Source organism: Patella vulgata, chromosome 3 (assembly GCF_932274485.2).
Source record: "Patella vulgata chromosome 3, xgPatVulg1.2, whole genome shotgun sequence".
In the NCBI taxonomy this organism is placed as follows: Eukaryota; Metazoa; Mollusca; class Gastropoda; family Patellidae; genus Patella; species Patella vulgata.
In genome coordinates this window covers 13,589,166-13,657,311 of record NC_065881.2, presented here as the reverse complement: position 1 = coordinate 13,657,311, position 68,146 = coordinate 13,589,166, and the positions used below count along the sequence as shown (strand labels likewise).

Below are 68,146 nucleotides of genomic sequence, written 5' to 3'. Positions count from 1 at the left end.
TCGTGAGTGTTTGATATGACTTGTGGAATATGTCTAGCCTCGTTCTTCGAGTCCCTTATTATAAATGGCGCTGAAACGCATTATGGTACACGATTCGTGTACCAATGGTAAAATGTTTATTTTGTCTTAAATATTGAATGTCAGAAGCCCATCTTTACCCGGTAAAATGCCGACATCAATGTTGATTTAAATCGACAAATAATTCGTGTTTTCAAAATCCAAGGCTTTGGATGATGCTTAGCTACTTTTGTATTTCAGCAGGGCTTTGGAAAGACAGTGTACACATTGGCGTGCACGTAAAAGAACCCTTGACAGTTGGAATTCGTTATAAGAGTCAACGATAGCACGTTTGTCAGAGCACAATTTCCTTCACAGCGTACTGTATGGCGTATGCCCGACTTCTTTATCATAGTCGGGGCAAATAGTTAGACGTTAAACTCCATTTCATTTCATTTTCAGACATACGTCCTGGTCCAAACATTATGACCTTATTATACTAGAAGGACCGTGTCTTGATTGGTCTGTATGATTACATGCGCATAAACACGGGACACCTGCTCCCTTCATTGTTTTTCCCTGAAAGTTTCTGACCGCCATTTGATAAATATATGTTGATTCCCTATTGCGAAAATTGAACCCGTTAAACTAATATCAGACCTATGCGAAAGTTGAACCCTTTAACCTAATAGCAGACCTATTGCGAAAGTTGAACCCTTTAACCTAATAGCAGACCTATTGCGAAAGTTGAACCCTTTAACCTAATATCAGACCTATTGCGAAAGTTGAACCCTTTAACCTAATATCAGACCTATTGCGAAAGTTGAACCCTTTAACCTAATAGCAGACCTATTGCGAAAGTTGAACCCTTTAACCTAATAGCAGACCTATGCGAAAGTTAACCCGTTAACCTAATATCAGACTATCAGACCTATTGCGAAAGTTGAACCCGTTAAACTAATGTCAGACCTATTGCGAAAGTTGAACCAATTAAACTAACATCAACCCTATTGCGAAAGTTGAACCCGTTAAACTAATGTCAAACCTATTGCGAAAGTTGAACCCGTTAAACTAATGTCAGACCTATTGCGAATGTTGAACCCGTTAACCTAATATCAGACCAAAAATGGTTAAATGTCTTTCAGTATGTTAACAAGATATGACGAATTGAAAATGCCACAACATTAGGTATCCTCGGTCATACTTCTACGGGCGATACCAACCTTTAAGCTTAGCAAAAATCTTTTCATGGGCCTCTTGTTAATCCGACTTAATCCAGATCAGGAGATTTTTAGCGTTGATATTTTAATTCTGTTTTCTTAATTAAATGTTAAATAACTAATTTTGAGTACATTTGTAGCGCGGATTTGATATTTTCAGAAAAAAATGCGAATAAGGCAACAAGACCTTAAGTAGATTAGTTTGGAATTTCAGTAATTTTTATAAGTTTGTATTCAACTTATTAGGTCAATTACCATGTATAATCTGACGTTAAAGGAGCTAAATCGCTAATATTTGGCACTTAGAAATTGACACAAATGGGTCACAGCGCGTATAATAATATAACATGAATGTATATAAACTGATTTACATTCAATTGTTTCCGTTTTTACTCTAATTTCAAAATCAATTATGTTCGGCGAAATACGCCAGAAGTCTTCATCGAATGGCACTATCTAGCGTCTTGTTATTGTAGTCTACACCGATAGTATTTATTGCGCATGCTCTCCCAGATAAGAATGTGGCGTCACTGTTTGATATGACTTGTAGAACATGTCTAGCCTTGTTCTTCGAGTCCCTCTTTACAAATGGCGCTGAAACGCATTATGGTACACGATTTGTGTACTAATGGCAAAATGTTTATTTTGTCTTAGATATTGAATATCTTTTCCCGGTACGATGACAACATCACTGTTGATTTAAATTGACAAATAATTCGTGTTTTCAATAACGAAGACTTTGGATGATATTGATTTAGAGACTTAGCTACTTTTATAATAAATAATATAATATGCACATAAAACAACATGGCGGCATGTTTATAACGTTACGGGATGAATAAGGCGTTGGTTCCCTAGGAGGTGTCGGGTTCGCTCCCGGTATATTGGCCAAGAAAGTACCGGCGTGGTTTCCCCTTGTCGGTGGTGCAGGACATGGGTTCGTAGTGGCGGGTACAATTTATCCCACATTGTACACTGTATGGAGTCGATGAGTAGGACGTTAAACCCCATTTCACGTCATGACTAAACAGTATTACACAGATGTCATGGCCATAATTTAACATTATACAGAGTGACACGAAGGCGACGGCGTTATTTGTGTTGTGCGACGCGCGAACAGAGGAAATATAACTCTATACTGTACCCAAATATGTGAAGAGCGTACCGACCCACATATCCGGTATTTTAATGAGTGTAACAATTTGTTATTAGTACATCGTGTGTTAATAGGATCATAAGTATTTACTTATTATTGGTTATGCGTTTAACAGTGGCGATTAAACACGAAAATTGGGGAAAAAAGAGTAAGCAGACTCTTTCTCGTGCTAGAGCCACGGTGGCTAAGTGAGTAAGGTGTTGGTTCACTAACCTAGGGGTCAAGGATTCGATCCCGATGTTGGCCAGAAAGTTAATCGGGCTTTTCCAGAGTGGTTTCCCATCGTCATTTGCTAGAAGCGCTGGATGACAACGTCCAGTCGTTGGGGGGGGGGGCGAAAAACCGAGGTCCCGTGTTCACGTTGGCGTGCACGTAAAAGAACCTTTGACGGTGTGAATCAGTTCGTTCTAAAGCATGCCATAACCACACGTTATAAAGCCTGCTATAACCGTCCATCATAAAGCCTGCTATTAAATGATCCATTCTAAAGCCTGTCTCGCTAGCCTGGAGGACGGGTGTTCGATCCCTGCATTGACCAAGAAAGTTCATCCAGATTTTCCGGCGTGGTTCCCCCTTGTCAGTGATACAGGACGGTGGGCCTGACAAGGACAGCTGTCTAGTCGTTCGGATGGGACGAAAAACCGAGGTCCTGTGTACACATTGGCGTGCACGTAAAAGATCCCTTGACAATTGGAATTCGATATAAGAGTAGGCCGTAGTGCCGCTGTCCGGGCAAAATTTCCCTCATAGCACACTGTATGGGGGGGGGGGGGTTGGATGGCTGAATGGTTAGCGTGCGCGCGCTGTATCATAAAGTCTGTCATTGAGTCGACTGGCGTGGTTTCGAATCCCCGGTTGTACGTGGCAAGGAGTAGGGTCGCCTGTCCAACCTCGTGGGTTTTCTCCGGGTCCTCCGGTTTCCTCCCACTGCTAAAGACCCCTACGCGCAAGCGAATTATGTAAATAAAATTAAACCATATGTTAGTCCCGAAATGACCTAGTTTGTGTCGAGTGGACGTTAAACCCATTTCTCTCTCTCTCTCTCTCTCTCTCTCTCTCTCTCTCTCTCTCTCTCATTAGCCCAGTTCGGAGCAGAACAATAAGACGTTAAATCCCATTTCATTTCATTTCATTTCTAAAGCCTGTTATAACCGTCGATCAAAAAAAAAAAAACCTGTTATAACCGTCGATCTTAAAGTCTGTTTTACCCATCCTTCCTAAAACCCGTTTCAGCCATTCACTCTGAAACTTGCTTCGGTTGTAAGTAGTGATGGACGTCCAGACCATTGTCTTTAACTCAATATCAACCACAGTCTTAGAAGTATTGGTCAATCTAAATCAACGTTGATGCTATTGTCTTACAGTGAAACGATTGACTTCTGATTTCCAATATTTAAGACAAAATGGTCATTTTAAAATTGGCACACGATTCGCGTGCCAAAATGCTTTTGCGCGCCATTTGTAATGAAGTGACTCGATGAACGAGTCTAAACACATCCCACAAGAGAATACTATCGGTGTAGACTTAAGTAACCAGACGCCAAAGACTGCCATTCACGTTGGACTCTTTGCGTATTTGTCGAACATAACTGATTAGAAATTACAGTAATAAAACAAAATCAAAACGTTTGAATGTAAATCAATTTATATACTTTCATATTACATTGTTATATGCGTTGCGACCGATTTGTGTCCATTTCTATGTGCCAAAAATACAGATTTAGCTCCTTTAAACTAAATTATTTTTCTCATAAAAAACACCTAATTTTATCTTGGTTAATTTAGATTTACTACACTATATCAGAAGAGATTAGTCATATGTGCTGTATTTTTTAAAGGAGCTAAACTTCTTACTTAACTCAATTTTTTCCATAATATTTGAAATTAAAAACACGAATTAGAATTCAATGTTGGTCCATTTCAATCAATATTGGTGTTGTTGTCTTGCTGTGAAAATATGGGATGCTAATATTCAATAGTTAAGACAACACAAACATATTATAATTAGTACACGACTCGTGTTTTCTATTGTTTCGGGCTTCATTTGTAACGAACAAAGGAAAACATACCCTACAATACAATGGGGAGATAATTAGTAATATCTGATTAAGAAACAACGAAAAAAAATCCAAAAAACGTTTTTAATGGATTCAGGAAGTCTAAACGACCGTCGTTCAATTTGGACCGTTCACGTATTTCACTGAAGATAATTGATTAGGAATTATAATAATGTTTTTAAAAATTGAATATAAATCCATTTATATACACGCTTATTCTATTAGTATGTGCATTTAGACTGATTTCCACAGAATAGAATCATACGCCCTTTAAAACACACCTGTCTGGCCGTAAACATGGATAAGTTGCAGATAGCGTTTGACATCTCAAGGTGATTCCTTTATGCTCTTGATGTGAAATGTTTTTTGTGACTCAACTTTCTACCTTCTGCTAAATTATCTTTCACCTTCTTGTATTCAGAGAGGAGGGGGTTGGTGGGGTGGGAGTGGTGCGACGTCCACTCTAGGTCAATTCAAGACTAACATATGATTCAATTTAAAATTTTATTTCAATAATTCCCTTCGCCTAGCGTATTTTTTTTTTAGCAGTGTGAGGAATTTGGATGACAAAAGCGTATGCAAGAAACGGACGGACCTACTTACAGCTATTATCGCAAGTGTTACATGGACTCATTTAAAAATCACTTGAAAAATTATCGACCGGTAATTTGTGAGAAGTTGAGAATCCTTGACCTTGTAAGTCGACTAGTTTGTACTATAATTAATATATTAAATATATATTATTTAAGATTGAGACAAAGAGCTGGCCTGTGGTGTACAGTACGTGTCAAACGATTTAAAGAGAGAGAGAGAGAGAGAGAGAGAGAGAGAGAGAGAGAGAGAGGGAGGTTTAACGTCCACTCGACACAAACTAGGTCATTTCGGGACTAACATATGGTTTCATTTTATTTCAATAATTCGCTTGCGCGTAGGGGTCTTTAGCAGTGGGAGGAAACCGGAGGACCCGGAGAAAACCCACGAGGTTGGACAGGTGACCCTACTCCTAGTCATGTACAACCGAAACGATTTAAAGGTGGACTGCACGCATTTAGTCAGATTATATGTCCTCCTAGAAATAAACAGATCATTCCATTTAATTACAGGTTTGAATGATTTAAAATACATTATTTACATACAGAGCTGTTCGTTCTTGCTATATGGTTCAAGAATAGATAATTCGAAATTAATATATTGAAAATTTCATTCAATTTACTTCTATTCTGTTTGAAGTTGTTGACAAGATGTGGTAAATAATTGTTTATTGCCGTAGCAATATGTTACTTGTTAATCGAATCTCAGCCGTGTTTCTCCATTTCTAAATTAAATCATTAAATGACGATCGCATTTAAATCGATTCAAATCTCTGCAATCCGACGGTCAGGAGACCAGATTATAGTCTTGTCATGCGAAGAAAAGAGGAAATGAAATGAAATGGGGTTTAACGTCCTACTGTTCTGCTCCGAACTGGGCTAATGAAGACGGGAATACGCCATACAGTGTACTATGAGGGAAACTTTGCCTGGACAGCGGCACTATAGACGGCCAACTCTTATACCGAATTCCAACTGCCAAGGAATCTTTTACGTGGGACCCCTGTTTTCGTCCCATTCGAATGACTAGACAGCTGTTCTTGTCGCGCCCTCTTTCCTGTAACACTGACAAGAGAGAACCCGACCTTAAAATCTGGATGAATTTTCTTGGCCAATGCAGGGATCGAACACCCGACCCCCAGACATCCAAATTAGGAAGATTTAGCTATTGAATAATACATCTTTAATAAAAGGATGATTTCTTGGCCAGATTAGGTAAGATTAGATAAAGAGGTGACAATTATCGCTATAATAGTTAAAACATAGATAATAAAAAGAGAATATGCTTAAAATGTCAGTCGAATCGCTTTACTCTGAACCTAGATATTAGCGATTCAATTTTATTGTCCATTATCCATTTTTACGATTATTTCATCTATCACAAAACGTATTCAAATCCACTAAATATCACAAACTATCTTGGTTTTTTTTTTTTTAATTTTAATTTTATTTTCTAATATTGTAAATATCAAATCTTCAAATATCGAGTCCAGTTTTGCAATTTGGATTTTGTTTGAAAGCTAGTATTGTAAGTAATTCACATTGCGCGTCTGTCATTGAGTCAACTGACCTGCTTTCGATTCCCCGGTTTGTTACCCCCCCCCCCCCCATCTCTCTCTCTCTCTCTCTCTCTCTTATTAACAGTGATTTGTATACTAAGTCAGCGGAAATTAGAATGAGTAGTCAAGATTACGATGAGTGATACTACAACGATCCGAGAAATTGGAAATATGGTGCAATATTGTGTAATAATTCACGAACTGTGATGCCCAATAATTGTGACTTATGATTGGTACGTGCAATCTTATCTGTATTTCCGTCATGTATTGTGCAACACCGCACTTTAGACCTATTTTGTTAACCCCATTATCTTATGGAATATCTATAAGCCGAAAGTATGGATTTTGATTCTTGCTGGTCTTTCTTTAGAGTTAAAAATGGCTATTGTGGGTCTTTCTTAAGGTCTGAAATGTTATCTAAATTATTCATTAGACATTAATTCACTTATCCATACCATAATCAACTCTCGATGCCATCGATATTTACTGGATTAGGATCCGATTTACTGCTCAACTTTCATTCATGATTAAATCATGAAATGGATAATCGAGACTATGTTTTTTTTATCGCACCGACTATAGTAATGATGATTGAGGCTAGGCCGAAAATTCAATCGCAAAATTCTCGGTTCATAGGGGATCAATTTGACTGAATTTTTCAGCAAATTCCCTTTACATTATCTAGTTTTGAACTATTATAGTGAGAACTGTCAGCTCTTCTCCCATCATGTATCTTTAATAAAAACTGATAAATATAGAAACAATACCATAAAATTTATGTAGGTAAGAGAGAGGGAGAGAGAGAGAGAGAGAGAGAGAGAGAGAGAGAGAGAGAAATGGGGTTTAACTTCCACTCGACACAAACTAGGTCATTTCGGGACTAACATATGGTTTAATTTTATTTCAATAATTCGCTTGCGCATAGGGGTCTTTAGCAGTGGGAGGAAACCGGAGGACCCGGAGAAAACCCACGAGGTTGGTATGTAGGTAAGATTTGTATTGTAATAATATAAGAAAATATAAAAAAAAACATAATCAATCAATCAAACATTACATATAATAACAGAGAAATAGTAAACATTAAAGGCTCAATACCACGCTTGTTGTAACTGAATAATATGTCCCAATCTTTATTCTGGTCAACAAATTGTACTATTTTACAATATTCCAATTAATTGATGATACAAATTTCATCTTAACACACCTAATTTAAAAAATTGGAAAAATTCAACACAATGATTTGAAAAGCCTGACGTAAATCTTTTCAAATGTGACTTGGATTTAAATATTTTGTTGAATCCTCTGGACAAATAAAATAGGATTTAATGGATAATTTACACAACAGGTAGGACACTAACACATCTAGTACTTAGAATAAGGCTATTTTTTTATTTTCTGGAGCTGTCAAGCCAGCAAGAGTGTTATTGTCCCTTAAAAAAATGGACATCAATGAATCTACATTCATATGTTGTGGTTCCGTGTAGACATTGACAAGTGGGTAAAAGAACCCTTGACAGTTCGAATTCGAAATAAGAGTAGACCGGAAGCGCCGCTCTTTAGACTGAATCCCCCCCCCCCCATGGCACACTGTATGGCGTATGCTCGTCTTCATTAGCCCAGTCGGAGCATTTAATTTTCCTACTTTGCAGCACCAATTGGACTATTGAAAAAAGGCATACGATATGCAGAGTGCTATGACGGTAATTTTCTATGGACCGTGGCATTTGTTTATCGATTTCCAACCGTGAAGGGTTCTTTTATGTGCACGCCAATGTGTACACAGGAGTTTATGTTTTGTCCCATCTATACAACTAGACACTATTCATTGCCAGGACTTTTGTCTTTCACTACCGACAGAGGGAAACCACGCCCCCCACCCCCAACTGGTTACGGGCCTGGGCCCTGTTTCTTGAAATCTTAACTAAAGATAAAATCGCAATTTTAGTAGATACTTCAATTTTGATTAGCTAAGCACTAAAATCAATCTAATATCATCCAATCAAATTACTAAAATTAGGCCCCTGGTTGTTAATAATAATTGGCTATATCAAATTATATGAACTTTATTTAACATGAAACTCTCAAACAAAACTGTACAGAAAATTTGATAAAATAAACAAGTCCTTGCTGAACCAACTGTTCTCTGTAATTGTGTTTAGATCCGGCACGGGAGATCACGTGGCTAAGTGGGTAAGGCGCTCGCTCGCTAGCCTGGAGGTCGGGTGTTCGACCCCTGCATTGGCCGAGAAAGTTCATCTCGATTTTCCGGCGTGGTTTCCCCTTGTCAGTGATGCAGAATGGAGGGCCTGACAAGGACAGCTGCCTAGTCGTTCGGATGGGACGAAAAACCGAGGTCCCGTGTACACATTGGCGTGCACGTAAAAGATCCCTTGGCAGTTGGAATTCGATATTAGAGTAGGCCGTAGCGCCGCTGCCCGGGCAAAATTTCCCTCATAGCACACTGTATGGCGTATGCCCGTCTTCAATTAGCCCAGGTTAGGTGCAGAAGAGTAGGACGTTAAACCCCATTTCATTTCATTTCATTTAAATCCGGCACAAATTACAACAGAGATTGTCCCTTTAAAATTATGACCACATGCAATATTGTAGAAATATCCTACTTTGATCATTCAAAGATTAGTCATATGGTTAGTTCTAACAATTGTTTTTTTATTCAAATATGTTTGATTGGTTAAAATAGTTATGTAAACTGTCTGACCAGTCAGTATGTATCTTTTAAGTTCAACATGGATCTCTAGTATTCATAATACGGGGCATTGCATTGGCTAAATTGTGTTGAAACGTTTAAATAATAACATGGGCTAATATTTCCTATGTATTTTTTTACATGTAGTTTAAACATTATGTTTGAAACAAAGTGTTGTTTTAGCATGCTAACCCTGGATATCAATCAAGCGAGTATTTACTGCTGGTCAACTTAGCGAAACTGACGTGGTGTAGTCTCCGATATCAAGGTGGCGGAGAGTGTAGTCTCTAATATCAAGTTCTTCTCTACGGTGGCCTGTTAGTGCCATACACTGATTTATACATTTTTCTTGAAATTTACCTCATATGAGAAATCGCAATGAAAACTGTGATAAAAATTGTGACCTCTAGAGGTTCCACAACCTTCGTATTACATACTTTTACACAATTTGCGTACAAAGGGCGGCCATTTTGTCGCTCAGACAGACCCTTTCATCAAAAAAACATGAAAAACCTTTCCACCGCGGAGAAAATATTTACAACGCGAAGAAAATGTTTCCACCGCGGTGGAAAGGTTTTTCATGTTTTTTTTTTATTTATCGCAGTTTTCACTGCGAGGTAAACTTCAAGAAAAATGTATAAATCGGTGTATGGCACTAACAGGTCCCCGTACTTCTCGATAGATAAAACCAAACGCGGGATAAGGCGGGTGTCAGTTATAATAGAGCCGTGCAAAGCCGTTGAGGTTTTCTACATTCCTTGGAGTTTAAACGGGAAATTTATTTCACTCGCTTTCTACATATTTTTTTCATCATGAATGTTTTACTGGTGCTAACCCTCATTGCTGGTAAGTTTATTTTTATTTTTAATTTGTTTTAAGTTTTTCTTTCTTTTCTTTTTTTTGTGTCTTGGTGAATTAAACTTGGCTTGTGATTTTTTTTGTAATATATAAATATACGTGTATATAGATCACATCTCATACGAAACCTCATACGGAAAATATATATTATTATTTTAAATAAATGACATAATGGCATGTAATAGAATAGTTTAGAATTTCGGGCGATCATGTTTGATCCGACTCTCTTTTCTATTTCCATCACTTTTACATTCCATCACTTGTACATTTTAGGATTAGGGTTAGAGTTAGGATCGGGTATTTAAGATTAAAACCTGTAAAATCGGGGTTAGGGGTTTAAGATTAAAACTAATGAGTAAGTCAAAATCTTCAACAACAATGAAATATTGAGGCACAAAAACGGGAGTCACATCAAACATGAATGCCAAATTTTGTTGCAACTGAAGCAATTACAATCTTTGTTGCACTTTTTGCTTTTGTATTTTTATTCTGGGAACAGTGTAATGTAATAATATCTCCATATTCATTAAGCGCTAAAGTAAATTCACGAAAACTGCCCATGGCGTATGAGAAATTGGTTCAAACAGATATTGTTTCGTGTTATATTTAAATATACTGGGCCTGGTTTAAAGTTAGTTTTTATTCCACTTGGCAAGAACAGCCACCAGATGACTCTACCCCCCATCGTAGAATCCCATTTGTTTTATTAATTGCTCGAAGCGGTCCAGATGGGACAAACAATTCCAGAAGATCGCTTGGGCAGTCCACTCCCGAGCATTCATAGGCAAAGACAAAATATGAACACAATCCTCGCTTTAACCAGAGTTGACGGTTGTAGATTTTTCAGCACTAGAGTGATGTGAGAGCGAAGGCTTCATCCAGCCATAACGCGTGCCGCGGTATTTTGGAATCGCTAATGTCGATATTTGAATGCTTCAAGTCTAGTAACTATTAACGAAGTGAAATGGAATGGGGGGGGGGGGTTAACGTTCTACTGTTTTGCTCCGACTTGACTAATGAAGACGGGATTTTCAGTGAACACAGGTCATCATTATTATAATATTCCACGGTTAACCATGGACATGGGAGTCAAATTAATTCCAGTTTTTTTTTAACCACTGGAGATGTGGTTGCGTCTTCAGTGATGAGATAACGAATAGAACACAGAAAATAAATAAGGGGTGAAAACCGACTCTAGAATGATTACATAACATTGTTTAATGAATGGGAATGGGGAGTTATTTTGAGGACGTGGCTTGTGAGCGTATACTAAAAGTGTTTCGCTTTCCTATCATTTAACCACGGAGCTAAAACTACATGTATTATAAGGTCTATGATTTAACCATATGATTTTTATCCCCCGCCCTTCGAAAGCAGTGGACTATTAAAATAGGTCTGTCTGTCTGTCCGTCGCACTGTTTTGGGACACAATAACTCTGCTTCTAATTGAGGTAGAAGGTTCAAACTTGGTGAAAGTGTTTAGTAGGCGAGGGCCTTGATGGAGTTCGAAGAGAAGCATTTTCTGCTTAGGGTAATTTGATTGGCTGATGGTATGGGACACGATAACTTTAGTTTTAATTAAGTGAGAGTGATGAAACTTGGTGTATAGTTTCATTACATCAATACCTTGAATAAGTTCGATAATGAGCATGTTCTGTTTAGGGTAAACAGAGCGATAATCAAAGTGATTGATTGGGATTTTGGAATACAATAACTCTCCCTCCGTCTAATAGAGATAGAATGTTGAAACTTGGTGTAGGCATTCATTAGGTGAATGCCTTGACGGAGTTCGAAGATGCGAATGTTTTGCTTAGGGTAAGCAGAGATAAGCAATTTGTTTGGTTAATACTTTGGGGCACGATAATTTTAGTTATTAAACTAGGTGTCTAATTTGATTATTTTAAAACTATACATTTTTTAAAACTATATATAATTTGGATGTAAAATAACCCATAACAGCCGGAATACGAAATAAAAGGTTGCCCGAGCTATCATATATTTATCTAATTACACACTGTATGGCGTATGCCCTTTTCATAAACCCAGCTGACGTAGACAAGCAGGAAGTTAAGCCCGATATAATTTCATATATTAATTTAAGATTAATTTAAACCAGTATATTTTATTTTGAACTTCTGTACATTTATTATTGAAGGGCGAACAGCGTAGATTTGTAGATTTTTCATCTAAGAATGAACAGCGTCTGACTGAATCTAGACTTAATTACCATAGTGTGTTGGATATCCTAAGAGTACAACCTCCACTGTGGCAGGAAATAATTCCATTTTTAGACCTGTGTACTGGCCCGCTGCAAGTTAATAACAAACGCTATTAATAACATCGATACTCATTCTCTGGTATTGCACTTTAGGCTAAAAACACACATAAAAAAAACCAACAAAAAACAATAACAAAAAAACAACAACACAAAAAAAACACACGTGTCTAAGGTTAATTGGTCACAAAAATAGATATGGCAGGAAAATGTTGGGGATTTTTTTTAGTTTTTTTTTTTGATATTCGTTGGGTTTTTGAATTAGAGATACATTCTCACGAAAGTATTTATTGAGTAGTTATTTCCAATAAAAGTCTGGCACATTTGGTATATATGGAAAGTAGAGACACCCAAAGATACTTGATTCACTAACAAAACACCAATGGGGCGCCCACGTGACATAAGTGTGATCTAATGTATAGCGGTTGTGAAAACATTGAGATTAAACGGCAGAAAAAAGTTGGCAGAGCATAATCCAAGAATTTACGTAGGCTTCTGTATTTATGGTAAATCAACAGCGACTAACGACTTATACAAGACAAAAATGGATTCCCCCACGTCAAGTCACGTGATAAACACAATTTCTTAGATTTCCTTCCTATTAACATGTTATGTTATGTCATTTTAAATATCCAAGAGAGGAGTTCAACCCGCGCGGTTGTCGTGTCAATTTAAATGCCCGAGAAAGAGAGAGAGAGGGGGGGGGGGATTGCCTTCCTATTAAAATGTTTTATCGTGTCATTTATAATACCAGAGAGAGAGAGAGAGAGAGAGAGGGGGGGAGAGATCTACTCGACAATTTTATTTCACTAATTCACTTGGGCGCAGGGGTCTTTAGCTGTAGGAGTTGTAACAAAGGGTGAAGTCTCTGCTGTCCTTTTTGACCTAACCGCTATTACCAAGATCAATATTATTATTGTTAAGATAAGCTACTGCCATATTGAAATGGCCATGTCGGAGAACCCGCCGACCTTTAATTTATTTATTTATTAGTATTCAGCTGTCATCATAATTCTTTTTATTCAATATCAATAATATGTCACTTCATACCTTACCTATAAATTGGTTTAGGTTTCTGATGAAGTCAGTTCAGTTAGTTGAGTTGAGTAGCTCAACACAGAACCATGGAGGCAGACGTGAATTAAGACGATGGCCGTAAAGATTACAATATTATAATATGTATTGGTTGTTATACATGTAGTGTAGTTTAATGTTTGTTACCGTCTTGCTGAATTAAAGAAGTCCAATCCACAGTTATTAGATGATCTGATTATGTTACCGAGTACACCGGAGGACCCGGAGAAAATCCTGACATGTGACCCAACTCCTTGTCACGTATAAGCGAGAACCATGCAACTTGACTCAAAGATTGTAAAAACATGTAATTTTTGCTTTGGCCTTATATTGCTGCCGACCTCTATTCTGCGAACGTAACCCGGTCAAGGTTATGTTTCCCTCAAAAGAACACACAAGACTTGAGCCGTAGATAAACAAGAATGCTAGAAATTCCGCCAAATGTTACTCGGTTTATTTTGTACCGCGGCAGTAACTTCATCACTGGTTACTAGGAGTCACATTGCTCGTGTTCGATCACTGTGTTGGCTGAGAACGTTTTTCGAGATTTGCCCGTGGTCCCCCCCCCCTCACCCTTTCATTTCAGTCCATTTCTTATCGGGGGCCACGGTGGCTAAGTGAGTAAGACACTGGTTCTATAACCTGGAGGTCGCGGGTTCGATCCCGGTGTTTTCCAAGAAAGTTCGTCGGGATTTTCCGGCTTGGTTTCCCCTTGTCAGTGGTTCAGGACGGAGGGCCCGACAAGGACAGATGTCTAGTCGAGGTTCCGTGTACGTAAGAGATCTCTTAGCATTTTGAATTCGATAGAAGAGTAGACCGTAGCTCAGACGTTCGACAAAATTTACCCTCATAGCACACTGTATGGGCATGAAGTATGCCCATTTCCATTAGGCCAGTAAGACGTTAAATCATATTCCATTCCATTTCAATTATAATTACACCCACAGTGCCACTGTGAAGATGTCTGCACTGTTTCCATTGGCTAGCGCACTGTTTTTTTTAATCTTGGCTGCCATAGTGAGAGGTCATTCCAAGGATCAATCGCTTTAGTTAGATATTTTGGACTACGTATTTGTACGTTATTTGAACCGAAGTATGTGTTTGACACTGGTTGAGCAATATGCCATAATCAAAATCGCATGCTGCTATTAGGGTTGAAAACCGTAATGAAACCACGTGGGAAATGTTTAACTGTTTCTTAGTTGCCAATTTCTGTGCAAGGCCCTGACAAAAACAGCAGAAACTGATTATCCGTCGATACGTTGGCATGTAAACAAAGGAACCTTTTACAGTTAGAATTCGATAAAGTGTTGCCGGAAAAGCCACTGCCCTGGCAAGATGTCCACCACGTCACACTCCATGGGGCAAACCCATCTTCAATATTCCATTTTGTGTAGAACGGCTAGACTTTAAACCCCATTTCATTTTTTTGTCCTACTAATGCTGGTGGAGTTGCCACATATTTATTTATGCAATACAAATACGGGGTGAAGCAAGAATGTTATATGAGGTGGTAGGTTTGTTTACTTTCATTATCTGCTATCTAAAATCTAACATTGGAAAATTATACAACAAAGAGAGAGAGAGAAATGGGGTTTAACGTCCACTCGACACAAACTAGGTCATTTCGGGACTAACATATGGTTCAATTTTATTTCAATAATTCGCTTGCGCGTAGGGGTCTTTAGCAGTGGGAGGAAACCGGAGGACCCGGCGAAAACCCACGAGGTTGGAAATTATACAACAACATGGAGCGATTGTTTTGTTGGACTACAATGTCATGACTTGGGAGCTGCGGTGGTTCATTAAATAAGACGTTTACTTGCTAATCTAAATGTCCGAGAAACTGGCATGGTTCTCTTTGTCAGTGGTAAATGAAAACGTATAGTTGTTCGGATGGGACGAAAAATCGAGGTTACGTGTACACATTCGTGTTCACGTAACCTCGATTTTTCGTCCCATCCAAAGAACCCTTGATATTTGGAACTTGAAATTAGAATATGCCCCCGTGCCCCTGACCGGGTACAGTTTCTCCCAAAGCACACTGTATAGAGTAGGCACGTCTTCATTAACCCATTAGGGAGAGAGAGAGAAATAGGGTTTAACGTCCACTCGACACGAACTAGGTCATTTCGGGACTAACACATGGTTCAATTTTATTTCAATAATTCGCTTGCGCGTAGAGGTCTTTAGCTGTGGGAGGAAACTGGCGGACCCGGAGAAAACCCATAAGCGACCCTACTCCTTGCCATGTACAACCGGGGAATCGAAACCCCGCCAGTTGACTAAATGACAGACCGTATGATACAGCGCACGCGCTAACCATTCGGCCATCCAACCCCCCTAATCCATTAGGAGCAGAACAGTAGGACGTTAAACCTCATTTTATTTCAGTTCACTTCGTTAATAGTTACTAGACTTGAAGCATTCCAATTATCCATTTTTGAGAGTATTTATAATTAATTATTTACACGAAAACTATTAGGTTAGTATACCCTAAAGTTGTATAAAACGCGAATTCACGCGTCAAAAGTCTGTTTTCATGAATATATTTGCGTACTGTTTATTGTCTGTTTTACCCCTGTTGACCCAGAAAGCACCTATTAAACTCAATGTTATGACATACAGCTTGTCATGCGATAAAACATATACATGTATATATAAGTTCATAAATTGTCTTTACATTTAATTATAAATTCTATTAAACTATAAAATCTAACGCCTAAGATAAATTCATGTTCATGTTACAAGTTATATATCAAATTTTAAGTTTATTAAACTATAGATCTAGGCTCCCGGATGCAACCGTATTCAGTTGACGTTTTATATGGTTATATATGGTTATGTTATGTCCAATAAAAAAAACCCCCTAGATGTTGATAGATCATGACACGATACATCAATCACTGTTCGGTTATCCAGTCCTACTCAAAAGCCAGAAAAGTCTCTCAAAAGGAGAGAGAGGGGGGGGGGGGTAATGTTCAGTCAAAAGTTCACTTGAGATGTTCACTCGACACAAGCTAGGTCAATTTCATTTAAAAAATTACGCTTGCTCGTAGAAGGAGCTGCAGAGCCGAGAGAAAACATGTTAAATAAACCATTATCAAAATACATCCTTATACAACACTCTTATAATTTATACCATTATCACGCAATAGACCCTTATAGAACATCCTTATAAACCATGATCACAATACATCCTTATACAACATACTTATATACCATTATCAAAATACGTCCTTATAGAACATCCTTGTAAACCATAAGGAAAATACATCCTAATGAGCCGTTATCAAAATAAAACCCACTAATTTACATGATTTTTTTTTTTTATAAAAACCTACTTTATTTTTTAATATGGTAATTAAATAAATAAAGGTAGGGGAATTGGTGTCAAATATCGTAGTTAATTGCTAGCTTCCTGTAATTATATATATCTGTTGATGATAGTTAAACTCTCTGAACGGCCTGAACTTAATCCCTTGCCAGCTACAATTTTGTGAAAGTTGAAGCACTATAATTTGACAGTTCAATTGAAAGAAAGAGAGAAAGAGAGAGAAAATGGGGGTCTGATATCCACTGGATCCACATTAGGTCACCTCGGGACTAACATATAGTTCAATACATCAATTGTATTTTGATAATTTGCTTGCTCGTGTTGGTCTTTAGCAGAGGGAGGAAACTTCGGGACCCAGAGAAAACCCACGAGATTGGACCGGCGACACTATTCCTTGTCACGTACAAGCGGGAAATGTAATCCACGCCACTAACTTAACTATCTGGGGTCCGTTATAACGAAATATATATAATCAAATCACACAGAGCTTATCCATAATCTGTTCAGGGGGGTTGAATGGACGAATGGTTAGCGTGTGCGTGCTGTATCATAAAGTCTGTCATTGAGTCAACTGGCGTAGTTTCGATTCCCCGGTTGTACGTGACAAGGAGTAGGGTCGTCTGTCCAACCTCGTGGGTGTCCTCCGGTTTCCTCCCACTGCTAAAGACCCATACGCGGCAGCGAATTAATGAAATAAAATTAAACCATATGTTAGTCCTGAAATGACCTAGTTTGTGTCGAGTGGACGTTAAACCCAACCTCTCTCTCTCTCTCTCTCTCTCTCACTCTCATAACCTGTTCACAAATCAAAAACGTGAAAGGTTTATTTTTTCTGACAATGATTGACGAGACCTTGTCTCTTGTCTACGTAAATGAAATTAGTCATAATACTGAGAATAAAATGTTGACAAACCTATCTGTGTGTTATTTGACGTCTATGTTTGCCGCGCCGTTTCATCGCGTATTTGTTATTGGTTTTTGTTGTTTTGTTTGTAACACATGATTAGAGACTTGTATATGTTTATTTGTTTGTCTAGAGGAAGAATAGAAACACTTGAAATGTTAAAATAATCGACTGGCTTTGAATCTTTGTACTTCTTCAAGTGTTCTAATAGTCTAATAGTCTTACATCATGAGATTTGTCATTGAGTCAAGTGGCGTAGTTTCGAGCCCGTGCTTGTGCCCCTCCTCGTGGGTTTTCTCCGGGTACTCCGGTTTCCTCCCATAGCTAAAGACCCCTAAGATGAAGCGAATTGTTGAAATAGAATTGATTCATCCTCATGGGTTTTCTCCGGGTACAAAGGTTTCCTCTCACAGCTAAAGATCCCTACTCGCAAGCGAATGATTGAAATTCACAATTAAAGTGATATCGCACCATTGGCATCATCACCATATGGTACTGACATTGGTGGTTAGTTACGGTGGCAACATTAATTTAATAATATATAGTAGTATTGGTATTATACACACACACCTAATATTTGTCTATAGTGATTAACAAAAGAAGGGAAGTTAGATTTGGGGCTAACATATGGTTATAAATGGCGGCGTGTGAAATGCTAGGGGCCGAGAATTTCGCCCGGACACCTGTGTTCTCGCCTACTCGTCGTCCATTTATGAATGTCAAGGTTTCTTTTAGTCGTTCTGTCTGAACAACTAGTTATGGCTTCTTTGTCAGGACCAGAGGCACTATCACTAACAAACAGGCTTGAACAGTCCTGAGGTTCGTCGCAGTCCGCGTGAGGTTTCGAACTCTGAACATTCTAGTCAAGTGCTCTTACTGCTTCCCCGAGGGTGATGGGTTAATGCTCTTGATCAACTTCCAAAAATCTTGTAGACGCGCCTGAGCTTAAGTTACCACTGGACATTTATATTATACACAACGACGATGGCGATACAAGAATAAGAATTCGAAATACTTGGATCACTTTTAAAACTGTTGTTGGAGTATGTTTCTTTGCATTGCATGGCAACCTACCTTTTAAATTTACCGGATTATTTACGCCAAATGTCTTTTGTACATTTGTTTTTTCTTTTAAATTCCTAGTACAAGGTGAACGATAAACATTTCACTCTTAGTCACTGTACTTTTATTCACAATTATAAATTATAAACCCGCGTGCATCAGTCAAGGTCAATGCTCTAGTGAGTGTAGCAAATGGTTGTTATTTGATCTGGATTCTGCACCCTCCTCGACACAAACCGCGTAGACCTAAACGTTGTTGTACAGTGGAGTATGAATTAACGTCTTGTTCAGCAGAATATCATTTACAACTGTAACCCATTAAATACCAATCCCATGTCATGGCTGTCAGAAATACCGCGTTTAACTTAAAAGACAGATGCAGGTCAAACATGCCGCCACGTGTGGTTTTAAAGTAAAGGAATGTACACGACAGAGTAATTAAATGTAAATGAAGAGAAAGGTCACCCTGGAATCAATTACAGGCTTTTATTTAGAAATCTGCCACTCTAGTAATTCGTACATGCTGTAGGATGTAATAGAAAGTATTGTAGAATGTGGCCGCGCTAGGATTTGTTACATGCTGTATATTAGAATATGGCCACTCCAGGTTTCATGAGCGAGAAAGGGTGTGTGTGTGTGTGTGTGGGGGGGGGGGGGTGACGTCCACTCGACACAAACTAGGTCATTTCGGGACTAAAATATGGTTCATTATTTATTTTATAATTCGCATGCGGGTAATGGTCTATAGCAGTTTGGGGAAACCGGAGAACCCGGAGAAAAACTACAAGGCTGGACATACGACCCTACTCCTTGTCACGTACAAGATGGGAATCAAAACCACGCCACTTGACTCTATGACAGACCTTATGGTTTCACGCGCACGCGTTAAACCACTGGACGTCCCCCCCTTCCCGCTACTAGGCTCTCAACTAGTAAATCTCAGCATTTTCCAAGACGACCATACGGAATTATGCCCGGTTGTCAGGGGTGAAGCCTGCATGTCTGACAAGAAACGCGTGCCTAAGCGTTCCGATGGGATGGAATCCTCAGGCCAACCTGTGTACACATTGAGGTTCATATAACAATAACTCTGGACAGTCGGAATTCTAGTCGCGGTCACCCAGAACCTCCTAGTCGTCAATATACGGAGGGTCTGGGTCGGTTTTCACCTTTTGGCGAAATCTTCTGGATAACCAACCACATAAAAAAAAACCCAGTTAGGCATAGCCAATTGAACTTTTTAGCTAATTTCATGGTGACGACGGATTGGGATTAATAAAAAAAACATAGATATGGTCCTTGAAGAGATTCTTGGATATTGAACAGGCAATGTAAACAAAATGGCAGTTCTTAAATTAATTTCATGGACGTCGACATCTTGTTTCAGGGCTAGTTACCTCCCTAGAGATTTTGTTCATGGTAATGTAAAAAGACCGGACAACCTAGCCAATGACCTAGTTATTCTCAAATGTTGACAACCATTATGTGTCTGAATTTTAAATAGAGTAGCCGAAAACACAGCTATCCGAGTAAAATTTTCTAAATTCCGTTCGATACCAATACAAGCTTTTATTACTACATAATCATTGATTTACGTTAATCAAATGAAACTTCTGGCAAAAGAGATGAAGAAATTGAGCGACTTGTTGATTGAAATAAATTGAAATAGATTTAATCACATTAATTGACTTGGCATCTGGCAATGGTGGCCGCCTACAGAGTAATATAGTGAAATGATCAAACCATTCACCACCAATCACTGAAAATACAGTCCGATAACTAGTAATAGTATTTGTCCCCGAGGTTATCCATGTTAATTCAAAGAGAGAGAGAGAGAGAGATAGAAAGAGAGAGAAAGGTGGGGTTTAACGCTCACTCGACCTACACAAATTCAGTCATTTCGGGACTAACATATGGTTTAATTTTATTTCAATTATTCGCATGCGCGTAGGAGTCTTTAGCGGTGGGAGGACCCGGAGAAAACCCACGAGGCGGGACAGCTGACCCTACCCCTTTTCACGTACAATGACAGACCTTATGATACAACGCGCACGCGCTAACCATTTGCGCCCCCGCCCCATGGAAACTCAAACGATATGAGTTATTTGTATGCGGTGGCTCAGTGGGTAAGACGTTGCTTTACTAAACTGGAGTTCCCGTGTCCGATCTCTGCGTTGGTGGAGAAAGTTTATGAGGATTTTCCGGTGTGGTTCGCTGTTTTTATACGCCCACATTGAAATGTGGTCGTATATTGTCGTCGCCCCCGTCCGTCCGTCCGTCCGTCCGTCCGGCGTCCACAATTGCTTGTGGACGCTCTAGAGGCTAAAGTTAATATCCGATTGACTTTAAATTTATATACAGTGTTTAAGGCCATGAAACGACGAAGCCTATTGCTTTTCAGCGATTTCCGATAATTACTGCCAGAGTTATGGCCCTTGATCACTTCAAAAAATCTTGTGGACACTCTAGAGGCTAAAGTTAATATCCGATTGCCTTTAAATTTATGCACAGTGTTTAAGGTCATGAAGCAAAGAAGCCTATTGATTTTCAGTGATTTTCGATAATTACTGCCAGAGTTATGGCCCTTGATCACTTCAAAAAAATCTTGTGGACGTTCTAGAGGCCAAAGTTAATATCCGATTGACTTTAAATTTATACATAGTGCTTAAGGTCATGAGACGAAGTAGCCTATTGATTTTCAGCGATTTACGATAAGTACTGCCAGAGTTATGGCCCTTGATCACTTTGAAAAATCTTTTGGACACTCTAAAGGCTAAAGTTAATATCCGATTGACTTTAAATTTATACACAGTGTTTAGGGTCATGAGATGAAGTCTATTCATTTTCAGTGATTTTCAATATTTACTGCCAGAGTTATGGCCCTTGATCACTTTGAAAAATCTTGTGGGCGCTCTAGAGGCCAAAGTCTATATCCGGTTGACTTTAAATTTATACACAGTGTTTAAGGTCATGAGACAAAGAAGTCTATTCATTTTCAGTGATTTTCGATAATTACTGTCACAGTTATGGCCCTTGATCACTTTGAAAAATCTTGTGACGCTCTAGAGGCTAAAGTTATCATCCGATTGACTTCAGATTGATACACAGAGTTTAAGAGCTTGAGACGAACAAGTATATTGATTTTCAATGAAATTTTATGACTTGAACAGCTAAATCCATGATATTAAAAACCAAACAAATTCTAATGGTTTTCTGATAATTACTTCATGAGTGTATTATAAATGTTTCATTACCGAAAGAAGTAAAAATATGCGACAACACTTGTTGACTGCCCGGACGATTTAGCTGCTGTGGGCGTATGTTATTGGTGTAGGACGGCCGGCCGGTAAAGAAAGTGACAACGTATAGTCGTATACCCACTTCATTTTCCCAATTAGTGCAGAAATAGAGGAGCCAATTTGATTTCCATGGCAATCATTATTATAAAGCCCGAGGATTATGTAGATTTCCTTATAATTATGAACACATGGTAGACATATTTTGTTTCATAACTATCGCAGTAGACGGTTACGTCAGGACACTTGATTTGATATTTGTTGTTTATTGCTTACAATGTCAGTGTAGTTTGTCTTGTCCGCGGGTTTGTCTTATCGGTTTTGTTTTGCACTTATTAGTAGAGCGATATATTCATCAGATCGACGGAAAACCTTAGTTTGTGTATTGTATTATTGTTCAGGATTTCTTTTAAGTAAGACACTGGCTCGCTAGCCTGGAGGTCGGGTGTTCGATCCCTGCATTGGCCGAGAAAGTTCATCCAGATTTTCCGGCGTGGTTCCCCCTTGTCAGTGATGCAGGACGAAGGGTCTGACAAGGGCAGCTGTCTAGTCGTTCGGATGGCACGCAAAAACGAGGTCCTGTGTACACATTGGCGTGCACGTAAAAGATCCGTTGACAGTTGGAATTCAATATAAGAGTAGGTCGTAGTGTCGCTGCCCAGACAAAAATTTCCCTGATAGCACACTGTTTGGCGTGTGCCCGTCTTCATTAGCCCAGCTCGGAGCAGCACAATTGCATTTCATTTTAAGTTTGTAAGGAATAAAATTATGAAACTAGTCAACAGAATATTTTGCATAAAAGAATCCGTGGTGACTAGGAAGGTTAGGTGGCCGAAAGGTTAACGTGTGCGTGTTGGGTCAAAGGGTCTGTCTTTGAGTCAAGTGGCCTGGTTTCGATTTCCCGCTTGTACGTGACAAGGAGTAGGGTCGCGACAAAAAAACCCAACAAACTATAACACGATTTTATTCAACAAATCAAGACATTTATTCAAATTGGTGCAAATTATTCAAATTGGAGCAAATCAGATTACTATAAGCCTCTTGAGCTTGTTTTTGTATTTTATTCTTTATGGGTCTAAATTATACAATAATACTGGAAGAAACGTCATCCTTGACCTTGAGTGTAAAATATTTTTATTTGAGGCCTGTTCCCGCCAATATCTGATATAGCAGACGTGTTATTTGACCGATTAACCAGGAGTGTGTGTTTCAATACAGACTGATGTTTGCCTCAGCCGAAATTTATCGATTTCCTCAACTTGAAGATTGCTGACTGGCAGTATAGTGAGTTCATATCCGAAAGCTGGCACCTGGCCAATTGCCCGCTACCAATCGGCTACAATTATCCACTTGCTTTGCCAATTCAAGAATTGATCTAATTCTGCACCACAACTAGTGTATTGTTTAACTTAACGGCTCAGTGCACAGGAAATGAAATAAAATAGGGTTTAACGTCCTACTGTTCTGCTCCGACTGGTCTAATGAGGACGGGCAAATGACATACCGTGTGCTATGAGGGCATTTTTGTCCGGGCAGCGACACTATGGCCTACTCTTATATCGAATTCCAAATGCCAAGGGACCTTTTACGTGCACGACAATGTATAAACGGGTCCTCGGTTTTTCGTCCCATCCGAACGACTAGACAGCTGTCCTTGTTAGACCCTCTGTCCTGCACCACTGACAAGGGGGAAACCACGCCGGAAAATCCCGATGAACTTTCTCTGTCAATGCAGGGATCGAACACGCGACCTCTGGGTTAGAGAGCCGACGTCTTACCCACTTAGCCACCGTGGCTCCCCAGTTTCTAAGACGTTGCCTCTCTAACCTTGAGGTACCATGTTCGACCCCATTGTATACCGAGCAAGTTCTTCGGGACTTCCCGGCTTGGTTCCCCTCTGTCTGTGGCTGCAGGTGAGATGTCCTGGCAAGTGGCAATGCATAGTCGTTCGGATCGGACGAACAATCGAAGTCCCGTGTAGACATTGACGTACACGTAATGGAGTCCTTAGCAGTTGGAATTCGATATGAGAGTAGACCGCCAAATGCCCCCCAGTCCCTCATAGCATACTGCATGGCGTATGTCCGTCTTCATTACCCGAGTCTGTGCAGACAAGTAGAACATTAAACCATATTTCATCTAACGTATATAATGAATCACGAAAACATGAAAGATATATTTTAATGTAGGCCTTCGGGCGGTCAGGAACTCTGTATTGATAAGAAAACACGTTCACAGAATAATAACCAGTTTTGTATAATGAAGCAACACCGGAGAGCAGTAGATTAGATACTTGCGTTTGTATATACAAAGTATGAGTGTCCCCTGGGAAGTCAACACGACCGGCAAAAACATCCATTATGGCGCTCGGGTGGTTATATTTACGCCAGTGTTAAAACGTCGCTGTTTTGAAGCTAGACGGGGGTTTGGATGTCCGAATGGTTAGCATGTATGGGTTGTATCATAAGGTCTGTCATTGAGTCAACTGGCGTGGTTTCGAATCCCCGGTTGTACGTGACAAAGGGTAGGGTCGTCTGTCCAACCTCGTGGGTTTTCTCAGGGTCCTTCGGTTTCCTCCCACTGCCAAAGACCCTACGTGCAAGCAGATTATTGAAATAAAATTGAACCATGTGTGAGTCCCGAAATGATCTAGTTTGTGTCAAGTGGACGTTAAACCTCATCCCCCTCTCTCTCTCCCTCTCTCTCTCTCTCTCTCTCTTTGAAGCTAGGCTAAGTACTAGATGTTTAAGTGTCCTACCTGTTGTGTAATAGCCCGTTCAGACGCTTATTTTTAAACCAGTTCATAATCGCTGGGGTTTTTAAGACAGCATCGTGTTGCGTTCACACGTACTATAAGCCAAACTAGTTTAACTATTCTGACCTTTTCGGTCGGAGGTTAGAGTTAATTGCGCATGGGTAGCTTCATATTCTTTATTCGGTTCTCGCACGCTTTAGATAACATTGGCACAGTCTGACCCCGATATTTTCACAGGAATGTAACTTACTGCGTACTGCGCATGCTCAAAGCAAGCTGGAGCTGGGGTTTTTAAGCCAACCCGTTCAGACGGCTAAGATGAACCGGTTTAAAATAAAAAGCCTTCTCGAAGACAGGTCGCGAGCTGGGGTTTTTAAACTGGTTTATTTGCCCCACATGTGCGTTCAGACGCTTAAGTTAAACTGGTTTAACGATCCCCGGGGTTTTTAAACCAGTTCAACTTAAGCGTCTGAACGGGCTATAAATTATCCATTACATCATATTTTTCTTATCCAGAGGGTTCGAAAATATTTTTAAATCGAAGTTTCATTTGAAAAGGTTTACGTTAGACGTTTCAATCCATTATGTTGATTTTTTCAAAAATTTTAAATAAGGTGTGTTAAGATGAAATTTGTATCATCAATTAATTGAAATATTCTAAAATAGTACAATTTGTTGACCAGAATAAAGATTGGGACATATTATTCAGTTACAACAAGGGTGGTATTGAGCCTTTAATGAAGACGGGCTTACGCTATGCAATGTGCTATAGAGAAGCTACGGCCTAATCTTGTTTAGAATTTCCAACTGGCAATGGTTCTTTTACGTGTACACGGGACATCGGTTTTTCGTTCCATACGAAGGACTAGACACTGTTCCTTGCCAGGGCCTCTGTCCTTCGCCAGTGGCAATGGGAAGCCAGGCTGAACTATCACAAGGGACGTCCTCAGACAACAACGGGATCGAACCTTGATCTTCTGGTTAGTGAGCAAGTTCCTTACTCGCGGAATCACCGTGGCCCACCTTGGATAGTGTAGCGTTCATGCATACTACAAACTAAGTTGATCTCGTCAGTTAGAGATTAAAACATACTACACACGGGCACAAGCCACCTTGTTCCCTGGAAGATATAATCCTGCGCATGTCAAAAACTGGCTGGAACCGCCGTTTTCAAAGATAAGCCAGCTTAAAATGTCTGCACGAAAACAGCCAGGGTTTAAAAACTGGTTTATGTCCCTGACGTCAGCATCCAGATAAGCTTAACGTTCGCCGACTGTTGTGGTCGTATTCCTGAGAGTTCAGTATTAGAAGAGATAAAACGTCTATTATTTAGACAAAAGTTTTTTATTTGGTTTTTACTTTAATCTGGTCTAATATTACCGACTCAGCACCCTAAACTCAACAACAACAGCCAACAGGGTCTATAAAAAGAAGGGACTACATTCATTCCTAAATTAGGATAATTATAACCACAGAGGAGTAAACGCGAAAGGAGTTTGGGGGCTATAAATAGCAGGAACTACATTCGTAGGCAAATCAGTGGCGGATCCAGAGGGTGGTTTCGAATCCCCGGTTGTACGTGACAAGGAATAGGGGCGCCTGTCCAACCTCGTGGATTTTCTCCGGGTCCTCCGGTTTCCTCCCACTGCTAAAGACCCCTAGACGCAAGCGAATTATTGAAATAAAATTAAACCATATGTTAGTCCCGAAATGACTTAGTTTGTGTCGAGTGGACGTTAAACCCCATTTCTCTCTCTCTCTCTCTTGATATTTTAAGTACCCCAGAACTGGTTAGATTTTATATGCAAATGCTTCATCATCTGTAGAGAAAACCAGCGTGAAGATATAATCCATTTTCTGTTCTTCGGTCGACACAGGAAGTCACAAATCAAACTAAGAGTTCGGGAACAAGTCGACTTCCGTTTAGCCTTTCGAAACAAATCGCTAATGGTAGAGATTCTGTCTCATCACTAACCGAATTGATGACATTATATGGGCATGTATCAAAGGGGGATAACTCATTTAATTTACGCTTCCCGAGGAATTATCCGACTCGCGGATGACGATTTCAGATCAAGCGAATTCATGTCTGTAAATGGGCATGGATTAAATAGGGAATAACTTCGTTAATTTGCGCTTCCTGGGGATCTATTCGACTCGCGGATAATGTTTTCAGATCAACCGATTTCATGATATTATATTTGAATTTTTCAAAGGGGCATAACTCTATTGATTTATGTTTCCCGGGGATTTATTCCACTCGCGAATAATGATTTATCAAGTCGCGCTTCAACAACAACTAGGCGGTAAAGCAGATAAGGTTCACCTATAAAGGTCATTATGAAACCCAAAGTACAATTACAAAAACTAATGGGCGAATTCGTCAAAGTGGTGGAGAGGTAAGTGGATTATCCATCAATTTCGCATGTTTTCTGATTCGTGATAAATATTTACAAAAAAACGTCCCAATATTCTGATCCGACTGGGCTATAATGGAGACGGTCATACGTCATACAGTGTGCTATGAGATAAATTTTGCCCGGACAGCGGCGATACGGCCTACTCTTATATCGAATTCCAACCCCCAGGGATTCTTTTACGTGCACCATTAACATGGGGAGAACCACGCCGGAAAATCCCGATGAACTTTCTAGGACAACACGTGGATCCAACATCAGCCTCTAGGTTAGCGAGCCAACGTCTTACTCACTGAGCCTCCAAGGTTCGCAAGAGAGGGGAAGAGAGTAGCCCGTAAACACAATAACACCCATATAACCGCCAATGTCAGCATCAGTTTAATTCTGGTAGCGACAAATATCCTTGTTTCAATTTGAATAACTGCCCAGTTTTCTTGAATTACCATGCCAACCATTTTAATCACGTGATATGAAAATGAAACGGTATATGTTTAGAATAACTATCGTGTTTTGTGGCATTAATGCTGGTGTATTGCCATGCAAACGCGAGGCGGATTGCCATGCCAACGCGAGGCGGATTTCATGCATATTATCGTGTGTAATGTGTACATGGATTCAGATAACAAAAATGCATCCTAGTCTTTGTCTAAGGACACACCAATGCGATTTTCTGTTAACATTTTACTTCTTATTCTTCTTTGGAAAAAGGCTAATTTAAAAAAGAAAAATACATGTTTCACTGTTCAAAAGCTTTTAATCCCAAATTTTTAAGTTGTAAAACTTGAACTTAACTTTGCTCTCAAGAATTGAGTGGGTTATTTATGGAGCATGACCTCGAATAACTGAAGGTTAAATTGGATTGGCCTGGTGTAAAAAAAATGTCTGGTATTTGTGAACACCAGAAATGTTTTAATGAGGCCAACAGAACCATGACTTATCACTAACGTTGTCTTCTCTATCTGTTATTTACTGCTGAACTTACAACCCTTTTCTTAATTACTAAACGATACACGTTTTTCTCAGCCATCACTGTTTAACTCGAGCAGCTTTATTTGTATCTGCTTTATTTAAATATACATTATACAAGAGCTAAATCTGCCTATTGCAGGTCTTTCTTTAGACCTGAAATTTGTTCTAAATTATTAATTAGACATTAATTAACTGATCCAGCCATAATCAACTCTCGATGGCTTCGGATTTCTGCGATATTAAATAGATTAGAACAGTTCAGACATATTTTGATTTAATCTAAAAATGGAGGAGCGAGACCTAGCTTCGAACAACTAGTACGGTTGTTGAAATTATTGTACACGTCTTATCAAATCTTCAAAGACATATTTAATATCTTCGCTCTCAATAGAGTAATTTGAATGAAATTTAGCTCCCTTAAAGATACATTATGTACGAGCTCAATATGTCTATTGTAGTTATTTATTTAATGAATTACCTTATCTTTTCTACGTCATCATTGTTTTACATATGAGGGCAGGTTTCTGATTCATTTTACTAACACCAATCTATTCCCATTGAATTGAAATCAGTTTATTAACTGTCCTGTGCATGGGCGCAGATCCCGGTGGGGACACCGGGACGCGTCCCCACCGATATTTTTAGTGGTGGGGACATGATATACTGTGTCCCCACCATTTATTTCCGTTATTTCCGATGTTTTGCTTACTGTTTATTTTCTGAAATTGAAATCATTCCAGAGCTTTTATTGACATTTCAAAAAGTGTAGAGTTGGTCCCAGGCACTTGAGGCCAGGGTCCTTAAGTTGTACAGCTGCACCCGGTGACCGATTTTTATTTAACAGGGAATAAGTGATAATTCATATTATGACAGTAAATAATTAAAATTTTCCATAGGGATTAAAATATGTATATCGTGTGCATATCTGATACCCTGGGCAGGGCTGGCCACGAATAAATTGATGGCGAGCAGATGACTGCTCCCGCAAATTTAGGTTTGGGCGAGCAAGGCGAGCAATAAAAATAATGTTGTTTGCGTGAGCACACATTTTGTAACACTGTTTCAATTTAAAATCATAACAAAATTGCTATTCCTGGCACAAAGTTCGCAGTAAACGTGTGACCATCGCTTTCTGTTTTTGACAGTCATACGTACTCTTCTTTATTAAAACCAATTTCCGTATGGATTTCTTCACCCCACGAAATAAATGTGGATAGGGCAATCAGGTTGCCTTTGGCCATTATTACGCTTAGATTGAAAATTATACGACTGCACAATGGAATAAAAACCGATGTTCTGATAAAATAGGAAATAACGATAAATATTAGTTTGAAACGTGTTCATTTAGCGTGAATGCCAAATGCCGGATGTTAACATTCTTTGCTTTAGACTCGATTATCACGTGTTTGTTACTGGTGTTCGTAGGAAAACCAGTCATGACGTTCAGGTCTAAAGTGTATTTTTAGTAACACAAGTTGCGAGTAACTTTATTAGCCAATCAAATTTCAGGAGGAAATGCCGCGTGCAGCTGGGTGAATCTCAGTTTGGCAGACGAATTTATGACGTTATTGACATTGTTGGGTTAGTTTCGGCAATAAACTTGTCAATATTTTGATTATTTTTACAGGGTTTTCTTAAAATTTTACGCGAGCACAGCGCGAGCGCGAGCAGTTGCTCGCGTCTCGTGGCAAGCCCTGCTGGGTATTAAAGGGTTAAGGAAAAACTGAAATTTTGTTTTTATCTGGTATACTGGATGATAAATCACCTAACTAAAGGATTTAGTTTGTATATCAGGGGAACCCTTCATTGCTAGATTTGCTGTCAAACTAAATAAACGTATTTTTAAAGACCGGTTCCTATCTCTCTCTGTGGAACATAGGCAATTAAATCTAAAATTTAAGACTCGAACCCTCTATTTTTTGAGTACAGTAAGCTGAGCCAAGAATCGTGTACTTATTATCACAAGTAAGTGAAAAAAATTTGCTGTTTTGAAGATGGTTTAGAAATTTAGGAAATTTATCCGAAAAGACATTTTTTAAAACCTGTCATGGGCCGTCCAGAAAGAAGACAAAGGGAAAAGAAACGGGCAGAGTGGATATAAATGTACTGTTCTTTAGTTTTAAATATATTAAACACTTTATTGAATTTTTTTTTCGATTAAAAAATTGTTCTCTGAACTATTTTGTTATTGGTAAAAACTCCTCAGAATCGCTGAGAATGCATATTTAGACATCATTTTGTAACAAAAATTTAAAAAATTATAAAAGCCCCCCCCACCCACCAACCAACCTCTAGCAACTCACGCCAGCGGCGTGCGGTTATATTTCGTATTATTTTGCCAGAAAATGATGCTGAAAATACCCACAGAGTGCGTTTTAGAGCGTCTAGTTTTCAAAGAATTTCGGGGGAGGACCCCCAACCCCCTTCTTTACCAATAGTCCCCACCACTAATTTTTGGCGATCTGCGCCCCTGGTCCTGTGGCTAGATTTGTGAACTGACCGGACGACTGGGGTATTGTGGGCGTTTGATTCATTGAATGGCAAACTATCTTCCTAAACGATGCACTGTATACATTTTTGTGGACTTGATGGACGACTGAGGTATTGTGGCCGTATCATTCGTTGACTGGCAAATTGTAATTATCGGTGCCTTTATTACTACTATATGTAACATTAAATATGCTGTATAAGCTGCACGGTTGCTAGATTTGTAGACTGATCGGGCGACTGGGATATTGCGGGTGTATGATTCGTTGAATGGCAAACTATCGTTATCGATGGGGTATTTTTTTATGCTTTTTTCGTTGAATGACAACCATTATTCAATGGGTTGTACCGTTGTCAGTTTTCATGACTTGAAGGGCGACTGATGAATTGTGGCCGTATCGTATCGTGGCAACTTGTGATTCGCCTGTAAATAGGTTGTATAAACATTACCGTAGCCAGATTTGCTTGAGGGGCAAGGTTGGCATAAGGCATTTACTTTCCTGGTTTATAATTTCCTGGTATTCTATTTATAAACACGCTAGTGCCAGCTGTAATGGATAGAAGTTATAATTACTGCCATATACCAATGTCGGTATGACCGACTGGCGACCTCGAATTCGTAATAAAGTTTATCGTGTGAACTTGGTTTCAAGTCAATCTTGGCCTTCAATTGACCTGAAGTGTAAACGCCTGCTGGGTTACACATTATTCTAAATGGTCTCGCATGTGTGCGTCTGTGTATTGCAATGCTAAACGCGGTGAAATTAACAAGTTTGATGTTAGCTGGTGCCAATATATTTGCCGGAACGAAATGAAATGAAATGAGGATTAAGCTCTTACTTTTTTCTACACCAACCGGGAAAATGAAGACGGTGAACATGTCTATTTATAGCACTTCTCTCTTTCTCCCTTTTCTCCCCTTTTGCATGGCATTTGTTGATTTTCTGTCAGATTTGATGACCACGTATACAGGATACAGAGTTACGAAGTTGGGTGCGGCTCATCGTTACTTATCTACATTATCCTACTTCAAGTCATACTAAACCTTGGCTGTCTGTCTATGTTACAGTTAGCTCCATTTGAGAAAAAAACCAAGCTAGTTGACCGACATTTTAATTCCTAAATCGACGATTTTAGTGCAAGACATTAAGTATATTTGGAGACGTTTGAAAAGTATTTATTCCGCTTCAATTTAATTAAATTGAAAATGGGTATGACGGGTATGAAACGGACTAACCCGCATTACAAAATAGTATACTTATTTTTATACGCCCACATTTAAATGTGGTCGTATATTGTCGTCGCCCCCGTCCGTCCGTCCGTCCGCCCGTCCGGCGTTCACAATTGCTTGTGGACGCTCTAGAGGCTAAAGTTAATATCCGATTGACTTTAAATTTATACACAGTGTTTAAGGTCTTGAGACGAGGAGGCCTAGTGATTTTCAACGATTTCCGATAATTACTGCCAGAGTTATGGCCCTTGATCACTACAAAAAATCTTGTGGACGCTCTAGAGGCCAAAGTTAATATCCGATTGATCTTAAATTTATACACAGTGTTTAAGGTCATGAGACGAAGAAGCCTATTGCTTTTTAGCGATTTCCGATAATTACTGCCAGAGTTATGGCCCTTGATCACTTCAAAAAATCTTGTGTACGCTCTAGAGGCCAAAGTTAATATCCGATTGATCTTAAATTTATACACAGTGTTTAAGGTCAGGAGTCGAAGTAGCCTATTGATTTTCAGCGATAATATCCGATTGGCTTTAAATTCATACACAGTGTTTAAGGTCATGAGATGAAGAAGCCTTTTGATTTTAAGCGATTTCCGGTAATTACTGCTAGAGTTATGGCCCTTGATCACTTTGAAAAATCTTGTGGACGCTCAAGATTGACTTTAAATTTATAATCAGATTTTAGTTTATTATAAATGTTTCATTAACGAAAATTAAAAATATGTGACAACTCTTGTTGACTGCCCGGACGATTTAGCTGCTGTGGGCGTATGTTTCGTTGCCTGGCAACCTATCTTTGGATATGGCGGCCTTTCGGGGCAGAGATCTATTTGTGTTCAGACCGTGGAGTCCGTAAAAAGTATAAAATAGCGAAACGAAATACAAATCTATATTTTAATCAGATTGGGAAAAAAACGTGTGAATAAACCATTATAGGTTTCCGACTTCCGTACAATCTGATTAAAACACAGATCCAATTTCGTTTCGTTTTAATAGTTCAAAATTTCCATTTTATTTGTCTTTACTACACTTGGACCTGGAAGTGTTGTTATTTAACTCGTGTTCTGCTTGAAATGATGGGTCAGCCAATCAAATGGTCTGTCGAATCGAGCGTTTGACCTTTTTTGCGCGGAACTGTGGGTAGACATTAGCGGCAATAGAGATCAAAACAAAGCAAAAGTAGATAAAAAATACATGGCGTTCGCTAATTGGTTAATCGAATGACTAACGTAATCTGGTCAAATGTCGCTTGCTTGGTACCTGACGTCATAGAACGTGAACTCCCACTATAACTTGTTAGATCTACATGTAGTGTAGGCCATCGAAAGTATAAAAAACGAAACGAAATATAGATCTATATTTTAATTAGATTGGACTTCCGTACTAAATAAATAAATGGAATGAAATCTGGTTTAACGTCCTACTGTTCGACTCCGACCGGGCTAATGAAGACGGGCATACGTCATACAATGTGCTATGAGGGAAATTTCCCTCGGACAGCGGCACTATGGTCTACTCATATCTAATTCCAACTGCCACCGATTCTTTTACGTGCACGCCAATGTATACAAGGGACCTCGGTTTTTCGCCTCATCCAAACTACTAGCACTACTGAGAAAGCGGAAACTACGTCGGAAAATCCCGATGAATTGCTCGGCCAACGCAGGGATCGAACACCCGACCTCCAGGCTTGCGAGTCAGTGTCCTATTCAGTTAACCATCGTGGCTCCATAAATAATTGAATAGGTGACGAAATAACAAAACAACAAACCGTTTCAACGATATGAAATGAGATATGCTTACAGAAATGAAATTAAAATGAAATGGGGGTTAAGTCCTTACTGTTCTACTACGAATGGACTAATGAAGATGGGCACATGACATACATTATGAGGGAAATTTTTTTCCGAACAGGGGCACTAAGGCCATCTCATATATATAATTCCAACTGCCAAGGAACATTTTACGTGTACGCCAAAATGTAGGCTACACGGGGCTCATGCATTGTCCCTTGTCCTCAGTGCTACACCACTGACAAGGGGAACCACGCTGGGCAATCCGGATGAACTTTCTTGGCCAATGCAGGGATTGAACACGGGATCTAAGACTAGCCAGTCAACGTATTATTCACTGAACCACCGTGGTTCCGCTTGTATAACATATTACATATACAAATATATATTGATAAAATTGGGTGGTAAAAGACCTATATATTTTTTGCGTGCATCAGAATGTAAGTAGGAAATGATCAGTATCTTCGAAGATATGATCATGATCGCACTCGAAATATCAGTTATCAAATGTTCTAATTATGCAATATGGTGTCTTTCGGTTGGTAGAAAACAATATATATGTATCCTGCATGCATCGGAATGGAAGGGGAAATGTAAAAGAAACTGTTCGGTATCATCAAAGAAATGGCCATTTAGATGACTGCACTTTGTTTATTATTATTTTACCATATTTAGAATACAGCATGTAGTTGACATTAATTATTCTATGTTATGATCTCTTTAATTTGGTTTGTTACACTGTCAAAATACTGCACTTTATTCTAATATGGCAGATTTATGTCTTCATTGTGTGTCGATATATATAAATTTATACCAGTGATGGGATTTAGCCTGTATATTCCGGACATGTCCGACGCTATTTTCAAAACGTCCGAAAATGTCCGACCAGGAATATGCCCAATCGGACATCAAGTTTTGGTGAATTATATTCAAAATTCCAAAATAAATATAGTGCATCGAGTGTATAACTACCAGTCAACCCGATTATCGATGATAATAGGCTGAATTGATTAGGTAATTAAGTGATCAATGTATACATTTTATACCATTTTGACTCAACTCGGGAGCCACATTGGTTCGGAAGCCCGGGGGTCCCATGTTCAATCCTGGTGTTGGACGAGAAAGTCCATCCGGAGCCTTGACAGTGAGCAGGGGGCCTGGCAAAAGACTATCAATACACGTACAAGAGTGGATGATATAGACAAAAGGTGTGCTCAAATGTCAGTTCGGAACGTCCCGAAATACTATCTATTGACACAGAGTTCGGCCTTGTCACAGTTCTGTCAGTCTTGATACCGGAGGTGGTGTGAGGAGAACCGTGGCGTAATAAAACACAACAAATATGTTACAGCTGTCATTGTTCTTGAGTTGTAGCCCGAAAAAACGCTTTGTGCTAGTACTTGAGATAGAAAGAATTCAATTCCAGAACGCCAAACCTAGTAGCCTATTATATTTGTCAAGTTTCATACCTGATGAATTATCACACATTAAACTCTTTCTCTCTCTCTCTCTCTCTCTCTCTCTCGCTTTGAAGCTAGGCTAGTGTGAAATGGAGTTTAACCTTCTTCTTTCTCTCTTCGCCAGTAATTAAATGGTAGTATATGCCGAAGCGATTCCGGTTCCTTCATTTTTGCAAAAATAGTTGTCCATTATATTTCGCGCCATTATAATCTACTATCTCTACTTTCAGGTGTTGTTGCTATGGTAGCAGCAGACTGTGACGTACAAAAATGTATCGGCAATATGGCGAGTCAAGATATGAAAGATAAAGAGAGTCTTTGCCCGTAAGTAACCTTACACGCCCATAATTGTTGCGGACTTTATTGTCGTCACCCCTGTCTGTCTTGTAAACGCCCTATAATTTCAACAAAATGGCGAATTGTCGATACGCAAAATGGCAGAGAATCGTGAGGATTGTGATCACATCCTGCAATATCTCCTAATTATGACTAAGTTTCTCCTGATTATGACTAATAGTATCTCCCAATTAGCACTAAGTATTTCTAATTATGACTTGGTATCTCTTAATTATGACTTAGTTAGAACTTAATATTTCCTAATTATGACTTGGTATTTCCTAATTATGACTTAGTATCTTCTAATTATGACTTGATATCACCTAATTATGACTTAGTAACTATCTATATTATTATTTCCTAATTATGACTTAGTATCTCCCAATTAGAACTTAGCATTTCCTAATTATGACTTGGTATTTCCTAATTAGAACTAAGTCTTTCCTAATTATGATTTGGTTTCTTCTAATTTCGACTGAATTTAGTATCCTAATTATTACTGACTATCTCCCAATTCGAAATTGATACCATCTAACCATGACTTAGTATCCCCTTAATTTTGATTTGGTATATGGTTATTTTGACTGAAGTTAGTATCTCCTAATTATGACTTAGTATTTACCTATATTAGTATCTCCTAATTATGAATTAGTATCTCCTAATATCTCATAATTAAGACTTAGTATCTATCTATATTAATATCTCCTAATTTTGATTTGGTGTCTCCTAATTTTGACTGAAGTTAGTTCTCCTAATTAAGACTTAGTATATTAATATCTCCTAATTTTGATTTGTATCTCCTAATTTTGACTGAAGTTAGTATCTCCTATATTGGTATCGCCTAATTTTGATTGGTATCGCCTAATTTTGATTTGTATCTCCTAATATTGACTGATGTTAGTGTCTCCTAATATCTCATAATTAAGACTTAATATCTACCTATATTAATATCTCCTAATTTAGATTTGCTAAATACCTATATCAATATCTCCTCATGATGACTTATAACTTGGTATCTCCTAATTATGAATGAGTATCTCCTAATTATGAATGAGTATCTCCTAATTATGAATGAGTATCTCCTAGTTATGAATTAGTATCTCCTAATTATGAATGAGTATCTCCCAAATAAGGAATTAACATCACCAAGATTTGATTTTTAAAAATTTATTTTTCCCTAATAAATTTCTTCAGCTATGAGGTTAAAAAAAAATTTTGAAGACTTAAGCGGAATCTGATTTTTTTACTAATTTGAATTTTCTCTTCGGATTTAAAACAATCGTTTATATTTCATATTGTTGGGGAAGGGGGTCCCTGTGGTACTAGCACGATACGAAGACTAAGGTCTTTTCTCTAAATTATAGTGTAGGCGGAAGTCAAAGAGGTTCGTGTCGTCTCACAGGGATATTTGGAAACAAAAAAACAAACGAAACCATGATATTTTAATGTTGCTATTTAAAAACAATATATTTTAATAATAATGATTTCTAGGACAGTATTTATTTTAAACTAACAGTATACCCCCGAAAGACAAGGTTCAATGTGGGCGTTTGTTTCGTTGCCTGGTTACATATATTAACCAATATAACGATGCATTATGTAAGATTTTGAGAAAAAGCTTACCATTCTTGATATAATAGTTCAAATAAAGATAATAAAATATATTGACAATTACTTTTTTCTGAAGGAAGTTATGGATATTTGAAGTTTTGACACGAAATAGCGTAAATAGTCCCGATTTTCAAGAGCGATTGTCAATTAAATTTTCTACGAAAATGAACGAGGTCGCGATTAACGAAGATATGGTAGACTTTGTCTTATCCCCTTAATATGTCAGCCAAATTATGGTCTAGAGAATTGATTATGTGAATAAATGTCTAAATAACAATTTATATAACATTTGAAGCCAGGAAAAAGACCTGCAATAGACAAATTTAACTCGTACATAATGCAGCTTAAAATAAATGAAATGAAATGAAATGGTGTTTGAACGTGCTACTGTTTTGCTCCGACTGGGCTAATGAAATGAAAATTAAATGGGGTTTAACGTCCTACTGTTCTGCTCCTATGCTGCGCTAATGAAGACGGGCATACGCCATACAGTGTGCTATGATGGAAATTTTGCCCGGAAAGCGGCACTATCGCCTACTATTATATCGAATTCCAACTGCCAAGGGACCTTTTACGTGCATTCCAATGTATGCACGGGACTTCGGTTTTCCGTCTCATCCGAAGGACTAGACAGCTGTCCTTGTCAGGCCCTCCGTCCTGCATCACTGACAAGGGGGAACCACGCCGGAAAATCTGGATGAACTTTCTCGGCCAATGCAGGGATTGAACACCCGGACCTCCAGGCTAGCGAGCCAGCGTCTTACCCACTTAGCCACGTGATCCCCGAAATGCTACTGTTTTGCTCCGACTGGGCTAATGAAGACGAGCATATGCCATACAAGTTCAGAGAAAGTATCATTATCTATTAATTTGAATATAATAATAATTATTATTAAAACATGGCAATATTAAATTATTGCAAGAACATGTCTATATTTTTTTTTTTTAGAACATGGCAATAATTATTGCAAAAACATGACAATAATTACTTTTTATACGCCCACGTTGAAATGTGGTCGTATATTGTCGTCGCCCCCGTCCGTCCGTCCGTCCGTCCGTCCGTCGTCCACAATTGCTTGTGGACGCTCTAGAGGCTAAAGTTAATATCCGATTGACTTTAAATTTATATACAGTGTTAAAGGCCATGAGACGAAGAAGCCTATTGATTTTCAGCTATTTCCGATAATTACTGCCAGAGTTATGGCCCTTGACCACTTCAAAAAATCTTGTGGACGCTCTAGAGGCCAAAGTTAATATCCGATTGACTGCAGATTGATACACAGAGTTTAAGATCTTGAAACGAACAAGTATATTGATTTTCAATGAATTTTTATGACTTGGAACAGCTAAATTCATGATACAGTATTAAAAGTTTTGTATACAAAACGTTAGCATGGGACAGAACTTTATAAAAACCAAACAAATTCTAATGGTTTTCTGAGTAGTTGCTCTTAATCAGATTTTAGTGTATTATAAATGTATAAATTAGTTACTTCGCGTATTGATTCTTTTAATTCTGTCCTGTACGGTGCAAATGACAAAATGAAATGAAGTTCACATTCATCGATTTATTCCAAATGATCGTTAGACTAAGTAAGGCACAGACTGACCATTATAAGGGTAAAATGATACCCGGGGACAAACAGCAAAGTTACCACAGCATCACAACCAAGTCAGTAACGGGTAAATCCTCCTCTGTTTGCCAAACAAGCATTGATCCGACGTGGCATACTCCTAATGAGACGTCTAAGGTCATTTTGGTCCAGATTGTCCCATTCCTGTTGCAACGCAGCAGCAAGTTCTTGGACATTGGCAGAACGTTGTTGACGTTGACGTAACCTCTGTCCAAGCATGTCCCAGACATGCTCGATGGGGGAGAGGTCGGGACTCAGTGCTGGCCAAGGTAATGTGGTGATGTTCTGTTGTTGGAGGTAACCTGTAACGATCCTGGCCCTGTGACATCTTGCGTTGTCATCCTGGAAAATGAAACGGCGGCCATGACGTCGTGCGAACGGCACAACATGGACTGCCAAGATGTTGTCCCGGTAGTACTGGCCTGTAACACGCCCTGCAACAACATGTAAAGCCGTTCTTCCAGCAACAGTGATGCCACCCCACACCATAACAGAACCACCCCCAAATCGATCATGTCTAATGACGTTAACGTCTTGGAAGCGCTCGTTTCGACGACGCCACACCCTCCTACGTCTGTCCAAAAAATCAACAGTGAACCTTGACTCATCTGAAAACATCACATTGCTCCAGCGTCGATTATCCCAGTGTTGACGATCCCTACACCAACGACGTCTTGCCTGAATGTGATGATCTCTCAAACAAGGGATCACGCGAGGACGTCGGGCGCGAAGGTGACCCCTATGCAGTCGATTCCGAATCGTCTGGCCACTCACTCTCACACCAGTGTCTGTTTGAAGACGAGCGCTGATCTGATTTGCTGTGATGACACGATTTCTCAAGGCCAAGGTACGGATAAATCGATCCTGGGCTTGAGTTGTCGCCCTTGGTCGACCTGAGTGTGGTCTGTCCTGTACAGATTGTGTATCACGGTATCTGGACCATAGCCTGCTTATGACACACTGAGAAACATTCATCGTCCGCGCCACAACCGTCTGTGTTGTGCCGATCTGTAGCATGCCAAGGGCACGTAACCTTTCATTTTGGGTAAGCCGACGCATATCAAAATTTGTTTTCTGGTCACTAAAACAATTAAACTGATGTTTCCACCCAGGAATTCAATGCCACAATGACTGTAACATTCAAAGTCAGAGTCGTGCAAATCTTGGGTTGGACCCCCATGATGATCCCAAGCATCACCTGCATTCCATGCGGTAGCTATTGGTGCGTTTGGGCGTCACATGTAACTGGAAATGTTTCTTCTGTTAGGTTCTATAGTGACTTTTTTCGTAGTCATTTGCATATTTTAGTATTATGCCCCCAAAATCAAATATCCCCTACTTTTTTTGAATAGTATATCTCGTGAACGCTCTAGAGGGTAGCTTTAAAATCCGATTGACTTTAAATTTATACACAGTGTTTGAGGTCATAAGATGAAGAATCCTATTGATTTTCAACATATTTTTAAAACATGACAATAATTATTTCAAGAACATATTTTTAAAACATGGCAATAATTATTTTTTAAGAGTTATGAGAAAAGCTGTAACATGTTTAGAGAATGTGGTGAATACCTGTCAGAGTTTGGGTAATAACAAGGGAGCTGTAGAGGGACCTCTGAATCAAGCAAAGGATACCCTGAAAAAGCATTGTGGGGACAGTGCCGCTGGTACGTTACTTTAAAGTTTTGTTCTTTCTGAAGGCTTTTTCAACACGATCAGTTAACAGGGCGGTAAAATGGGTTTGACAAGAAAAGGGGTTTAACGTCCTACCGTTCTGCTCTGACTGGGCTAATGAAGACGGGCATACGCAATAAAGTGTGCTTTGGGGAAACTTTTGCCCGGACACCAGCACTACGGCCTACTCTTATTCCAACTGTCAAGGGTTATTTTACGTGCAATAACTGACAGCAACATTGCTCTTTACATCTAGATTTAAACTGAGCAGTCGATTCTAAACACTTTATCACATATAGTAAGGCATTCCACAATCGCGGGCCATTTGCACCAAATGTTTTATCACCAAATGATTTAATCTAGTTGATGGTATATTGAGAGAGTCGTGCACGTCGTGATTGTCGATATCATCATATTACAGTAACGTGTTACTATGGTTACCAAGTTTTATTTAAGTACATGTGCTGATTTAGAACAGTGGCGGAATACATTGGAGAGAGAGGGGGGTAGAGAGGGGGAGGGGATAGAGAAGGGGAGGGGGGTTGGGAGGAAGTGCGGGGCTAACTTTTTAGCACTGTAAATTTTTTATTCAAGTTTATTCATTCTTAAGTAGTAAAGGCTGTACTTTGTCGTAAAAAAACAAACGCCATTATCTCACCTTAACAAAACTGGACATAGTTATTTCCCTTTGTGGATGTCGCACTCTTTTGCATGAAGGGGTGGGATGTGTTAACCATGGATACGGCGGAAGTTAGGTGTATTAACTTAGTGTAATGTATGTATCTAATATTTTTATTATTACATTTTATACGCCCGCATTTTTATGTGGACGTATTATGTCGTCGCCCCAGTCCGTCCGTACACAATTTTTTGTGTACATTCTACAGGTCACAATTTTTATCCGATTTTGACGAAACTTGAAATATTTCGATATTGGCATGCATGGGACCATAACTTCATGGATTATGGCCCCTGATTGTACGAAAAATCATGTTTTTAGCTTGTAGAAACTCTGATTTTGATGAAACTTGAAATGCTTGTTTATAACTCAAAGATCTTGGTTCCTTTCGATATTTCCGCATAGCGGACTGTAACTTCCTGGATTATGGCACCTGATTTTACGAAATATCGCTTCTTTTTTTGAGCTTGTTCTCTTTTCATCTCTCGCAAAATGTGGGCGTATCTTGCATGGCAACCGTTTGTTTTTATTTGCTGTGTGGCAGTGTTCTCAACTATTTACTTATTCTTTTCTTTATATCTTCAGGAGTTATCCAGTCTCAGCATTTGCTCGTCTTAGTCCCTGTAGCAATCATCAGCGCCGTCTATAGTCGTTTGTAAAGACCATTGTATTGTTTATTACAAAGGAAAGAGTTGTCGTTCGTTATTTAGCGCGTTAAAAGTTCAATTTTCACGAATCCATGTCAAACGTTAGCGCGATAAATAATGCAAATAATTCATCCTGAATTTTGTACTTTTAATATAAAACAATAAAAAATGATAGGTTGAGTAGCTAGAAAAATACAAAAATTATCATCGTCATTTTCTCATGATAAATAAGGTAGTTGTGATTTGTAGTTAAATTTAGACCCATTAAACATACCAGGTCCTGCCAATATGATCGCCCCATTTTCTTGCTACTCAACTGACATTCACTTTCTCTGTAGAATTTTAATTTGGTTAACGCCGTGTTTAAATGCAGATAAACCCAACTCATGGTGCCAAAGACAAACCTTGTTTCAGAACGTGCACCCGTGGTGATTACACTCCTTTCTGTAATAAAATTGTGCCCTAATGTCATAATTCTGCTTAGAACTCGAACACAACATCTTCAATACCCTTGTTGATTGATTTAATATTGGTGCATTGAATATTACGTTTATTGCACTCAGGATTTTTGAAAGGGGCATTATTGCGACTATCGTGAATCGAAAATTATGTTTATGGCATCCGACATCGTTGAAAAGATAGTATTGGTACTACCGTGAATGGTAATCGGAAATTATGTTTTATGACATCCAATACTGTTGGAAATATATTATTGCTTTTACCGTGAATGGTAATCAGCACTGTTGATTGGTTTATTTGCATTTGAAAATACTTTTTTATTTTTTACCTGCATTTGGTGCCTTCTGGTCTAAATTCCTGACAATATGGAATTCTATACAATGTCATACCACAGGTGTCTATTTTATATGCAATGTCAATCATTATTAACTGTATAGCTTGTGTTCAGGGAAATCAAACGTTTGGGTTTAATCAATTTTAATATGCGCGGGAAGAAGGTTCAATTGTCATTGGATACCATTTCTGTTGATCAGTGACGTCATTTCAATTATTCGTTGGCGTCATTTCGAATAATCGTTGAGGTCATTATATCAAACACTCGGTGACTGTCGTGCAATAGTATGCTATAAAAAAAGCAAGTTCGTGCCAATGAGACAAATAGTCTCATTAGAAGGCGATCATGTGACGAAAATGTTATTATAACGTGATCTTAAGAACAATGCCATTGAATGACCGAACAATGTCTTGCGGTGCTAAACTACCCATGCATCACTGTTTTAAATGTTAAAATTAATCAAATCTTTGGGTTTGGTTTTCCTGTTTTTAGACTTTTTATATAATTGTTATGTACACAAATTAATATAGAACTTATTCTCATCTTCGCAATATCAAAATTAGCTACAATGATTTATTGTCAGACTTCTGATATGACGATGATGATGTGTTTTTTGAAGGTCTTATATGGTTTAAAATATAATTTTCTTTTTTTAATAATACACATAAGTATTTGTGATTATTCTTTGTGCTCACCAACAAGTGTTCGGTTTTTTATTTACTTTAGACTTGCTCAAGTATTATAGTAACGTAGAGCATGTAATGTACTTGTAGTCTCGATCAGTTATTAATAAATATCTGTAGAATGTATGTAAGACTATTTTTTTCTGAGATATCAATCATCCCCCACCCACCCCCACGAACAGAGAGAGAGAGAAAGAGGGGGTTCCCTCGACGCAAACTAGGTCATTTTGGGACAAACAAATGATAACAATATTATTTCTATATTTCGCTTGCTCGCAAGGGTCTTTAGCCGAGGATGGAGTTTAATGTCCACTCTACGCAAACTAGGTCACGTCACTTTGGGACTAACAAATGTTATAAATTTCACTTTCTGGTAGGGGTCTCTAGCCGTGGGAGGAAACCGGAGGACCCACCGAAAGGTCACGTGGCTTTGGCACGGAATAGAATAGACAAACAAGAAAGACATGTTACAGTTACAGGCACAGACCCAAACATTAAGTAAATCATGGCGACATGGGTAACCTACTGTTACAACACAGGCCTAAACAGAATGACTTGGGACACTGTTACAATCTCTTACAACTACAGGCCCAAATATTAGGTAAACCATAAGGACTTGGGTATTGTTATAACCACATACCTAAACATTAGGTACAGTTGGGTACAATTACAACCACAGACTCAAACATTAGGTAAACTAGGAAGACTTGGGTAATGTTACAACCACAGACTCAAACATTAGGTAAACCAAGGCGACTTGAGTAATGTTACAACCACAGGCCCAAACATTAGGTAAACCAAGGCAACTTGGATAATGTTACAACCACAGGCCCAAACATTAGGTAAACTAGGAAGACTTGGGTAATGTTACAACCACAGGCCCAAACATTAGGTAAACTAGGAAGACTTGGGTGATGTTACAACCAGAGGCCAAACATTTGGTAAACCAGGGCGACTTGGATAATGTCACAACCACAGGCCCAAACATTAGGTAAACCAAGGCGACTTGGGTAATGTTACAACCACAGGCCCAAACATTAGGTAAACCAAGGCGACTTGGGTAATTTTACAACCACAGGCCAAAACATTAGGTAAACCAAGGCGACTTGATAATGTTACAACCACAGGCCCAAACATTAGGTAAACAAGGAAGACTTGGGTGATGTTACAACCAGAGGCCAAACACTTGGTAAACCAGGGCGACTTGGATAATGTCACAACCACAGGCCCAAACATTAGGTAAACTAGGAAGACTTGGGTAATGTTACATCCACAGGCCCAAACATTAGTAAACAAAGGCGACTTGGGTAATGTTAAATCCACGGGTCTAAACATTAGGTAAACCAGGGCGGCATAGGTACTGTCACAACCCTAGGCAAACCAGGCCGGTCTGGGTACTGTAACAACCACAACCAATAACATTAGACAAACCAGGACGACCACAGACCAAAACATTAGGTAAACCAGAGAGGCTTAGTATATCTGATAGAACCACAGGCCTAAACATTATGCAAACCAAGACGACCACAGACCAAACCATTAGGTAAACCAGACAGGCTTGGTACTGTTTGAACCACAGGCCTAAACATTAAGTGAATCGGGGAGACTTAGGTAGTGTCAAAACCACAGGCCTAAACATTAAGTAATTAGTATATGTATTGAGAAACAAGCGTTGATTCGAATGATGTATTACCAACCAACCACACGCCTCCCCTCCCAACACGGTCACACTTCGTAATGGGTCAAAATCATGTATATGTATTCTTACATCCAGGTACTATTCTTTTAGATTAAATCTCGTCAATTATGAACATCCTTTAAGAGGAATTGAATTGAATTGAAATGGGGTTTAACGTCCTATTGTTCTGCTCCGACTGAGCTAGGGCTTACGCCATACAGTGTTTAACGTCCTACTGTTCTGCTTAACTAAGATGGGCTTACGCCATACAGTGTGTGTTAAGATAAAACAATTTGCCCGGGCAGCGTCGCTACGTCCTACTCTTATATCGAACATGGGACCTCTAGATTAGCGAGCCAAAGTCTTACTCACTGAGCCACCTTGGCTCCCCGATAAGAGGAACGGGATATTTCGGAGGATTATGGCCCGCGTCTACACCCTTCAATCTATGCAAATGGCACCATTATATCCTCCAAATCCTTTGTCCTTAATGTAAGTATGTAATTTCAGGTGTTGTTGCCGTGGTAACCGGAGACTGTGACACATTAAAATGTGTATCTGGAATTTCGACTCTCAATTTTGAAGACCTCACATCTGCTTGTCCGTAAGTATCCGGATACATTCCTGTTGGAATTTTAATAATAATTTTCAGCGATACAGAATCCCTTGGTAAGCACAATGTTGTTAGAGTTACCCGACATTCTAATTCCTAAATTGTAGATTTTAGCCGAAAACACTAAGTACTAGTATACATATTCAGCTTCCATTTAAGAAATTCTCGAGATCGAGAGAGAGAGAGAGATAGTGAGAGAGAGAGAGAGAGATGTGAATCTTGACTCAATGACAGTCCTAATGATCTAAAGCTGAATATGGTTAAAGACCAAACTCTGCGACCCGTGCATGTCATAACACGTATGGGGAGTTGTGAGCCCGGCTTTAGCGTGAAATTTGATGTTCCGAAAAATGCAAATCACCCATCGATACCTTATATCCCATAACGCCACATTAAAATTAGGCCCTCCAGTCAAATTAATTTACCACCCGGCTGAATCTCTCTGTGTGATTCTCTATTCCGAAACTAGTCGTTCGTTTCGCAGAAAATATTCTAAAATTAGATGTGTGTCAAATTCTAAAATCCCAGAACTTATTGTCTTCTGAATTATATTGTAACATGCTTAAGGTTGAATCTTGCGTGTTGATTGGTCAATTAGACACTGTCGATTGGACAATAACACCCCCCTGTTTTAGTAATTACTTTTAAAATGCTAAAATAGCATGTTACAATGTCGATAAACATTTCCTGTTTCGCATTTAGAGGGGTGTTATGCGAAACAGGAAGTGTTTTCTCTCCTAAATATATAACGTCGTAATTCCAAGATGGCTGCGATGCTTTGTTCCATTCTCGACACAGAAGACAACACTGCATGGGAGAATGGTGTTGTTCCTGGTCCGTAATACGAAGCCACTAAGCCAGTAAAGATTGTGTCATCCTTCATAATACAAATTGGCGTGATGTTGTCAATCTTATAACGATATATATTATTTGATTTCTGAATGACAATCTAATGATACAGCATATATATATTGTATTTTTTATCAGAGCTATGGACTCAGCTATAAAATGTTTAGAGAACGTGCTCAATACCTGTCAGAGTCTGGGGGATAACAGAGCTGCTGTAGAAGCACCTCTTAATCAAGCCAAAGGCAATTTCAACAGGCTATGCGGGTCCGATGGAGGTATGTTAATTAGTTACTGGTCTGCCATGTTTGACCACATGGCCATTGTTGTTTTAAATGAAGACATGTATACGTCATGGGTTACTATTTTCTCGGATAGTGGTGTTTTCTCCGGCTGTTTGTCAAATTCCAACAGGGCACCTCGGTTTTTCGTCCCAATTATTCGGCTTTTCGTCCCAATTAATTCACCAATGCTCAGGAAACCACCTCGGATAACTTTAGAAGCTCTAGGGGCTATATAAAGTTAATATCTGATTCACTGATACGCAGTGTTTAAGGTCACGAAACGAAGGATCCTATTCATTTTCAACAATTTCCGATAATTATGGCCAGAGTTATGGCCCTTAAATGTTCTCATTACTGACAAAAGAAAAAAAATGTGGGACAACCCTTGTTGACAGATCGGATGACTTAGCTGTTGTGGGCGTATGTTTCGTTGCCTGGCAACCTATCTTATATTATATGGTTTGTTCTTTCAGGTAAAGGTACTATGGCAGACTGTGATTTTGCTAGTTGTATGGGTCAAGTGACGTCTGAAAATCCCGAACAAAATTGCCCGTAAGTAACCCAATACACAGAACGTGTATCACGGAGTACCTGTCGTTTAAAATGGATCTTTATATTGTCGTGATTTCTGACCGTCCTTCGTCCGTACTATCTGGCCACAGGTCCCCAAAGAGGAATCCTGTTGACTTTAATGTTAATTCTCGTTTCTTTTACCGGCGCTTTCGTGGGATTGAACATTTTTTATACGCCTACATGGAAATGTGATCGCATATTTCCGTCGCCCCGTCCGTCCGCCGGTTCGTCCGTCGTCCACATTTCTTATCTGATCATTCATATTTATATATGTTGTTTGCATTATTGAGACGAAGAATCCCATTTAATTTTAACATTTTCCGTCAATTTTTTCTAGTGTTATGGTCTTTGTTTTACTTTGTAGAATCTTGTGGACGCTTTAATGACCATAGTTACCTGCATTACATTTACATGCAATTTTTATACGCCCACATTGAAATGTGGACGTATATTGCCGTCGCCCCCGTCCGCCCGTCTGTCGGTCCGTCCGTCCACAATTTCTTGTGAACGCTCTAACGCCAAAAGTTATCATCCAATTGTTTTAAAATTGATGTATGTTGTTTAAAATTAGTGAGATGAAGAAGCCTATTTAATTTCAATTATTTCCGTTTATTGCGTCTAGAGTTATGGCCCTTGTTTCACTTTGTTGAACCTTGTGAATGGTCTAATGCCAAAAGTTAACATACGATCTTTGTGAAATTTATATGCAATATTTAAGTTATTGAAACGAAGAATCCTATTGAATTTCAATAATTTCTGTTTATTATGTCTAGAGTTATGGTCCTTGTTTCACTTTATTGGACCTTGTGAACGCTCTAACTCCAAAAGTTATCATCCGATCTTTCTGATATTTATATGCATTATTTAGATTATTGAAACGAAGAAGCCTATTGAATTTCAGCAATTTCCGTTTATTACGTCTAGAGTTATGGCCCTTGTTTCACTTTATTGGTCCTAACGTCATAAGTTATCATTTGATCTTTCTGAAAATTATATGCATTATTTAAATTAGTGAGACGAAGAAGCCCATTGAATTTCAGCAATTTCCGTTTATTACGTCTAGAGTTATGGCTTTCACTTTATTGATCCTTGTGAACGCTCGAACGCCAAAAGTTACCATCCGATCTTTGTGAAATTTATATGCATGATTTAAATTAGTGAAACGAAAAAGCCTATAGTATTTCAGCAATTTACAATAATTACATCTAGAGTTATTGCCCTTGTTTCACTTTGTTAAATCTTGTGAACAGTCTAATGACAACAGTTATCATCCGATATGTATGGAATTTATATGCATCACTTAAATTTGTGAAACAGGTCTATTGAATTTCAGCAATTTCCGTCAATAATTTCTAGAGTTATGGCAATTGTGAACGTTTGAATGACAAAAGTGGTCATGTGACCTGTATGAAATTTATATGCATTATTTGAATTAGTAAAACAAAAAAGCCTGTCAAATTTCAACAATTTCTGTAGATTACTTCCAGAGTAGAGACCCTTGTTTCAGTTTGTACAACCTTGTAAACCCTCAAACGACAAAATGTATAATCTGATCTGTATGGAACTCTCTTGTAAAGGCCCCCAATTACTTACAAAGGAATAAATTTGCAACAACTCTTGTCGACCGCTCGGACGATTTAGCTGCTGTGGGCGTATGTTTTGTTGCCTGGCAACCTATCTTTGAATTAGTAGTAGGAAGAATCCTACTGAATTTCATCAATTTTCTTTTATAACTGTTAGAGTGATGGTCCTTGTAGCGTTGCCTGGCAAACTATCTTTACCATAAATACAGTAACATTTGGCAACCTCTTGTTCTATAGCATGTGTGAAGTGGAATACTAGTATATCCGCCTTAAATGTCCGCATAAAATCATGACCTCAATTCACTGCTTTATCGGACCCTGCATTGGGTGGACATTTGCTTCGTTTGGTGGATACATATCATTATTAATACGGTATTTGTTTTCTATTTTAATTAGAGCTATGAATAAAGCTATAGGATGTCTGGAGAATGTGGTTAATAAATGTCAAGTTCTGGGTGACAACAAAGCTTCTGTAGAAGGACCTCTTAATGAAGCCAAAAAAACATATAAACAGTATTGTAGTGCCTCAGGTAAGTTGCTAGACTTGACTTGACTTCATTTAAGTTTATGACAAGATATGGTTAAATTATTCAATTTGTTTTTATACGCCCACATATTGTCGTCCGCCCGTCCGTTCGTCCGCCCATCCGTCCGTTGCTTGTGTTTCAGGTCATGAGACGATTTGCAGCGATTTCCGATCATTAGTGCCAGATAATTAGTGATCACTTTGAAAAATCTTGTGAACGCTCTAGAGTCTAAAGTTAATATAAATTGTTTAAGTTCATGAGACAAACAATCGAAACAAATTCTAATGTTTCTGATAATTACTCCGTCGGTTAATACTCGTAATCAGATTTGCATGTGTTCTAAATGTTCTCATTACTGGCAAAAGAAAAAATATGTGACAGCACTTTTTGACTGCCCGACGACTTAGCGGCTGTGGGCGTATGCTTTATTGCCTGGCAACCTATCTTTGCATTATCTGGTGACTATTATTAATTCGGAATCTCAATTAGTCACAATATTGGAGCAGTATATAAATAGCCTGAATGTAGAATGACGCTATGTAGGTGGTGCTTATATGTAACTCCCATTTAAGAGCTGTCGTTATATTTGCTGTAAAGTTTCACACTGAAATGACATGGAACTTAATTCTGGGCGTCATTTAATGTGCTGTCGGTACAGCGTCATCTCGTCGAATTCCAACAACTGCCAATGGTCGTTTGACGTGTATGCCAATGTCTACACGGGAAGCTTCGCTGTGCCAGATTCCCAGATTCCCCTTCCTGTACCCCGACAAGAGGAAACCACGCTGGCAAAATCCCAAAGAACTTTCTCACCCAAACCGGAAATAATTCCGGGACGTTATAAGAAGGCTTTCGCATTAACTCTGTGAAACAGATTGGGAACTTCGTACTACGTGCAATTTAGTGCGCTGCACAGCAGCATTTCGTCGGCTTCCTGCTAACAGTTATTTGCACACCATCGACTACATGGGAAGCTTCAGAGTGTCAGATCCCCTTCCTGTACACCGACAAGTAGAATTTCTCTAGACCAACATGGGATTAAACTCGGAACCCCCTAGCTAATCATCCAGCATCTAGCTGATTGAGTCACCGTGGCTCCCGATGGCTTTAGGGATCATGATATATCTCTACAGTCGATTATATTGAGGGGGGAGGGAGTTTATATAAATTAATTAGTTAGTTCTTGGTGTTTAACGTCCGTTTCCACCGAAGATGATATCCAGATAATTAATTTGTTCCGTGTTTTGTATTTTCAGGAGTTATCCAGCCACAACATTTGCTCTTCTTAATTCCCGTAGCCATTATCAGTGCCTTATATAGTTGTTTGTAAACTCATTGACGTCTAGAACTAGTTTTTTTTTTATTCCTCTGATTTCAGAAACATAGCTATATCTATTTATAGCGATATTTTATCTTTCATCTTTTCCACCCGTTTGCATGACAACTTGTATTGACTGCTTGGTTGAAGAACCGCAATACTAACACCGTCGCAATATTATTTTTGCTCATTTTTAATTAGGTCAAGATCGTGTTTTATTATAATCGAATTCTGTTGGCCCAACTTTCATTAAAAAGATATACTATTTCAGGGGCGGATCCAGGAATATTTGCAGAAGGGGGTTTGCCCGGTATCTGCGACAATGTATCTTTAGGTAGGGGAAATCGATCGGAGGTGTGTGTGTGTGTGTGGGGGGGGGGAGGTCTCTCTCCTTCTCCCCCCTCCCTCCCATTGAAAAGTTTTAAGAAATACGTGGTCTCTATCCTCATTTTGACATATATACAAACACACTGAGCTTTTTAAAGAGAGAAATATAACACCCCGTTTGACCGAGACACTTTTCTCATAAAAAGTATTGCTTTACAAAAAAAAATTATGTAGCTGAGCAGGAGGGGGTTCCCCCCCACAACCTGCCTTTGGGTCCGCCCCTGTATTTAACAAGTGTTTGGTGTATTTATTTGTTCTATTAAATGTTTACTTCGTGTGGATTGGATAACTAAAACATTAACAAAGTCTAAAGCCATTATTATTTCCATTATAGCAATCAATGTATACTATATATTACAGCAAATATTTGTAGACATTTTAATTATTATTTTATATCGCTTTATATCCGAATTCATATCTAATTTTTCTAGTGTATACATTACATAACGACATATTACATTACATAGTGTAACGATATGTATATTACGTAATGTAATGACATATTACGTAATGTAGTGGTTTTCAACCTTTTTTCCCAACAGCACACTGTGGAACACATGAAAAAATAGCGGCACAACTGGCTAAATATACATAAAAAATAGACGGCACACTGCCGTAGACACAGACTAGTCATAGACACATAGAATGACCCAAACTAAATAAAGAAAAACACAGCTATGAACTTACCAGTGAATACTTACTTAATTGGAATCACGTGGTTTTTCACATTTTCTTAAGAGGGCCGTTCAAAATTTCGCGGCACACTTAATAAGATCTCTCAGCACACCTGTGTGCCGCGACACACTGGTTGAGAATCACTGACGTAATGTAACGACATATATTACGTAATGTAACGACATACATTACGTAATGTAAAAACATAATTATGCAATTATATTCAGGGTATTAAACATCCGTACTCTTCTTATTCAATTTTTATACGACAACATTGAAATATGGTCGTATATTGTCGTCGCCGCGTCCGTCCGTCCGTCCGTCCGTCCGTCTGTCCGGCGTCCACAATTGCTTGTGGACGCTCTAGAGGCTAAAGTTAATATCTGATTGACTTTAAATTTATATACAGTGTTTAAGGCCATGAGACGAAGAAGCCTATTGATTTTTAGCGATTTCCGATAATTACTGCCAGAGTTATGGCCCTTGATCACTTCAAAAAATCTTGTGGACGCTCTAGAGGCCAAAGTTAATATCCGATTGACTTCAAATTTATATACAGTGTTTAAGGCCATGGGACGAAGAAGCCTATTGATTTTCAGCGATTTCCGATAATTACTGCCAGAGTTATGGCCCTTGATCACTTCAAAAAATCTTGTGGACGTTCTAGAGGCTAAAGTTAATATCCGATTGACTTTAAATTTATATACAGTGTTTAAGGCCATGAGACGAAGAAGCCTATTGATTTTCAGCGATTTCCGATAATTACTGCCAGAGTTATGGCCCTTGATCACTTCAAAAAATCTTGTGGACGCTCTAGAGGCCAAAGTTAATATCCGATTGACTTCAAATTTATATACAGTGTTTAAGGCCATGAGACGAAGAAGCCTATTGATTTTCAGCGATTTCCGATAATTACTGCCAGAGTTATGGCCCTTGACCACTTCAAAAAATCTTGTGGACGCTCTAGAGGCGAAAATTAATATCCGATTGACTTTAAATTTATACACAGTGTTTAAGGTCATGAGACGAAGAAGTCTATTCATTTTCAGTGATTTTCGATAATTACTGCCAGAGTTATGGCCCTTGATCACTTCAAAAAACCTTGTGGATGCTCTAAAGGCTAAAGTTAATATCTGATTGACTTTAAATTTATACACAGTGTTTGAGGTCACGAGGCGAAGAATCCTATTGAATTTCAAAGATTTCTGATAATTACTGCCATAGTTATGGCCCTTGATCCCTTTGAAAAATCTTGTGAACGCTCTAGAGGCTAAAGTTAATATCCGATTGACTGCAGATTGATAAACAGGGTTTAAGATCTTGAGACGAACAAGTATATTGATTTTCAATGAATTTTTATGACTTGGAACATCTAATTTCATGATACAGTATTAAAAGTTTTGTATACAAAACGTTAGCATGGGACAGAACTTTATAAAAACCAAACAAATTCTAATGGTTTTCTGAGTTGTTGCTCTTAATCAGATTTTAGTGTATTATAAATGTTTCATTACCGAAAAAAGTAAATATATGCGACAACTCTTGTTGACTGCCCGGACGATTTAGCTGCTGTGGGCGTATGTTTCGTTGCCTGGCAACCTATCTTATTTTTTATATGAATACTTTGTATGTTTTTGATATGTAATTTGTAAGCTAGTTTTGGAATTTCGTTTAATAAAAGTACAATTTATAATGTAATATCGGATTTTTCGTTGTTAATGTTAGATTTCGAAGCAAATGGAACTGATTTAAAGCTCACTCGACACAAACTAGGTCATTTCGGGACTAACATATATGGTTCAATTTTAATACAATGATTGGTTTGCGCGTAGGGGACCTTAGCAGTGGAAGGAACCCTGAGGACCCGGAGAAAACCCACGAGGTTGGACAGGTGACCCTACTCCTTGTCACGTACAACCAGAGAATCGAAACCACACCAGTTGACTCAACGACAGACCTAACCATTCGGTCCCCCCCCCTCCCCCAACGGAACGGAAAAGGTTAACTGAATAACACTGTTCGTATTTTTCAATAAACTATGGTGAGTCTACCGATAGTACAACTGTTAAATGATTAGGAAATGAAATGAAATGAAATGAAATGGGGTTTAACGTCCTACTGTTTTGCTCCTAAACTGGGCTAATGAAGACGGGCATACACCATACAGTGTGCTATGAGGGGAATTTTACCCGGGCAGCGGCACTATCGCCTACTCTTATATCGAATTCCAACTGCCAAGGTATCTTTTACGTGCATTCCAATGTATGCACGAGACTTCGGTTTTTCGTCTCATCCGAAGGACTAGACAGCTGTCCTTGTCAGGCCCTCCGGTCTGCACCACTGACAAATGGAAACCACGTCGGAAAATCCCGATGAACTTTCTCGGCCAATGCCGGGATCGAACACCCGACCTCCAGGCTAGCGAGCCAGAGTCTTACCCACTTAGCCAACGTGGCTCCACATAAATAGAACATAATGGATATATACATAATGGATAATATAAAGACTTCAATGATTGTACAGTGTGCAGGGCTGGAAATAACATAAGCGTTGTTTTATGGAGATTTAAATCTTTTTGATAATAATTATCACTATATCTGATGTAATGTGAGTCATAAAAAACTATGAATATTAAGTAATAAATGAAATATATTATATATAATTAATGTAACGGTAATTATATAGAAGTAATGAGGGTCACAAATTGTCGACTTGTCAGTCGTAGGAATAAATAATTAATTAAAATATTTTTTATTGCGGCGTGTATATTTGTGGTTTTTAAATGTATATTTATGTGTGACTGAATCGTGGGAACTTTATATTGAAATTCGATAGTTTTCTACGTGTCTTGGATAATGTAAGTAAATTAAAATGTCTAAAACAGCAATACATACCAGGAATGTAATATCAGTAATCGACAATCTATTCCCATGATCTTTGGACTGCATTCGCTTAGACTGGCAATGAAATGAAATGAAATGGGGTTTAACGTCCTACTGTTCTGCTCCTATGCTGGGCTAATGAAGACGGGCATACGCCATACAGTGTGCCCGGGTAGCGACACTATCGCCTACTCTTATATCGAATTCCAACTACCAAGGGATCTTTTACGTGCATTCCAATGTATATACGGGACCTCTGTCCTGCATAACTGACAAGGGGGAACCACGCCGGAAAATCTGGATGAACTTTATCGGCCAATGCAGGGATCGAATACCCGACCTCCAGGCTAGCTCGCTTAGACTGGATTTCCCGGCTCTGCATCATTTGCATATTGGAGTGAGAACAGTGCCATTGACAAGGGGGCATGAACAATCTCACGAAGCTTTCTCGGCCCAACACAAGGACCCAAGGGCCTCTAGGATAGCCCTATTTACCGAACAACCGTGGCTCATTAATGTCCTGTTTATATCCCCGTTTACATTACAAATTTTAAGCGTGTCAGGAACGGTGCCTGACACGGCACGGTTAAATCTCTTGTGGTATAAACAGGGTCGTAAGCATGGAGTGAATGAGCCATGAAGGTTCGGTAAAAAAGCACTGGTTGACTATTCTAGAAGTTCTTAGGCACGGTTAAATTTCCGTAGTGTAAACGCTATCCAGTCTGAGAACGTTCTCGGTACGGGTTACTGCGCATGCGCCAAATGAACCTTGACTTTTTTTCCAACGAACTTTGGTGGTTCTGTCATCAGTTCTATCAAAATGGCTACCCAAACGAAATCACCCGCCATAATTGTTTTCATCCGGGTAATTTGCATAGAGATTAACTGTTCCACATTTGGCGTGCCTGGCACAGTTCCGAGACCGGTTATTGTAGAGTAATGTAAACGGGTCAATTTCTTGAAATTTATCGCGGCCTGGTACATGCGGAGAACGTCATGCTTATCGCGGCCATGTGTAAACGGGGCTTATCGTGGCCAAGTTTAAACGGGACTTTTAACCTTTTAGTGAATATTAATCTCAATCAAAATATAGCAATTATTCATAGAACAATCAATGTCAGATATTTCCTCATAGTAATGACTTTTAACAAGGCACCGCCCCCGTGGAGTCATCAACAAGTATAATGAGTGTGTTTATATCTGACCTCGAATGTTAAACTACACTGGGACACGAGCTCCTGGGCGTTTTAACTTAATACGTCTATTGGCCGATCATCGCCATCAATCTGTAAAGGACCACACCTTCAAGATCGATCTATCGTGTCGATTGTGCCTTTTTTATTGTTAACTGTTTATTTTTTTATTTTCAGTGAAGCCTGTATCATTATTCACGGCTGACCCCAGGATCCATTCACGTGATTTGATGTTTATTTCTCCCAATGTTTGTGTACTTTTTGTGTGTTGTCCGTAGACTTGTCTTGTGTGTTTTGTAAGATGAAATAATAATTATAATATTAATAATAATAATAATAATAATAATAATTTATTTATAAAGCGCCTATAATCCAATATTTTGTTGCTCTATGGCGCTATTACTTTATGGTAAAAATACAAAATAAATATTATACATATAGTAAATATCATGAATCAAAAACCATTTCAACTCTAGGGTATATAAAACTTAAAAAGAAACACCTCTATTGATTTTGGTATATGCACACACACACCCCCACCCTCCGCCCTCCTTGGGCGGTATCACACCCACTTTTTGTTAATATTCCTATCAACATTGCACAATTAGAATAAATATGGTATGCAATTATAAAAAGCAAACTCTGAAAACATTTAAGCATTTAACAATTAAAATGGCTTTTAAAAGGGTGGGTCGCTACCGTGTTCTTAAAAACAAGCAAGGAAGCGGAATCTTTAACCTCGGAAGGTAAATTATTCCATAGTTTAAAAGCAGCAAAGCTAAGAGGTCTTTCGGATTTTGCATGATAGGGCATTCGTAAGTTTTTGTTTTGTGACCTAAGTGTGCGTGTAGGAATATATGGGGTGACTAGCTGCTTGAGGTCTTCAATATTAATGATAAAGTATGCTAGAGAGAGTATTTTAAATTCAATTCTGCTAGTAATTGGTAACCAATCCAGTTGATGTAAACTAGGGGTGATATGTCCACAAAGTTTAGTTCTAGTTATGATTCGAGCGGTTTTGTTTTGAATACTTTGTAGTCTATTCAGCTGAAGAGAAGGCAAATTAAACAATAAAGAATTACAATAATCAAGTCGAGAGGTTACAAATGAGTTGACAAACATTTTAGAAGTATCGATATCATTGAAGGTTTTTTTTTTTATATAGTTGAAAATTGGCAGATTTACATAGATTCGACACATGTTCTTTACCAAATTTGACACCGAGGTTCCGTACACTGTTACCTGGATGTATGATAGCACCACACACCACGCAAATTTGTAATAATTTTCGAGAGTCTATGATTAGTTCCTAATGAAATGGGATTTAACGTCATACTGTTCTGCTCCGAATGGGCTAATGAAGACGGGCATATAGTGTGCTATGAGGGAAATTTGGTGCGGAAAGCGGTACTACGAGTTCTTATTTCAAATTTCAGCGGTGAGGGTTTTTTTACGTGCACGCCAATGTGTACAAGAGACCTCGGTTTTTCGTCCCATCAGAATGACTAGACAGCTGTCCTTGTCAGGCCCTTCGCCCTGCAACACTGACAAGATGAAACCACTTAAAGGATCTTGATGAACTATGATATACACAGATTTGAAGTACCAGACCAACCGCTATCCATATCGCAGTCATAAGTCATCTCAGTTCGGGTATCTTTTCCCCTGGGAGCCACGGTGGCTCAGTGAGTAAGATGTTAACTCGCTAATCTGGAGGAGCAGGATGGAGGTTCTGTCCAGATTAGCAAGGGACAACGTATAGACGTTCATAAGGGACGAAAAATCGAGGTTCCGTGTACACATTGGCCTGGACGTAAAATAGCCTTTGGCAGTTGGAATTCGATATAAGAGTAGGCAGTACTGCCACCGCCCGGGCAGGCTTTCCCTCATAGCACACTGTATAGCATATACCCGTTTTCATTAGGCCAGTCGTTGCAGAACAGTAGAATATTAAACCCCATTTAGTTTGATTTCTTTCCATCTTTGCGTCTCTTGACCATACTGACCTGAGACAAAAATGGCAACAAATAACGATGTAAAGAGGAAGAAACGGAAATTCGTCGAGATTTCCACCTTGGTTTCGTATTGTCAGTGGGTAGCAGAAGGGCTTGACATGAACAGGTGTCTAGTCATTCAGAAGAGACGAAAAACGGTGGTTCAGGGTATGCCATTAAAGCTTTCCTGACAGGTGGAAATATAAATAATGCCGCTGCCAGAAGAGGGTGTAACTCATAACTTCCTAAATGATGGTTTCATTATCCCGGTTGGTGCAGAAAAGTAGGACGTTAAACCCATATCATTAACATTTTTTTTGGTTAGTGTAGATATGTACGTTGCACGTCTTCCTTATTATTGGAATTTTGCTTGTCAGTGTTACTGGGTGGGGAAGGCGTGTGCAAGAAACGGCTAGAGTGGCACGAAAAGACGAAACTGGCGTTTAAGTAAAAGAACCATCAACGTGTAGGCGAAAACACCGTTTTCCGGGCGAAATTTCCCTTATTGCATACTGCACAGTGCATGCCCGTCTTCATTGGGTCCTTTTGTAGGACGTTTTAGTTTGGTACAAGGTCACGAAATGTAAACAGAACTAGCGCTAATCGCAACTCCAACCCTAGCCCTGGACGTGGCCTTAATGCTTACCCTAACCCTAACTTACAATCTCGCCAACAATAACGTGCCCTAACCCTATTTACATATCAGCGACCTTGACGAAAATTGAGCTGGCCTTAAGAAATAGATTTGGCCACGTTTCATCCCCATTGCAGTACAGGAGCTCCATAAAATCATCTAACATGCCAATGACAAGCTAATTATGGAATAAAAAAAGAATCGATCGTGCCATCCCTTTGATAATTCAACCTAAGTCTAATTTCTATTAATATATAATAATATCATGTCGTAAATATTCCCTCTATGACAGCACTCTAAATTAGTCGGCATCTCGTATTACAACTATGAGTAGGGAACAGTCAATCCATCGACACAGAATTTATACAGCGCAAACTTCAGATAAAACAATAGTGGGGAGGGGGAAGAGGAGGGGCTTAACGTCCACTTGACACAAACTAGGTCATTTCGGGACTAACATATGGTTCAATTTTATAATTTTATAATTTGCTTGCTCGTGGGGGTCTTTAGCAGTGGCGGAAACTCACGAGGTTGGACAGGCGATCCTACTCCTTGTCACGTACGACCGGGGAATCGAAACCACACCATTTGATTCAATGACAGACCTTATGATACAACGTGCACGCGCTAAACAATCGGCCATCTGAGAGAGAGAGAGAGAGAGAGAGAGAGAGAGAGAGAGAGACGCGCATTCCTAGAGAAGATATAAATAAACATCTACATAGTCTACTTTTTTATCTGCATTTCTAGAGAAGATATAAATAGGCTTCTTGACCCAATATTTGACGGCCTACTTTTTTAATGTACTTGAGATATGACGAACAACACTCCAGATTTCTCAAGAACCTGTCCATTTCTATACTATATATATATATATATATATATATATAGTATAAAGGTTATAGTTAAAGCTACTTTCAGGTGTTAGATATTAGAAATAAAGTTGGAATTGGTAAAGTTTGCCTGAAGAAACTTAATAAAGCGCAAAAATACTATCAAAAACCTAGTTTTCTTTCCTAAAACAACTAATATTTCTAATATATATGAAGAGCCCAGGAGAAGAACGATCCAAGTCACATGTGTGTCTTTTCGCATAAAGGCAGAACAGACTTGTGGACGAGAATGTTTGACGTGAACAGAACAACGAGTGGGTTTATTTACAACTTCAAAATGATGTTTAATACGAATCATAATTACCAGTACAGCAACTGACTTCCACTTTTCAGCCAAATTAAGGTCAAATAAATACGATGGACTTGTATTTGTCCGGGAGGCCATTTCAGAAGGGCCTTGGTTCGATGTGACTCCTATCGTTTTTACTTGAAATCAATTGTTCCACACAAAGCTTATACAATTTGCTACCAGATGGCGCCATTAACTGGGGTTCATTGAAAAAGTGACTTAGTTCGTTCTTCCCCGGGGATCTTCATATAAGAAAAAAACAAATGATCTCTCAGTTAAACATTTGAGTAAAATTCAAATATTAGAGAAAAAGCATTAAATCTTAAATTTTTGGCTATTACTTTGACGATTCGTTTGATAACGATGAAAGAACTAGCCAAAAATTTAATTTTTGGTGGGTTTTTTTCTCTAATATTTGAATTTTATATATATATTGTTACAATCCAATGATTGTTACTGTCTGATTCATCGTAAATTTTAAACGGATTTCTTCGATTATGAACAAACTACTTAACGTTGGTTATTATAAACTTACCTGTGTGTTTGTAATGAACTCCCGTTCGATAAAATCCATTGCACAACTAATTATCACAACGATGAAAACAAGTTCTCTCTTGAAAAATTGAAATATCACAAACTTTTCCCAGAGAAAAATACCAATATGGAAGATGGTTACGTCACTCTGCGGAAGATATCATTTCGTATTAGGGGTGACAGCATAGGAAATTCAAGTACAATTACGACAAGAATCCATGACCACTCGGACCAAAGACCACTCGGTTCAAGACCAGTCGGACCAAATGATAGACCACTCAGCCCAAACAAATAGACTACTCGGACCATACAAAAAGACTATTCGGACCCAACAGAAAGACGACTCGGACCAATAATAAAATGTTGATTTAATAAATTGATAATTGCGTTTGTTTTAATATAATTACTCGAACCAATAATAAAGTGTTATTTTAATAAATTGATAATTGTGTTTATTTTAATATGACTACTCGAACCAATAATAAAGTGTTATTTGAATAAATTGATAATTGTGTGTGTTTTAATATGACTACTCGAACTAATAATAACGTGTTGTTTGAATAAATTGATAATTGTATTCCAAATCGCAAAATATCGAGAACCACACTTGTAGTCACGTTTAAAAAGGGGCATATAAACGTCCGGTCTTCGTATTATTATGTGCTGTTTATATTAACGCATCAAGGGCGGATGACTTGAAAACGTGTCTCCACCCCCCCCCCCCCATATATAGTAACCCTGGGGTTAGTGGGGTAGAACGGAATGAAACCACTGGGGATACTGCGAATGTGGAAAAAGTAAAATTAGGCTATCAGACAAGAACAGTATACCCGTATATGTAGAAACTGTCAAAAGTCTGGACATACCGAGTCTCATTGCAAGAGTAAAGAAAAATTAGATTGATATTTTTTTGGGGAAACATTATTAATTAATTTTAAAACTAATCGTTGATTTATTTTCCGTACACAAAATTGAACCAAACAACTCTAAATATAAGAATTCCGTATAAGAATTATTTGCTTCTTTGTATTGTGATTTAATAATAAATAAATAGCATATTGTCTAGCCTTATAATATAATTTAATTGGTCCGACTGGTCTTGTTTTGGTCCGACTGGTCTTAGTCCGAGTAGTCTTTGGTCCGAGTGGTCTGGATACCTACGACAATTGGTATTGAGTTTGAGCGTTCGCACACATAACTACCCGCATTCCTGTATTTAGTTACCGTCTTTTACATTCTAGTAAAATCTCTGCAAATTCTATAGCTTTACTTTTTGAAATATTTTGTTCTAATTATTTGATTTGCGACTCGGATGGGATTATTTACATTTGAACACGCATGCCGCACAAACACAACTATACATTCGTTTTACGGGCTTTATCACACTTCGGTCAAAACTGTCGAATCGACAATTAATGTTCCGCTTCTTACGGGGTCATACGGGCTTAGTAGCATTATATACCCACCCGGGCACCCAATACGGCAATAGACACGCTGAGGGCTGCCGCAACACGCTTAAAGATGTTACTGAAGCGGTTATTATTCGATCGAAAGAATGCGTATAAAATTAAAAATACACTCAGAGAATTCGGAGGTAAGCTTCATGATCCTTGTTAAATTATTTATAACATAAAGAAGATAGGATATTTATAGTTTATTCATGACTTTATTTTTACGAGTATCCGTGCAATCAGTGATATTTTAATTGTGAAGAAAATTTGATAGACTGGCGATCAATGTATTCCATATAAATCTCCTATGTAATTGCCTTCAATTGATATTTTTCCTCGCCCAAACCCATATACGATCAAAATGATCGCGCTGTCAAACTATCTTTCAATGTTAACCAACCCCCGCAACAGGTATATTGGATTCGACCATTACGTCACGAAGACATTGTTGACATCGACTCTGTCGAAATTACAAGTAAATTTTCAAATTTTTCAAGAGAGAAATTGTTCTCATCGTTGTGATAATTAGTTGTGCAATGGATTTTATCGAACGGGAGTTCATTACAAACACACAGGTAAGTTTATAATAACCAAAGTTAAGTAGTTTGTTCATAATCGAAGAAATCCGTTTAAAATTTACGATGAATCAGACAGTAGATGAAGGCATCAAGTGTACATTATTGGCAACGATTGTCGCCCATACAGGTTATTACTGTCTGATCATGGCATAGTGTGAGCCATCATAGACTATAAACATCTCTCCCAGGCGTGAAGATTGTCAGCTTACAAATAGGCTAAAACTAGGTTGTCGGGGATTAATTGCAAAACATGTCCAATACTAACCCAGATTTACACTGACTTTACACAATAATACAAGGATTACGCATCAAGTTTCTGACAGTGCATGGTCGTTAGAATAAAGCTGTCGGATTTACTGACTGGAAATCGATGCTCAAAACGATCAGTATAGCTGCTAACAAATAACTTCACTAACATCTTAACAGACGAAATTGACAAATGAGGCAGCATACACTCCAGACATCATAGGGGTGAAATGGGGTTAAATCTCTTGACAGTTGGAATTCGAGTAGGCCGTAGCGCCACTGTCCGGGCAAAATGCCCAGCATTTCATTTAAAGGAGCTAAGTCGCTTATATTTGGGACCTAGAAATTGACACAAATGGGTCGCAACGCATACAATAATGTAATATGAATGTATATAAATTGATTTACATTCAATCGTTTCTGTTTTTACTCTAATTTCTAATCAGTTAGGTTCGGCGAAATACGCCAGTATTCTCAATCGAATTTCAATCTCTAGCGTCTGGTTATTCCAGTCTACGCCGATATTATTTATTGGGTTTGCTCTCCAGATAAGAATATAGCGTCACCGTTTGACATGACTTGTAGAATATCCCTAGCCTCGTTTTTCGAGTATAGCGCTGAAACGCATTATGGTACACGATTCGTGTACCAATTGTAAAAATGTTTATTTTGTCTTAAATATTGGATATCAGAAGGCCATCTTTTCCCGGTAAGATCACAACATCAATGTTGATTTAAACCGACAAATAAATCGTGTTTTCAATGTCGAAGATTTTGGATGATATTGAGTTAGAGACTTAGCTACTTTAACACAGACCAGCAGATTATCTACCGTTAATATTTTGATTTTGTTTTATTAATTAAATGTGATTTTAATGTGGATTAAGTTCGGTAAAATATTTGATGTCTTCCATATAATGCACATGACGCACCGCTTCTTTTAAACATCAGCTTTTGAGAGAGAGAGAGAGAGAGAGAGCGAGAGAGGGGAGGGGAGAGAGAGAGAGTTAACTAGGTCATTTCGGAACTAACATATGGTTAAATTCCACTTCGGACGTCTCGAATAGGAAAGCGCAAATGACTGTCGAGTATTTCCCCGAACAAAATTTATTAGAAATTACAATAATAACTTTGAAAATTGGGTATAAATCACTGTATATTCATTCAAATTACATTAATGTGTGTTTTCAGACCCCTTGACATTCAATTCCAGGTTCCAGATAATAGAGCTATTCATCCTTTAGTTTTTAGTCATCAAACCGAACAACTTCACAATCATAAAAACTGGCAGACACATTCTTGCTAATTGTCATATTTTAGGAGGAAAGTGGTCGACTCTCATTGCAACTAATTCTCCGTGGACCCTGGCAAATTGTTTATTATTTTTTTATTAATAAAATTAAACAGATTATTCATGAAAATTCTATTACATGGACAAAATAATATTATTCTGTATATCTAATCTAAATCCTTAGGGATAATCCACGTTCACAGTGTAACATTAAACTGATGATAAATGGGCTTCCTAATGGGAAATTGCTAAATTATAATAGCGTATACTGAAGCGGAATAAGAATCATAATTTCCTTGCTAACAGAAAATTTAGCTACAATTTCATGAAGCACAAGAAAATGTGCTAATTATTTGAAAAGCCCGAGAGACACAATTGCCATCTCGATTGATTTTAACTATCAAACATAAATGTTCCCTAAAGGCTGTTATTTAATATAGCAGGATACCCGGCTTAGTTTGATACCACATATGTGGGGGTGGATAGAGGCGAGGAAGCGTGATGGTCGAACATACATACATACATACAGACAGGCAGACAGACGCATACATGCAGTAGTTAAACGGTTCTACCCAACTACATTCTGCTATAGTTTAAATGTTCTGCTCCAATCCAACCCAGTGTTTCGTTTGATTGGAGCTAAACACTGTTGTAATGGAAGCAAATTTCTGTTCCAAATTATGACTGGTCAATAGTCCGATTAACAACCAATAGCCAACTGCTAACAATATCATTACGCTTTAAACAGAGCTCCAAATTGGACCAAATATGTTTACATAACGTTACGTCATGACTCAAGATTTTATTATGCCTAATTAACCAGTGCATAGCAGAATATTGCAGAAAAACTAATTGCGTGACAAACGAGGCTATCAAAACGTATACAATGTAAACAATACTATTTGGAGACGAACAATACTTTCAACGTTTTTAATGCCTTAAATCACTGTCCGAAGTTTTAGGGAAGGCCCCAGATTAAAGAAGGGCTGTCATGTTGCTGTACTTGGGATAGATTTGATTGAACGGGAAGAATAAACACATTTCCTCAAGTGCTCAAGTATCAAAAGCCAATCCAGCAGTGGCCAGAGAGTGATTTCTCGGACCATTGCTTCAGGAGTATGCCTCCAACCAGGCTAATTTAGACTGCTTTTACCGAAAATGGGGTTTAACGTCCTACTGTTCTGTCCCGACTAGGCTAATCAGGACGGGCATACGCCTTACAGTGTGCTATGGGGGAAATTTTACCCAATAATCTGCTAAACATTCATGTTTGAAATCGAATTAAACTGTTCTGATCACCTAGAGTTTGCTGTAGTTTGACTCCAAGCTGACTGATGTAGGCTACTCTTGTCTAAAATTCTACCAAACTTGTGGAACAAAATGATCGAAACTTTCAGAGCTAATTAAGACGGGCATACGCCATACAGTGTGCTATGGGGGCATTTTGCCCGGAAAGCGGCGCTACGGCCTACTCTTATTTCGAATTCCAATTGTAAATGCTTACCTTAGGTGTAGAGAGGACCTCGGTGTTTTTCGTCCCATCCAAAGGACTAGAGTAGACATTGTTCTTTGCCTGATAAAATCAATACTTAGCTAAACATCCACTTAGGGGGGAGAAATGGGGTTTAACGTCCACTGGACACAAACTAGGTCTTATTGGGACTAACACATGCTTCAATTTTATTTTAGTAATTGGCTTGCGCGTAGGGGTCTTTAGCAGTAGGAGGAAATCGAAGGCCGTGGGGAAAATCCACGAGAAAGAAAAAACGATCCAACTCCTTGTCACGTACAACTGGGGAATCGAAACAACGTCGGTTTCCTCAATGACAGACCTTATGATACAGTGCGCATGCGATAACCACTCGGCCATCCAACCCCCCCCCCACCCACCCACCCACCCACACACACACTCCTTCTGTTCGACAAAACTAATCAATACTAACCCAATGGATAAATTACATCTTGTCCCCAATTTTGGACATGTTTAATAATTTTAAACTGACTTAAATCGGCATCTATTGGGCCTTAAATAAGGTATTTAAAACAAATTACTTCTTGCCAACAATTAAGGACATGCTTAGTATTTTCATTAAAAGTGACTGAAGTCGGCATCTGTTAAACATTCGGTGGGTATTCAAAAAGAAATAAATAATATTTCCAACTATTTCGGACATGCTGAGTTGGCATCCGTTGGGTCTACATCTAGGTATTTAATAAAATCTTGCTAACAATTTTGGACATGCTAAAAAAAAATTTTATAATATTACTGAAGTCTGGGAAATTAGTCTAGCGGCCTTAATTATGCTTGTTATGTAAAAGTAAAACGTATTCATCCCTGTCTGTGTTCCAGTGATCCCAAAGTGATAATAAGGCACCAATATCTGATAAAACTGTTGAAATACAGACATGTAATAATAGAATGTATAATATTAATATTGATATCATCTTATAAGGGCTAGTCTGATCAGACTGGGGGAAAATTGTGACTCTTATTAAGCCAGGCGTATTGATTTTGTGATTCATACAACGTTCTAGTGTCTGTTAAGAAGCGTAACTGGTAGTTATATAGGTCATGTTATAGTGGTTGAACATACCACACTGTATGAGAGAGAGAGAAATGGGGTTTAACGTCCACTCGTCACAAACTAGGTCATTTTGGGACTAACATATGGTTTAATATTATTTTAATAATTCGCGTGCGCTTAGCAGTGGGAGGATATCGAAAGGAATCTGAGAGCGCCCACGAGGTTGGACAGGCGACCCTACTCCTTGTCACGTACAATCGTTGAATCGGAACCATGCTAGTTGACTCAATGAAAGACCTTATGATACAACGCGCACGCTGTTAGACAGGGTTTGTTATTTGTGCGTGTCTGTTAGAAAGAGGGGATGGTGGGGGGGGGGTTGTTTGAGAGAGAGAGAGAGAGAGAGAGAGAGAGAGAGCGTGTATAAGCATCGTATACGGACGGAAGGAATGGGTGAACGAAAATTTATCACCCAATAAATACATTCTACAGTAGATATCGCTTGTGTGATATATTTCATAATCTACTGCGATTTCTCTGTAGATATCGCTTTACATGAATTTTATTGGTCAGTTGGAAAGGAACTACTTCATTTTTACTTTCAAGGAACAGTTCATTTCTTATTAAAAGTAACTTTTTTTTTTTTAAAAAAGAAACTATTTTTATTTAATTGACCTTGATGGAAACAGTATAAAGGACATTGCAATGGTTGAATTGCAGTCAAAAAATGATATCAAAAAAGACTTGTAGGAGATTCTCTATATATACATCAACATTGATTGTAGGTGTAAAAAACATAAACTTGAAATGTACATACTAGAAAAACGAAATATATACATGTACAATATAATTATATGAACTATATAACAACATAAATATATACATGTACAATATAATTATATGAACTATATAACAAAATAAATATATACATGTACAATATAATTATATGAACTATATAACAACATAAATATATACATGTACAATATAATTATATGAACTATATAACAACATAAATATATACATGTACAATATAATTATATGAACTATATAACAACATAAATATATACATGTACAATATAATTATATGAACTATATAACAACATAAATATATACATGTACAATATAATTATATGAACTATATAACAACATAATTATATACATGTACAATATAATTATATGAACTATATAACAACATAAATAAAGATGTATTATGTAAGATTTAGACACAGAAGTCATTCTTGCTATAATATTTATCAAAGATGCATTATGTAAGATTTAGATAAAGAGCTAACCGTAGATAAAGAACGATCATATTTAAATCCATTAAAATTCGCGACGAAGTCATACCAACTTGTTGTCAACATTTAATAAAGTAGGACATTAGGAGAAATCCAGTCATCATAGCACGGATAGCTATACCAGGCCTAACCACAGAACCTACAAAATATAAATACGTCATAATTTATACATACTGCTCAAGCAGATTGAAATTAACATATGGTTAAATTTCTGCCCACCCTCGAAGTTGGAATTCGATATAAGAGAAGGCCATTGTGTCGCTGTTCGGGCAAAATTTCACTCATAGCACATTGTATGGCGTATGCCCGTCTTCATTAGCACATTATAGGAGCAGAACAGTAGGACGTTAAATCCCATTTCATTTCATTTCATTTTTGCCCATACATCGGTGTTTCATCCCACTCATCATAGAATGCCAACTTTTACGTGTCCGTACGTGTCCGTACATAACTCAGAATAAAGTAATTTAACTAAAAGTTTCAATATATTCACTTTCCATTATTTATTTTTCAGCTATTAGAGCTGTTTCTAAGTCTTCAAAATCTCGCATTATGTGATCTGCGCCGTAGTAAAACGCTGGTATACAAGGG

The 68,146-nt window shown here is 38.5% G+C and overlaps 1 long non-coding RNA gene across 1 annotated transcript; it reads left to right on the top strand.

The window, feature by feature from the left end:
- The first annotated feature begins 9,974 nt into the window (after positions 1 to 9,974).
- On the top strand, positions 9,975 to 43,389 carry LOC126816229 (uncharacterized). The gene is made up of 4 exons (XR_007678256.2): positions 9,975 to 10,132; positions 35,437 to 35,530; positions 40,315 to 40,454; positions 41,726 to 43,389. It is a non-coding gene; the product is annotated as an uncharacterized LOC126816229 (long non-coding RNA).
- The last annotated feature ends 24,757 nt before the right edge of the window (positions 43,390 to 68,146 follow it).